This window comes from Nelusetta ayraudi, unplaced genomic scaffold, assembly GCF_046127955.1.
Source record: "Nelusetta ayraudi isolate G7.1 ecotype Tasmania unplaced genomic scaffold, CSIRO-AGI_Nayr_v1 ptg000181l, whole genome shotgun sequence".
NCBI lineage: Eukaryota > Metazoa > Chordata > Actinopteri > Tetraodontiformes > Monacanthidae > Nelusetta > Nelusetta ayraudi.
Genome location: NW_027466230.1, coordinates 49,052 through 118,972, shown reverse-complemented (window position 1 = coordinate 118,972; position 69,921 = coordinate 49,052). Strand labels below are relative to the sequence as shown.

Below are 69,921 nucleotides of genomic sequence, written 5' to 3'. Positions count from 1 at the left end.
AGACCCCAGGTGGTGCCTGTCCTGTCTGTCTGTCTCTCCTACCAGCCAATGCTCCGGTGCCTTCTAACACTGACAAGTATTGTCCTAATCCAGAGCTTTCACTCTACAACAGGGACTGCATAGGGGATTTTCGCTGTGAATAGGGTTCGAGGTCACCGTTGTCGTCGCCGCGCCGTTTAGCAGTTAATCTGGACGAGTGGCCATTGGGAAGCCCCTTAAGCACTAATGTAAGGATCTCTTACCGCGTGTTTGGTCCTGGCATCAGGGGCAGTGCAGTTGTGCATGACTTACCGCTAGCCACACACCCGCAGTTCTCTAGCGCGACTGGGAAGGGATATAATGGCACCTAGATTCTTTTGTAACCACCCCCATTCCCTGCGTGGCGTGCTTTAATGGGCATCCCGCTCAAGGAGTGAGGGGCCTCGTGTGACAGAGCCTCATTAATGTACATGTCGTCATCCTCACAGCATACATTGCAGTTCAAAGCTATAATGTTGTTCTCAGCTGCAGATGAAGCATTCAGAAAACCAATAAATGTACTTCTTCTAGAGCACAAAGTGAGCTCTTCTAACAGTGTGGGCATATTTTAGTTTGTATACATAGTGTATTGGAACCTTTTTCTAGAGTGGATTTCCTTTATTTGCATGCTCAATTTGATTGTATGCATAAATATTTTAGACAAGCCGAAAGTTAAATTTCAATTTGAATTTGGATCAAGACTTGTACATTGTTTGATATGTTTCTTTTTTTTGTAATGGATTTTTTAATTCATGAAGCATTTTTGTACATTGTATGAATATAAAAAACTGCAAATATTTGACATATAGAGTAAATACTAGAAGCGCATGCATATGCATATATTCTTCACAGTATATATGTGTAAATGTACACATATATTTTGTATTTGCATTTGCTGGCATACAGATATATGTCTTAAGCACATATATACATGCAATATATATGTATATTCATGTCTGCTGGCATGCTTTTGGTCATGTTTATCTTTCATGATCTTGTATGTTCATTTTTTTTTTTATTTCTCTTTCCTCAGAAAGAAAAGCTCATTTTTTTGCTACCCTTTTTTTGGCTGGCAGCATTGAGCACTTATTAAGAAGAACTACAGTTGAAGTTGTTCCTGTTATCCATTGTGTGAAATAATAAATGACTTTATTGACAGAACATGGTGGCACATCCTTTTTTTTTTATTTTATTAAATGCCTCTGGTTTAAGAATTTATTCATACATTTTCACATGCTCAGAAAGGGCTGGAGGATTGTTTTATGAGAAGAACCACTTGAGACTGAGAGAAGGTGCGTGCATGCAGACGTCAGATGTTCTTCCCACTGAATGAGTTCATACTGCACCACACTGTGTTTCCTGGTGGTAGTTAAAACACAGGAAATCCTCTCATCAGATTATTCCACAGTCTTACTCAGGCACACACACACACACACACACACACACACACACACACACACACCTCTGCACTCTTACTCGTGCACTTGCTCATTAGCCAAGCCTCCATCTCTAAACCCTGCCTGCACTGGCCCATCAGTGTCTGTCCTAGGTGGGCTGGGCTGCATGCTGCTCTGCTATTGGATGAAGCCGAGTGGGAAGTACCCCTGCCATTGGCTGCTGCCAACTAGTAAAATTCTTCTGTTACCATGGTTGCAGGGTGAGCTGCCCAAAAGTGTCTCAGTGTATCTAGTGGCGCTGATGGAACTGTTGGCATCGCTGGCGTTATGCTGAAGGAAAAAAAAAAAAAATAAATCCTCCCCTCCTCTCTGATGGAAGTCAGCGCTGCAGTGAGGCTGCACCCAAATCACTCTCCGCTGATGCCTGTAAATGAGCCCACATGGCCCCACTCTACCTCCAGCACCAGAGAGTGGATGAGATAGACGACCGGGGCTGTGATCACGATGAAACAGCACAGCAAAGCACATCCTGCATGATGGATGCACTGATGAGCCAGAGCTACATCAGGAGGAAGCAGGATCATCAATCTGCCGCGCAACGTGTGGCTGCTCTCGCCAGGTTCAGCGTTACATGTTAGCTGCCGCCGAGACGGTGTTGATTTTTCACGCCGGGCTGCAGAGATGAAGATTGAACGGAAACATAAGCGACATCGTTGCGATTGACGTGGCACCGTGGTGGACAATGGAATGAGTGTTCCTATAGACTGTGACCAGGAAGCATATTGTGCAAAAATGAACTTTATCAACATTTTCCAACACAAATACGTCACTGGCAAGTTTTATACCTCAAAGACAGCCACTTCATCCTCATCTTGATTTGTCCCCTTCTACCCACGCACACACAAACAAACACACACACACACACTACAGGTACAACACAGCAGTTGTAATATTTGTTAGTACTATTGGGGAAAGGTGCAAACAAAGGGCTAAACAGCCTGCTTTAGAGGAGTGTGATAATGTCAGGTGTGCCGAGCAAAATAATCCAATTTCACTTAATTGGTCTAAAAAAAATACTATCATTCCACTGTGTTGAATGTAAGTCTCTTTTCCTCCCTCAATTCCTCCCAGAATATCAGCTTTGTGTGCATCTTAACAGGCCCAGGTTTCACACTGAGTGAGTACAAATACATTAAGAGACTATATTGTCAATATTAGGCTAAAAAGTCTTGTTTTATATGTTGGTGGTATGCCATTGGATTTTATCGATGTAAAAAATGTGCCGTGCCTCAAAAAAGGTTGAAAAACACTGCTTTAGAGTCAAGTTGCGTTACTTCCAGGGCTAACGAGTCAGTGTTCTGTACCATCAGCACACAGAGGCATATGTCAGCACAGCTGCGAAGGTCTGAGTGCATACCACAGTTATGACACGCTATCCCAAATTACAGCCTGTAATGAAGCTGAGGTGGCGGAGGAGGTCTGAACCACTTTGTTTGTGTGGGAGAGCAGTGTGTCTTACAATTGAAGTGAGTGGCAGGGTCTTCCCCGCAAGTGCTGGAACGTTGGATTGAGAACTGATGGGAGCTGAGAGCGTGTGCACGTCCGTGAAGGGTAGACTTGGGAATCATTCTTCTGGGTTGCGTTCTGAGGAAAACTTCAAAGGCTTTTGATGCGCGAAAGTTTTGTCTGACTTACCCGGTGTCATTCTTGTGCTGTTCATTTGTTTCCAAGAAGATTAAGGTGAACCCGCTTTGTCAAACAGCTCATGACGAGATCCAACAAGTGGGCAATGGTCAGGCACAGCCACTCCAACACAATCCCACAAAAGCCCAGTGATGGGCCGACTGCATTTCTAACACTGTTGCCAGCTGCGAGTGTGAGCTTCCTTTAGTGGGAGAGGTTTTTGGAGTGGCTTTGAAGTGCACCGCAGATGAAGTGGGCGAGCCTTTTGTGATTATAGCCTAATTGTTGAATTCTTCATCTCTAAATCTTCCCACTCCAACCAACCTGCATAAATCAGCATTTTGCCAAACGCGTCCTACTAGCACATTGTGGAAGATAAAGAGAGAAGTTTGTGGAGGGAGGCGGGGGAAGTCAGAGCCTTCTTTGCTGTTGGTCTTCTCATTTCAAAAGCTTTCCGTGAGCTAAATTATCGGCATTGTTTGTGTTGATGTTGGCAATTCATTCCCATTTCCATGAGAGCAAAGTGAAGCATGAAAAATTATCCCAAAGGAAGTTCACCGTAGCCGCAGATTACTTGCTAGTTCGAATGGAAATGCATTGCCTAATTTGTTTTGATCTGTTATTCCTCTTGGTATATGGAATAACAGATGCTTAGTTGCTTAGTTTTCTTTCTACTACAGGAATCTTCTTCCTGTTTTTATGTCAAATGATTTTATTTTATGCAACTTTGAACTTGTGAACTTGCTTCCTGTCTTGCATGCCAACAATTATTCATTTTAACCTATGCTGGTTAAGTAAAGGTTGAATAGAAAACCAACACTTTTTGCCATTGCTAAGTTAAAAACAAAAACAAAAAGAGAGAGCAATATACTCATTGTGCAATCACTTGTATCACTTTTGTTTTTAAATATATATATATAGCCGTATCACTTTTATTCGCCGTGGCTAGTCATTATACTTCAAGTCAGGATGAACAGGCCGCTGCCAGTGAATTTCTTTCTGAGACGCGTCCAAAGCCACGCAGACCATCAGTGCCAGGCAGAGAGAGAGCCACACGTTTGCGGCAGACAGCAGCTCTGCCGCCGGAGCCAACTAAACCAGGAAGTCTGCCATGCTAGCAAGAATCCCTTCAATTTATCTCTGTTGGTGTTTTCAGAGGATACCTACTGCTCGTGTTTATGAAGATGGATAGAGGAGGCGACACATGAACGCGCCTCCTCTCTCCCGCCTCACTCTTCATCTACCCGCAAAGCCACGGCAGCGATGGGATGCACCACCTGGTGGCGAGATTTATCACTGCAGTGCCAAACAGCTTGGCCCTATCCAAACGGCAGAAAGAGAGAGGGGGCAGAGAGAGAGAGGGAGAGAGAGAGAGAGAGGGGCAGAGAGAGAGAGAGCGAGAGAGAGTGCAAGCAAAAGCAGCAAAAACGTCAGAAGCCAGAATGTGCATTCCTCTTCTTCATACTCCAAAGGTCAGACAGCCATGGAATTGTAAAAATTCAAACCTGTGGCCGTTGAAATAAATCAGGAGTTCCTTAAAAAAACAACCCCCCCCCCCGAAATAACTTGTCTGGTCTGTTGACATGTAAATATTAATTCTACCTGCAGACAGTTACCACGTGTGTGTGTGTGTGTGTGTGTGTGTGTGTGTGTGTGTGTGTGTGTGTGTAAGAGAGCTACAACTTAAAAAAGAAAAAAAAAGAAAAAAAGGTGGTGGCAGTGGTGTGTGTGGTGGGTTGTGTGTGTGTGTGTGTGTGTGGGGGGGGCAGCGGGGAATAAAGAAGACAGCAGAGATATGACAGACCGTGTTACGCATGGAGCCAACCGCTGTTGCCACGGTGACAGTGTGACTCATGGCTGGTTGATTTGGATTTCGAGCGGTGCCCTGCTTTGCGTATGAGCGCGTGATTCACTGTTTATGTCCGCGAGCATGTGCAAAAATGCGGCGGCCTGCAGTGTATGACTGAATGCATGTGCACATGTGAACACCTTGTACCTGACGGCTGGTGGGAGGGCAAAATGAGAATATATTTTAGTTGTTAGGTTGCATATACTGTATATGTATATATATATATATATATATATAGGTTTCATATGTATATATATTTATATATACATATGAAACCTATATATATATATATATATATATATATATATATATATACGTATGTAACCTAACAACTAAAAGGGGATTTCCTCTGCGCAGAAGTCAAGAGTAATTGTCCACCTCTCATGTCTGCTTGGTCACAGTTCGAGTCTTTGTTCACCAGGGCTCTGCCGCCGTCTTATTAATGATGCCAACTTAGGTAATGCGCCTTTTTGATGAGAATAGGCCTCTTAATCTCTCTATTCAGGCTCCAATCCTACTCTCTCTCTCTCACACACTCACACACACACACACGCACGCACGCACGAACGCACATACACACGCACACGCACACACACACACACCTCCCCCTCAATCCTCTTAATAAGCTGTCTCTCTGTCTCCTGTAATTTGGCAGACAAGTCTATTATATGATACAGTCATATTTTATTAATGGACCCCCATCGCGAACACACACACCCCTCAGTGGATGAGATTATGTGACGCGCGGGGAACATGCCTCTGTGTTAAGAATGATTTTCAACCCCATCGGATGCCTTTTTCTTTTTCTTTTTTTTCTTCTTCATCTGCACCGTTTGTCTGCCGTGCTGTGCTGTTCGCTCGGGGCCCTGGAAGGCAGAACTGCAGGCGTCTCTGCCCAAGTTGCCCGCAGCTCCTTGCGCACTTCGCTACGCCTCCGTCAGCTCGCCTGTGGCACGGTACCGAGCGGCTCTCCAAAGGCCTCCAAACAGCAACATGAAAAGGCTACGTTCAATTATTGGGTTAAACGTTTTGTGGAAATATTGTGTCTCACTCTTTGTCTCTTTTCTCTGCCTCTCTCCCACTCCCCCCCCCCCCCCCCCCCCTTCCCCAGTGTTGCATCTAATTCATCCCATATGTTTTTCGGCACTGTCAGGCATGTGGCGAAGTACACTTCTCCAACGGCTCATTTGCCCAAATACCATTGCTTCATTGTCTTGTTTTTGCGGACACGAGAGAAGAAAGATGTGTTTACTTTTTCTTTTTAGTTGGTTTTAATCTGTTTATATTAGTACTGATTATTTTTTTTGAGTTTATTTGCATCACTGGCATCCCTGTGAGACTTTGCTAAAGTCCTTGGTGCCTTAGTCCACTTTTTTCTTTTTACTTTTTTTTCTTCTTTGCCTTTCTTCCTCCCTCCCTTCCTTTCTCTTTTATCACCAGACATTAAAACAGCAATGTAGATTTTTTTTCAACACCAGATATCCGAGATGTGCAAACAGACACAACAAGCCAGCTCCCTGCTGGCTCCCTGGCTCCCTCCCTCTACTGAGCAGAAGACAATGTAACAGGACCATAAACGTTTCATAACAATGTGAAATAAAAAAAAAAAGTGAGTAAATGATAGTGTCCCTCTTTGGTGCAGATTAAAATGTAGGCCACCATTTTAGCCGACTGTGTCACCATTGTTTATTGACAGTGTCGGCAGGGTGAGGATTCATTGGTCCTGAAGGGAGGGAGAGGACGGGGGTAAACTAACATGAATGCATGGGCAGCCCATCCAGTAAACAAGACGCTGGAGAACAATACACAGAATTGTAACATCGCTTTTTACTCTCCATGTCAATGTCCCACTACTTCTGTGCACAGCTGAGTGGAGTTAGCTTTTCGCCTGCCCGACCCCCCTCCCGAGGTTTGATTATGCTGACATTAACTTATAGTGTAACACACGAATATGAATTTGCACTAACTTCCAGTCACTGACAGGTTGGTTTAACACAGGTTACTGTCTAACTTCCTCATATAAATCTGGACATATAACATGTTTATTGCTTCTTTCTTGTGTTTGAACAGTAGCACATTTAGAGTATGACTTCCTGATACCAACTTCCCAGAAATTGTGGTGAAACCTCCCCACACTAAGCTGTCCATAAGTAAAATATATGAAAAGCAATAAAACGAAATATCTCCACTTTATTTACTTATCGTGTGGTTAGCCGTCAGTCAGACAGGCTTCATCCGCTCTCCAGGGATTTGTTCTGTTTAATTGTGTGACATTGACATATGGGTCCATACTTCTGGCAGACATCTATTCATACAGCACTTCAGCAACTCAACGCTATTGACATAACTGGTTTGAGGAGGATGAATGTCATGTCAATGCACGCATGTCATATTCATAATATAAGAGATAAGATGCACAGGATGTTACGAATTCTCGTCTTATCTTATTAATGCTCAAAAATTGCAACGTCTGTGCTCTTTTCCTGTCTCAATACATAAATACAGGGTAATTACAATGGCACTATACAGTAACAGCATGGAGCCTGGTGCATTAAGCAATTTCCACCGTTGTCCCTTGCAAAGCCAAGACCCAGTAAGAATTTTATATGTAAATATTCATCTGATGAAAATACAGGAACTGTTAAATCACCCCATAAGGACTCTTGCACGTTGCGGAATGCATAAAGATGTTGTATAGCTCCTTTAAACACTATCCAACTACCCCAGGACATGGTGAACACTGGAAGAAGAAGGAAAACAATAACACAGGGGAGGAAAGATCAGAGGACACAGCAACAGCTGAACATTAATGCGTGTAATGTAATTACAGCAAATCTCAGCGCGCCTAAACATATGTTTGCTCGTGTACGCGCCCGTGGGTGCTCACGTGTGCCCGTGATGAAGATGAGCGGAGCTTTGAGCTGTCAGCCGCACTTGAGGCTTTGACACGGTGTGACAGTCAAGAGCAACGCGGCGAGAGCAGACGACTGATGAGACTCGACAGACTGAAACGGAGCGACTGCTCATTAGAGGCATTTTGACAGTGGCTGGTTACGCGTCTCAGACGGTCATTTGATGAAAACACCTGTGCAGGTAGCTCTGCCGCCTCAATGGAGGCAGTGTGGGACAGAATTATTTTATTTTTTGTTCTTGGTAAAAGCAATATGGTTATGCTCACGGTTGTGGTTTAGAACATGCATGTTGGTTACTCATTAGTACATCACATCTTTACAATTTCACAATCTGCTTGTTCAAAGAAGCAGAGCTTACTCCATCCAACCCCTCCTCCTTTTCACAGCAGTCACTAATACATTTGTTGACGTCCTGTCTTTAAATTGTACTGCTGACCAATCATAGAATAGAAATACTAAAGTATGCTACTATGGAGTTGATAGGGTGTTCGTAGCTGTTTCATAGGTTAAGGTCTTTGCTCAAGTATATATAAAGCGTGTAACATTCACATATAAAGAGAAAATATGAGGAGTCAGACAAACAAAGGACATTTACAAATAGATAAATAGTAAATACCTATACTTAATATATTACATACATAATAACATATGTATGAATACACAATGAGATAAATATGTAGTACCATGATGCCATAAGTAGTGAAAGGCTTCAAGATGTCATCAGACCCTGTGCTTCAGTATTGTTCCTCCTTTGTAGACACTGTAAGCTCGTAGTATCTCTGAAACTGACTCATTCTAGTTCATTCTTTGAGGTCTTAGCTCAAGCTATTCCATATTTTAGTTCCACATGTACGCAGGTTAGCTTTTTTTTTTTTTTTTCGCAGTACAGTTAGTAAATAAAGTGCACTTTTGTAGTAATTTCCCCATGTCTCCACACAACAACTATGATATGGTGGCACCAGAGAACAGTAGAGAATCTGGAGAGATTTTTGGTCCAGACAATATTTTGCTTCATTAATTATTGACGTGTTTCTTGACACTTTTTAAACATATGAATATTTAAAAGCCGCGAGACTGAAATCAGCAACTGAATCAAGCAAGAGGATGTAAAATTAAACATAGATTTTCAGGGTTTTCGCTCCTGTGGAAGTGGGTCACATTGTTTTTGCACATCCAGAGGTATGAAATGCTTGAGGGGAGCCGCTGTGAGAGAACAGTAGGTACAGCCTGACCTCTGCTGCGCCTCTGTGTGGAACCGTTGTCGTGTTTTTCTCCTTTCTCTTCTTTTCTGTTTTAGTTCTAGCCCTCCAAGGCACATTACATAACTCCACTATTATTATTCCATCCCCCTACCTCTCTGTGTCTGGCAGACGGGGAAGAAGGAGAAACACAGATCCAAACAAGGCAACGACGGCGACTCGCTCGCCTCTTGTGCCGCAGCCCGTCTACCCTGTTTTTACCCCCTGTCGCACCTTCAGCCCCCCATTTCTGCGCCATCGCAACGTGTTTTTGCCTCTGCATGCAGAGCGATGTGGCGCGCTGGCTTTCCATTAGTTCATCCCCCCCCCCCCCCCGCTACTCGTGTGCGCAGTGTGAGCGTGCGTGCGCGCGGGCGCGTGCGAGCGAGACTGCGTCTCAGAACAGTATTATTGTAAACATATCATTTGATGGGGAGAGTGGTTCAGGTTGTTGGCCGGCTGCCCTGCTTTCATTTGGAACAGAACTGCCAACATCTGGACTGTGTCAAGACTCGCTGGCAGGGTGTGTGTGTGTGTGTGTGTGTGTGTGTGTCTTGAGGTCCCTGCCTTGGCCCCAGAGCTGTTAGCCATTGGATGAGGAACAGATTTGCTCAGATTAATCAAAGCCGAAGCATTAATAAAAAGAAGCCCAATTCCTCCACGTCTCCAGTCCGGCGTTTCAAACCCCGGGGCCGTGCGGGAGCAGCCGTGCATCCTCCGGGGGAAGGGATGCCCATCAGTCAAAGAGCTCCCAACCAACTCGGTCACGTGAATAGAAAAGTCAAACGCCTCAAAGTCGGAAACCGTCGTGCTCATTTATTCATTAGGTCTTGCTTTTTTTTAACAGCACGCCGCATTAAATAATGGACCGAATGGGAAAAGCAAACCGGAATCGGGGATCAAAAACCAATTCAACAGAGACGCATAAAATCTGTGCGTCTCACATGGTGAAAATTGCACGGCGAAACCGCCCTACAATCTCTTTAAACATGTGGGGCCGGGATGTGCATGCGGTGGAGGAGACGGATGCCGGACGTCCAAACGCTTTCAGACGCGTTAGGGAGCTGAGTGCGACCACAGCCCAGGAGAAAGAACAGAACCCACCTCGTGAAATTCATGTAAACTGACGGCAGATGTACATGAATTATAGCTGCGTGCACGCGGCGGCGAGCGGCGGCGGCGGCGATGGGAATGCCGGAGGAGAGACACGGATCAAAGTCGGCGTGTGTTCGCTTGTTGTGAAGCACCGTCGGAAAAAGAAATGAGTCAAGCCACGAGAAGACGCTGCGTAATAATGAGTTGTAGAATGAAAGCCCCTCTCCGCTTTCAAATCCCCCATTATGCCTCGCGCAGGGGTTCGGATTTAGCAGATTCAAAAACAAATCGTGCAAAGCAAAGGGGAGTCTCTTTTATTGAAACTCTGGCAAAAAAAAACAATTAAAGTCACACACATGCAGGCGTCATTGATGCGTTTTTTCAAATGTCTTTTTCAAATCACTTTACACTTGCGTTTTTCTTCTCCTTCCACAGCGTAAATGCAGACACCACTCTGAGCTGACCTGCCAGAAGAGCAAATAATCTTTCACTTGAGACTGTCACCCTGGGCCGGGCCGGGCCGGGCCGGGCCGGGATGGGCTGTTGGCTCTGGCACGGCTCTGGCTCTGGCCTCACCGGACTGAAAGATATTTGGGTGTAGTCAGGGCATTAGGTTTACTGCTGAGCTCTGAGTGGAACTGGGGCCCGAGACATATTTGGGTTGGCTGGCTGAGGGATGAGGGCTTGTTTGCCTACCGGGGCTGAGGAATCTGCAGGGGGCCTGCCTAATCTGCTGCACCATCCGACAGCTTAATTAGTGTTTCACCAGCTCCACTCGCACAAGTCCCCACTCCCCATCTCCGAGCACGCACGCACACACACACACACACGCGCGCGTGTGCACGTGCACACACGAGGCCTGGTTTGTTAGCCTAATAAAGAGCCATTAGAAGGTTAAATGCGGGCCTCATTAAAGATTAGTCATTTGCTAGCATGTATAATAAGACTCTCTCGTGTGATTCGGATAGCTGCTCATGTTGCCGCCGACAAAAAGTGACGACCGCAGTCAACTGGTGCGACGTTAATGTGCCGTGCCTCGGCCTGGGATTTGGCCCGTCCTCCTGCTGAGGGCATAAACACGACAAGAAAGGAACACAATTTCTTCCAGTTTGGAAATTGGGGAGGGGGTAGGAGAGCATGGGAAGGCAGGGGACGGGAGGGGGGGGCTTAAATGTCATTACACGAGGGTGTCTTTATGTTGTGGCTGGGCCGTACGGCCTGTAAATTGGTTGAGATGATTTTGAGGAGCGGTGATCCAGGGGGGCTTAAAGAGGAAGAGCCTTGAGAAGGATAAGCCGTGTGAAGAAGGGGGGGGGTTCTAGATTAGCCGCAATGGATTTGGACGCGCTCGCGGAAGCTTGGACTAAAGACTGTATTCAAATGTCAAAGATAATAATTTCACTTCTCCCCTTTACGAAGATCCAGTTTCTAATGCCTCGACCATCTGCCGGGGAGCCGAGCAGCGGTTGTCCAACGGCGCAGGCGAGAGAGGGAAAGAGGGAAAATTTGGCATGCCGGGAAGGTGCGTTTACTTGCTCTTTCCAACCCTCATTAAGCTCTATCTGATCCAAACAGGGTTCTTGTCTTTACTCGGGCTCTAATAACAATAATCTTCTGGTCACGGCCACATAAAAAACAGATGAGCATGAGCCATGAGGGAAAAATCAGTTTTCAGAGAGGAATTAAAATATAGGAGCTGCCAATGTTTTGACTTGGTGGATAGAGCCTCCAGGCAACTCGTTTTGGAGTGAGCGAGAGCAAGAGGCTACGAGAATGTCAAACAGCAGACGGTTTTAGCGACTCGAGCCGCGGATTAGCCGTCTGAGGGGCTGTTTCGGCGGTTGTATTATTACTGAGCAGGCAGCGATTAACCTGAGGTGTAAAACAAAGTGCTGGCCGCATGTCAATTAGAGAGATTCCCCTCAGAGATAGACGTCCGAGTTGAAAGGAGCCGCCCGGCTGGCCCGCTCAATCGCTTCCTCTTTCTGTCCTGATTAATATTTGAAGCGAGCTCAGCCACATCACAGGGAAGGAAATCATACTTTATGACTTCTGCTTTTGCATGTTTGCCGGGTTACTGAGGTCATGCGAAGTAACATCTGCAACACTGAGTTGGCACATTCTGAAAGCTGAAAAGCGCCCGACTGGGATCCTCTGAAGGCGTTCCAGACGGTCCCGGCTGATTGGCTCCTGACACGAGAATGACTCACTTCCATCTTCTGTAATTTGGCTCGCCGACATTAATTAGTTGAAGTCTTTTTCTCAGCTCGCATGTGTGGGTGTGCGCGCGAGGGTTATTATTATTTTTTTTTCCCCCTCTTCCTCGAAATTTATACAAATTCTCGACATTCTGATGCCTTATCATAACTCATTCTAATTACATGTTTGCTGACACTGTTTGTAAATTGTAAAGTTGAACACGGGCGTTAATCTGCCACTCTCTCTGCTACACGGGCCGGATGTGTCCCCGAGCTATATATCACGTTCCACAATATAATGTTTATGATGGCTTCGGCGAGGGCTGCGTGCGTGCACGTGTGCGCGTGCGGAGAAAAAAACAGAGCTATTTGTTTTGAGTGACGCTCTGTCACTTCCCTCGCAGGGAAACTTGCTAATTTACAGCCTCTCGAGCAGATGCCAAACATTTGCACACGCACACGCACACAAGCATACATCATCGCCAAGCCCCTTCTCATCCACCCATATGCGCTTAAATGAGCTGTCACTAAATCTTTGTCAACGCGACTCCAACAGAGTTTCAACTTCACTCTCCATCAAGGAACATTTAGCCTGACGAGCTTAAAGTTGTTTACCTGACGCGTTGCTCTGTTGTTTCATTAGACCGACATCCTGCCGTCAAAGTGGAAACGATGTGGTGTAGAGGGACGTGCAGGAAAGGTGGTAAATACTTTGTAACATGGTAAAAGACTGCGGCTACAGTTTTCATTTTCACGACAACTGCTCTGATAAAAGATTTTCGTGTCGATTGTTTTCACGCAGTATTTTTGTCCATTCAGACTGGAGGACAATGGTGGCCAGTCGTACCATTATTATCATAAGGAAACCCAGGTAGTGTGTTTGACAGTGTGTGACAGCGTGGACCCTAATTTTGCATTTTGCAGCTTGGAGGACATCCAAGTCAAATGCGAATGTCTTTTCTGCCTCTGAAGAAGCTGCAGGTGACAGTTGGAACATGTGGGGTATTGTTAAAAATAAATAAATAAATAAATAATCGACATATGGACAGGGAGAAGTTAGCTAATCAGTGTATTACACAGCTTTCACACAGTGCTGGTAAACGGATCAGCCACTCTGGATCAGGAACCCCGGGTTGTCCAGGTTTCTTGGCTCTTCCGACCTGACCATCAGAATTAAGGGGGCATTTCCGGTGAGGCAGAAGGTCAGGAACTTGGAAAATTAGAATTTACAGAGGGAGGCGCCATCACTCAAGTTGCAGAGTGAAAACACCGACAGTTCCTCTTCATTTTTCTTAAAAAAAAAAAAAAATCTTGCTAATGCACAAATGAATGTACAATTGTCCAAAATATTAACGACTGACATTGTGAGGATTGCAGTGTTGAAAGTGCCAGAGCATTAGTTCATCCACCACACGGATTTTTCACCTCACGCAAGCTTGTCGCAGTTACTAAAATATGTTTTCAGAGTCGACCGTGGTCTTAGATTTATGGTGCAGCGCTGACTAAATAGGAGCGCGTGCGTCCAGTGTGTGTGTGTGTACATGCGGGTGTGCGTGTGTGTGTGTTATGAAGAGTTGGGGCTGGCTGAGCGCCATGCAGCTGGAAGCTATCATAGAACCAATTACGTTCTGTCTTTTGCTCTCCTTCGCTCTCTCCCTCTTTCTTGCCTTCTGTCTCTCTGTCATTCTCTTCATCTCCCTCCGCTCTCCGCTCCCATTTTCTCTGTCTGATTTTAATTATGCAGAGTCTGCCTCTTTGTTTAGCCCCAGTCTTTTGCGACACAGTTTGCCCCTCGGGCTTGTCCCCGCTCTCATCTGCCCTTGCATCAAATGATATGAGTCACTGTTACCTAACGGGCTTTCTTTCCGCCAGCCTCTTCACCCTTCACGTCAATAGGGACTGAGCCCCAGTGATGAGACCAGTTCTGCAGCAGAGCAGGTCTGTTGCAGGGTGAAAGACCCAACTGGAAAATTGTATTTTTTGTTTTTTCCTGTTCCTGTTTTTTCTTGTACTTAGGTAACTTTGAACCTCAATTTGACAACCCTGAACATGCTACAAAACTCAAACCAATTTTTAACACATTTAATCAGATCTGCTCAATAGTGCCCCTAGAAACACTAAAATATCACCTTGGCAGCAACTAGGGAGGTCGTAGAGACACGGGGCAAAAACCCACGTGTTTGTCTCTTTTTCTTTTCTTTTTTTTTTTTTGGGGTTACTTTGTTGTCCCAGAAAAATCACCCACTCTTTCACATGTTAAACAATAACAGAACATTAATTTCATAGATTTTCGAGCTTTGAAGTATTTTCGTTTTTTTGGTCCTCGGAAAAAAAAACCCCCACTGTACTATAGTATGCCTATTTTTTCAATTTTGCATTCTGCTGCTCCATATCATCTTCAACCATTTTGATACATTTTGGGCAGTTTAAAGTATTTCTTTTTTTTGTTGTATGTAGGTAATTTTTTTTTTTTTTAATTTTCAGACATTTAGAGATTTTGCATTGTACCTTGGCGATGACGGGAGCAGCATCGACAGCACAGCAGGCATTGGAATGGTCGGCAGGCCACACCAGGCTCAGTCCCTTAAACGCTGCTTGCGGCTTTATTTATTTTTTTGGTTTGTTTTATTCACTCATAATTTGACTCCAGGCAGTTCTGCACTGCATTGGACTTTTTTCATTTAAAATGCCAAAACGGCCGTCATTGAGCGCATGGTGTCTGTTCAGCTTGGCATGCAGGCAAATTAGCATTAACGCGCTTAAACAGCAACTCATGTTGAGGATGAAGGGCAGCAGGAGTGTATTACAAATCACCCCCTGAATGAATGTGTCACCAGAAATAATGAGGGGGAGAGAGTCAGTGAAGGATGGAGGAAGTTGGAGAGTTAACAGTGTAAACAAATGAAGAGTGTAATGAGGATAAAGCACCGCAGTGAACAAGTGAGCCTTTGTCTTCAAGCATACCTGCGCTCTCACGTCTCCCTCAGTGCTACTCTCACAACAGGCACGCTCACACTCACGCGCGCGCCTACACACGCACGCACACGCGCGCGCGCGCACACACACACACACACGCGCGCGCACACACTTACTTGGCTGCATTTGGTGTTTGGGTTTCTTTGAAGTGCAGTTTATTAAATGTTAGAAGGGAAAAAGAATTCAGCTCTGAAATGAAAACGGCTGACTTTTTGAAAGACACAGCCAAAAAAGTTTTGTTTTTCAATATTTTATGCTTTTACACAAACTAAAAAAATAAATAATGACTACTATTTTTTCCTCTTTTTTGGAGCATACTAACGTTGTTATTGTCCTTAACATGCTTACAATACAAATGCTTGATTGCTCGCTGATATATATTGTATTTCCTACAGTCACTTCACCTGCACTCAGGGCCATGGAGGGGACTGGAGCCCTTGCAAGCTGTCGTCGGGTGAAGGCAGGCTTACACCCTGGACAGGTCGTCAGTTCATCGCAGCGGCACAATAAAAGACAAACAACCATTCACACTCACACATCTACAGCCAATTCCATTTCACCTCATGTTTTTGGACTGTGGGATGAAGATGGGGCCCTTGAAGAGAATCCACACAGACACAGTGAAAACATGCAAACTCCCCACAGAAAGGCCCCTCCAGGCCCTGGGAATCAAACCCACAACCTCCTTGCTGCAAGGCGACAAACAGTGGAATGTTTACCAGCAGCTTAATTAAGGAAAGAAAGTTGAATTTGTTCTAATAATTTTTTGTTCTTGATTTAAGTCAAGTTGAATTAATTGTTTCAGCTCTCGCTGAATCACATAAATACGTATCGCCAATAATAGGCCCTCATCACACCAGCATATCCTTTGTACCACAAAAGGAAAATGAAAGCTGTCACACAACAACGGCTGACCTGAACCAGTGTGGTCGACCTGATCATGCAATAAAGTGTGATTTCATGCGGGCATGAGGTTTTGTCCACAGCAGGTTCACTTTGTCTGAATCGATGTTTGAAGTGCATCCACTTAAACGTATCAGAAGCACAAAGTCTTCCACTGACTAAGCGGTTTGAAATAGATAAATACGGGGATGGCATTGATGCATCCCATCATGGTTTGATATACAGATTGGTGAGCATTTTGAAAGAAAAGCTTTGTTGTCATTGCCTATTAACTTCAGCTGCTGCTAGACTGAAGGTCATATTTCCATTTGAAAGCCATATGTGAAAGCAGCCGGTTCTTGAACGGCGGTAATGGACAACATTTATCGCAACGTAGCATGCGATAAAGCACGTTCACGTTCAGCTCTCATCCGTTGCCATAATGGCAAGTAAGCTACGGTTTGCATTCACTGGGGGACGTGCTGAGTGTCAAATGGACGATGGTTAATTGAAGCAGTACTTGCCTTGTTCTGACAGGATATTCTCCCACTATGTACAGATTTGCATTGTCTGGTTATGCCTCGTTGAGGCAAATTTTATTTCAGTTTCGGCGCTTCTGCTGACATCAGTTGACGAAAGCGTGTGATTCCGTGGACGTGAAGTTAGAGCCCTCACATCTGTCGGCGGGTGTTTGGTAGAGTTGCGGAAGCGCGTCGAGGAAGTGATCACGATCCGTGTGTTGTTTTGAGGAGTATGTGGCGCAATTGCGATGTAACGTTGTGTGAAGATGTTTGCCGTTCCTTCTACAACTTTTGCAGGGAAGGATTCAGGTTTTACGACGGGCACTAATCAAATTTTAGTTGGAACTTCTTGTTCTCGTCTCGTTTCTGTGCACGTTGGACAATTGCAAGCTGCTCGCTTGGCTCTCTGCAGCTGGAGTGCAGAAAACAATTTAAGACAGCCTGCCAGTGCTTTATGGGGATGCTGATAAAAAAAAAACAACAACAGAAACTAGGGGCGCAGGCTGTTGTACGGATGCGGATGTAACTGAAATGTGATTGACTAAGAGAAAGCAGCTGTTTAGCTTGAGGTTACTGTGTGAGCCAGTGTGTGTGTGTATCCGTTAGTGATAAAATGTGTGTATCTTCACGTTAAAGTTAGTGCCAGACATTATGCACCTTAATTTGCGGTGTTGTGCATCCCAAAATAGAAACGGACTGAAGGTAAAACCTTACATAAAATAACTGGAGTATCATTAGAAATATCAGTGCAGCAGTACGATGACCAAGTGGTAATACATAAGTGATGAAGTGCAATTACTCTGGGAATAACTAGGTAATTGATTGGTAATGGGTGCATCTGGGTGATAGCTGCCGTTTATTCAAGAGAGCAGTAATTAGTGAAAGTGTACTGCGAGGGGCTGGTTTAAAAGATGGAACAGTAGTGCAGAACTTTGGTAACAAAATGCTAAATCTAATAAAAATGTTTATGATTTCACAGTGTTAACGGCTCTCATCGTTACACTTTCATAAATTGGATCAACCTTGTTAACAACTGGGTAATTACTGTAGAAAAAACTTGAACTTTCCATTTTCTTTGAAGATAATAGTCTCCAAATACTGTGCTTTGTACAAGTCTGGCACTTGAAATACCCTCTTGTTGTTCCTGCCAGGCAAACACACACACACAAAAAAAAAACAAGCCAAATGCAAAGCCACCTATTTTTTTTTATTATTCATTTTAATGCAGTTATCCAGAGGGTGCAGAGTTAATGTCAGGCCCCTGATGGGGGTTTACAAAAAAAATTACAATTGCAAAAGTCAACATCAAAACACTTCTATTTACTGTAATTTAACCGTAAAATGAAATGAAAAACAGAACCCACTGCAAGATAATTGCATCACGGCCACAGAGAAGCTCCATCATCTCGAAAACAAACAGCGATGGGATTCCTTTTGCGGTTCTCCTCGTACCACCTACTCCTGCTAGTGTAGGTGGTGTGAGGAAGCAGGAGAGTTGCTACAATGTAAACTGTGAACTGTCAGACGAGGCTCACTGCCATGCTTCCTGCTGTGCGCTGGGTGTTCCACTGCACAGGCCAGCTTTTACTGCAGAAGCACGACCGACGGACCCAGAACCTCCAACGCCTGCTGCGGATGCCCGTCAAAGTATCTCATGGTCCTTGTTTTTTTTTGGATCCTCACAGACTTTCCGTATTGTCCACGCTGACTCACTTCAGCCCCGCTCCCGCTCTTCATTAGCGCAACAGGCCGTGTTATCCGCACGGTACATTTGAGAGACACAGCGAGCTCCATCCAGCCACTTAACGTCCCACTGAGAAAGGTGGTGAACCTCACCGTTCTCTGGAAGTAATAACTGCGGTGGTGAGACCCGGCCGCACCTCTTCCTGACCTGTGGAGTGGGTGGAGATGCAGCTGTTGGCAAAGCCGTCGCTACTTGGACCGGCGCGATACTCTTAATTCCTGTTTTATTACAGACGAGTGTGTGCAGAGGGAGAACTTTTGCAACCTCAGATGGGAAACCCGCTGATCGTCTGACATACATATATACTATCAAACCATATTTCCAAAAGGTGGCGCAACTGCTTTGATTGCTCAGCGCATAGATGCTTAGATTCTGTTGACATCTTCCCCGCGGAGAGATTAAAGCCCCCCCTTCGGGGAGTTGCAGAACAAAATGTTTGCAGAGTATTTTCCCATGATGGGGAAATTACAGACAAAAAGAAATTTGCCATAATGAGCCCTCGGCATTGACTGAAAGGCTATGACTCAGTACTCCTGGTGCAATGCGATACAAATGGTGGAACCGAAGAGAAATAAAGTGTGAGATTAAAAAAAAAAAGTGCTAGGCTGTGAAGTTGAGTGACCATCTGACAAAAGCTTTTTGTACGATTTCCTCATTTTCGCTCAAATGCGGATGAGTTTAATGCTCTGGTTTGAAAGCAGACCCAACTCCCCTCAAATGTTTTGGTAAGAAACCTCACTGGCTGATTCCTTTACCCAGCAATAGTTGGATGAGGTAAAAGGTTTGCTCAGTTTCAGTTGTGACCACATAAAGCTGTGGCTCATATGCCTTCTGAGACATAATATCTATATCACTAACGCTTGTGGAAACAGCTCCGGGCCGACAACAGCATCATTCCCACAGAAGCAACTTTGTTCGCCTTTTTATTGGCCTCGGTGTCAGGGAAAATTAACCCTCGAGCCTGACCGTGGAATCAGACTTTGACTGGCAGGCGGTTATGGGCATTGAGTTGGAGAAGTCCTCCACAATGTTTATGTAACATGAAGGCGACAAACAGCAGAGAAAACAAATCAGACTGCCATTTAAAAAAAATATCTCACTGAGCTGAAAGAGGCTGTTGATTGTGAAAATGGTCCAAATAGCACACACTCACTCACACACAGACACACACACACACACACACACACACACACACACACACACAAGCACACACACACACACACACATGCACTGGCGCGGATGTGGCCGGGCGTCGAGCCAGATGCAGATGCTCCAGGAGAAGGAAACTCGCATTCTTGTGACGGGGAGTCATCAAGTATCAGGTTCCACAGACTCTGGCAAAAGCTAGAGAGCCTCCTAACAACCTATTGCGCACATGCACACAAACACACAAAAACAGACACAAGGGTGCACACACACACACACACACACACACACACACACACACACACATGCATGCACACAACCTTAAAAAAAACAGCGAGCGTGAGGCCGAGTTGGCGGCATGAAAACACTGGAAGCAAGTCTTCTCTAATTGTGTTAGTCTGTTTCTGTCTGTTAATGCAAGTGGACAACGGTGGAGGCGTCTGTCTGCATGCAAACATGTTGCAATCAGTTTTTGAAGAGCACAAGCGAGACATTCTCAGTTTGGAGGGATGGGAGATGTGTACAGTGTGAGCGGGCTGTTCATGTCGTTCAGGTCAAACGATCATGCAGAAGTGAGGCGTCACAGATTGGGGTGCAGTTCCAAAAAGAATCCTGTAGATGTCGCTGTAGATCTGCTTTTCTGAGGACTCCTCAATGATGGGAGTGCTCATGTTACCGCTGTTACTTCTGTCGAGATGTACACCGATCCGTGAACTACGCAAAAGCTCAGTACATATATATATATATATATATATATATATATATATATATATATATATATATGTGTGTGTGTGTGTGTATATGTGTTGTATATAAATGTATTCAGTGGAGCAGCCTAACCTGATATCGTTTCATCAATCATCTCCACAGACCTCATGACCCCTCTGCTTTCAGTCTCCTGCTGCTCTGTTTTGAGCTGCCTGCCTTCTTGTTATGTTTGAGCCGAGGCCAAAAACAAGGTGGCTGCATGATTTAGCACAACTTTAGTTCAAATCAGAGATGGGATGTAACAAAGTATACTTCATAGCAGTAAATAATTACATTTTTGAGGTCGCTGTACCTTACTAGAGTATTTCTTTGTCCGCTTTGCGGTCACTGTTCAGTGTTTTCAGAGAAAAATTGAAATATAGAAAATAACAGGGGGCGACACGGTGGCGCAGTGGTTAGCGCCGCCGCCTCACAGCAAGAAGGTCGTGGGATCGATTCCGGGCCTGGGACCTTTCTGTGTGGAGTTTGCATGTTCTCCCTGTGTCTGCGTGGGTTCCCTCCGGGTTCTCCGGCTTCCTCCCACAGTCCAAGAACATGCATGTGAGGTCAATTGAACACTCTAAATTGTCCATAGGTGTGCATGTGAGTGTGAATGGTTGATTGTCTCTATGTGGCCCTGCGATGAACTGGCGACTCTTCCAGGGTATCACCCTGCCTTCGCCCTAAGACAGCTGGGAGAGGCTCCAGCAGACCCCTGTGACCCTGAGCTCGGGAAGAAGTGGGAATGATAAATGAATGAATGAATGAAAATAACATTGGCTATTGTTATTGAATGGAAAAACATCTAAAAACAGCTCACTGGTCATAATCATTACTGATTACAATTTGGTTGTGCTGCAGTTGAAAAAGAAAAAAAATTATCTTAAAAATTACGCAGATGCTCATCAAGACCTCTGACCTCTGGTCACTTCATTCTACAATTCTTTCATTTTTGAAAAATTATCAACGAATGTATCCTATTTTTCCTAAATGTAAAAAAAAACATGTTTACTTTTTACCTAAGTACATTTCAGAACCTGTACTTTCTTACTTTTACGCGAGTAAATGAGTCAAATCCGTACTTTTACTTTTACCACCTCCGCTTAAAATGGAGCAAACAAAACGGTTCACCGACAGAGGTGTGTGTGTCGTAAAATGTTCGTCCTGCATGCTAAGAAGAGTAACACTGTGACATAATCATCCCACCTGGCAGCATTTATGGACTGGACACAAACTCTGCCATCAGATTTATAAAGTGGCACAGATATTAAAGTTAAGGAGACATGAGGACTTGTTGACTGTCGTGTGGAATTTGGTTTGCGCACTGCAATTAACATGATCGACACGCTCTACATCAGCATCCACGTAGGACTTGCAAGTGTGTGTGTGTGTGTGTGTGTGTGTGTGTGTGTGTGTGTGGTGGCGGGTGGAGGTGCAATAGGGCAGAGATTAAAATTAGCACCAAACAGAAGGAGTTGATTATTCCCCACTGAGCTGCGTTAATATACGTCAACAGAGTAGATTTTGCAGTAAATACACGGTGGACCACATTCTTCCTGATTTGCACGCAGATTTGGTTCACAGACGAGTGGTTTGACGTTTCTAGTGCTGCACCACCGCGACATAAACGCCAGATTGCACGATGGCAATCTTTGTTAAACATGCATCACTTTCACACTGCGCATGTTTATGTAACAAATTCTTTCACTATTACACAACTTCAGGGTGATATTGATCAAGGAAATGGAAAAAAAAGCAAAACAAAACATAACAACTGGCCCTCCCCCCTCATCTTTCAGATAGTGTTTATTTTGCTGCGTTGCATAATAGAAAGTCCTCAGTTACCACCCATTAGAAGGAAGCATTTAATTATTTTTGGCTTTCGCAGAGAAACAATAGTTCATTCACGCTTTGTTAATCTACTTAAACTTGAAAGAAGGCTAAGCCAAAAAAAATAAATAAATAAATAAAAATCCTGTCTCTCACGTGTCAGGCTTTTTTTTTTTTTTTTTTTTTTTTTAGATTATTTCTTCAGCATTTTATATATATGAGTTGAATCGAAACAATTTCGCTTTCCCTAAGAAAGAGAACTATTAAACTCTACAGAAGCAGCCACGGCATGAAATCAGAGAAAACCTCTTAAAGAAAAATGCAATCTGTCAGGACACAAACGCCAGACTGGTCATTCCACTTTGACAATTCCAGAATAATTGTTGAAAATCTTCTGCTCCCCTCCCTGCTTCAGCGATGACTAGATGTCGGCAAGGTAATCTACGCTGCTCATCAGCCAAAACTATAATGTTACTTAATGACTAAATAGACACTGAGTGGGAAAAAAAAACAAAAAACAAAAAACTCCACCTTACGTACTGGTCCATCTTCTGTGCGTGCGCATTCCTGAGTATTCCTTCTTTATACTCATAAATAAGTAGGAAATATTTCTATTGCATTATCATTTTGAGACATTAATGATATTTTTGCACTTTTAATTTCAGACTTTCTACTTTCACTTAAATAGCTGCAGAATTCTGTTACATGTTCAAGAGCAAATCAGTTGAACATTTGAAATCCAGTGCAGTTTATTATCACTTCCTCCTCCTCCTTCTTCTTCTTCTTCTTCTTCTTCTTCTTCTTCTTCTTCTTCTTCTTCTTCTTCTTCTTCTTCTTTGTGTTCCTCTCCTTTGGCCTGTTCCCCTTGTGGAGCTTCCAAAGTCATTCATCATCAGCTCGTCTCCTACACCGGCTAACTTCATGACCTCCATCCAGACCTCCTGCATGCCAGTTCCAAACTCAGCATCTTTCTACTCACTGTCCCTCCTTTCTAGATTGCAAACCATCTCAGTCTGGCCTCTCTGGCAACAGCTCCAAAACATCTAGCATGCTCTGTCCATCTGAACTGCTCATTCTTCATGCTATCCGTCCAGGACACTTCCAAAGAGAAGCATACATACAATTCTTCATAATCGCCACTTCATCCACGGTAACAGGAACTCTGTCTACACAGGCTTCACCTTAAACGGTTTATTGTATTGTCCTCGACTTCATTTGACTTGAGATGATTGCACATCCTTCACAGTTGAACATGCGTGAAGTTCAGGTGATATTCTTGAGATGGGACAGACTTTCTGATGCTCTTTGCATGTACCAATAAGTTTGACCGACAGGAAATGTCCTGTCACAGTGGCCCACATATTACATAATACATTCCAAAAAGATTTTCATCCGTTGGCGGAATGGCAAACAAAAAAAAAAAAAAACAAAAAAAAAAAAAAATCTGGCTTGTCACATGGTGGCCCCACATGTAGCCCTCGGTTTGATTAAATCTGCCCATCTGTGAACCAAGATGATTTTCTGGTTTTCACTTAAAGTCTTTTATTGCCATTTCTGTTCTATGAATGTTTTTTTTTTTTTAAATGGATAAAAGCCCGTGTGGTGGAAACACATGAAGCCAACGTGACTATCTTTGCCAAATGCGTTGCACTCATGTAAGTGCACCATAAGATAAATGCCATCCAGTTGTATAAGCCTATACAAGTACAGAAGACCCTTAATATTTAACACACTCAAATACTGTAAAATATTTGCAGAAGGTGAAGGTTGGAATGCCACAATGGCCCAGTGAAGTGGCTGCACTGCCTCAGTTGCCTCCTCAAGCTACCTAAACTACCTCCCATCACTCAAGACACTTCACCCTGACACTTGAATCGTGAACCTCTGCAGCGCACTAGCACTAGATGTGATAGATGATGTAATCCGCAGTTTTATGTTATTGTGTTGAAGATGTTGCATGTCCCCTCATGCTGTGGCTGTAGCATTGACTGTGGTTAAACAAACAAACACACACACACACACACACACACACACACACACACACACACACACACACACACACACACACACAAAAAAAATCTATACCTGCTGCATTCTTGAACTTTTGCCATTCTTCAATGATTTCACAACGCAGCCTCATGTTGACCTGTTGCTCCAAGTCTTCAGGTGGTTGCATCTTTGGAATTCATCATCGGCTCTCTCTCGCTGCTCACTGACTCAACGCACCTTCACGTCACGTCCACGCTCTTCGCGGTGCGTGGAGGGAGGGGTTGGGGGAGGTGGTGTCACATTCATCCAATGCAACTGGGCCGCAGCGATGATTATCAGCGGCGCAGCGGTTTGCTGTCAAGATGAAGTTCCGCCGCGGAGATGAAACGGAGGGGTGGGGTTTTCTCCGCGGTTCATAAATAGCCCCGGGACGGACGGACTCGGTGTGCGACGTCGAGCTCAGGAGAAGCCTGCAACTTGGGAATATCTGTGAACATATGCCTGGACCACACGGTGCAAAGGTAAGGAGCGGCGAAACGGCATTTGAACGGTTGCCCGACAGAGAGTAACGGTTGGAGCAACAACAACAAAGCAAAATGTGTGGAAGATGACAGAGTAGAGAGAAGTGTGTGTATGTTTGTATGTATTTGTATCTATACAGGTGCGATTGTGATTCGACACGCGAGCCTTGATATTATTATTATTATTATTATTATTATTATTATTATTATTAATAATAATAATAATAATAATAATAATAATAATAATAATAATAATGATAATAATAATAATAATAATAATAATAACCTGTATATTCCTCCTATTGTTTGGTAGATGCCTTAATGCAAATAAGTGCATATTTTTTAATTAAAACGATGAAGCTTAAACATAGCTGGCGAAAAGTGTTCCCCTTCTGGCTCAGTAAAAGTACGGAAACTTGAGTAAAATAATACTCTGGTAAAAGTAAAAGTACTGATTCAACTGCTTCACTCAAGTAGAAGAACTTGCAGGTTCTGAAATATATTTCCGTAAAATGCAAGAAGAAAAATTCTGCAATTAATGAAACAATGCATTCGTTGTACCATGAGGTACACTATTATGATAAAAAAAGAAAGTCTGCTTAAGTACAGTAACAAAGTAGTGACCTTGTGACCTTGTTACTTCCCACCTCTGAACTTGAATACAAATTTATGATGAAAATCTTATTACAGTAAGACAACAAGTTATATTTTCAGAAAAGTTAAGAAATTCACAAAAAAAACTTTTCTCTTTTTTTAGTCTTCCATCAATTAGTCAAGTTAAATATTTCAAACCCTCATGAAGTCAGTCAGTCCTTGTGACAAGCAAATCCTTCTCTTCCCTTCCTCTAGGATATTCACAAGAATATCAACAGTTCCACTTGTGCATTATCAGCCTGTTCTGCCAGCACCTCAACGGTGAGAGAGCTGTTATTATTATTATTATTATTATTGTTGTTTTATCAGTCTAATCAAATTCTCTGCTCTTTGCCAGTGCACTTTCTTTTTAAGAGCTTTTCTTTGGCCGCAGGAGCTCCAGCCCCTGATGGCTCCAATATCATCCACACATGATAAAACGGCAGAGAATGGAAAGGAGGAGAACCCCGAGAAGCCAAGAAGCAGAATGCAGAGGAGCAGGTCCTGCCTCCTGAAAGCCATTTCCTACTTCGCTGGAGACATGCAGCCCTTTGCCAAATGGATGCAAAGTATAGCAGCACCTTACTGTACATAATGTTGTGTTTTAGATTACTGTCTTTGTCACACACACACACACACACACACACACACACACACACACACACACACACACACACACACACACACACACACACAAAGCAAAAGCAAAGGGAGTTTAGAGCAGGTTTTCTAGAACTCTATACAGAACTCCCTGATCCGTGGTATGCACGGTTGCTCAGGTTTATCACATTCGCCATCAGCATCAACTGTTTACGTTTTTGAAGACGTCGGAAGAACCCAACCTGAGGGGGGAATTTTACTGTTTGATCGCGCTCGCACCTTTTGAAAAACTCGCAAAGAAAAAAAACCCCAACAAGTCAAGGTCACTTGTGTCACCTCAGAAGAGAGTAACATTTTCACCGTGACGAAACATACTCAGCCTGGCATCGTGCGGGATTTTTGAATTGTATTTTGCACAAGGCCACACCTGCAATACATCTGCACAATGTCTGATTTTTTTCTGTGTCTTCTACAATGTCTTTGTGTTTGTGCGTTTGCGTGTTCGCTCACTCTCTCTTCCAGAACAGTTCTTCCTTCTTCAGCTGCTGGACTGGGTCCTGCGTGGAGCCGCTCAGGTGATGTTCGTCAACAACCCCCTGAGCGGTCTGATCATTTTTGGAGGCCTGATCCTCCAGAACTACTGGTGGGCCCTCAACGGCTTCGTGGGCACACTCTTTGCCACTATTTCTGCCCTAATAATGCAGCAAAACAGGTTTGGACGCTCACTAACACTTGTCAGACTTCAAATGACATATGGATCTAAACTTTTGCCATTCAAATGAGGGTGTAAATATTTTTTATTTTCAGCCAGAGGCAATAATTCCTCTGTTATGCTTTTGTTCCAGGGGTGCGATAGCCGCAGGGCTGTATGGTTACAACGGCATCCTGGTGGGACTCTTGATGGCTGTGTTCTCTAACGCCGGGGATTGGTACTGGTGGCTACTGTTGCCCAACATTTTCATGTCCATGATATGGTAAGAGATGACTCATGAATTAAGCGATGGCCTCACAAGTCAAACCCGACCTCTCGTCATTCACTTTTGTCGTTATATATTTTTTTTGTCTCTCAGCCCGATTCTGTCGAGCGCTCTGGCTTCCATCAACAGCCGCTGGGATCTGCCAGTGTTCACTCTGCCCTTCAACATCCTGGTGTGTCTCCACATGGTCGCCACTGGCCACTACAATCATTACTTTCCACAGGTCCTCATCCAGCCCCGCTCGCAGCTGCCCAACCTCACCTGGTCTGAAATTGACGTAGCCAAGGTCAGTAAAGTCTCTTGTACTTTTGTCTTTTAAAGATACAAATGATGTATCTTTAAAAGACAAAAGTAATAACAAGCGTGTTTTTCCAACGTAAGAGTAAGTAGAAAGTACAGATATTTGTGTACAAATATAGGGAGTAATATTAAAAAGTATTCAGAAAAAGAAATACTCAAGCAAAGTAGATGTAGACCTGAAAAACCAAGTACAGTAACAAAGTATTTGTACTTTATTAATTCCCACCTCTGCAAATGATGGATTACAATCTTGAAAGACTTGAATCCAGCATCACTGAAAGGTTCGGTCGGCAGCAGCCGTGTCAACTAAATGCATGTCTTGACTTCCTAGCTATTTAGGTCAGTGCCTGTGGGGATCGGTCAAGTGTACGGCTGTGACAACCCCTGGACAGGAGGCATGTTCATCATTTCCCTCCTCATCTCCTCACCCATCACCTGTGCTCACGCAGTGCTGGGCTCGGCCATTGGCATGGTCTCAGGTGAGAGGACTCAACTGCAAAGACACGTGGAGTGAATTCATAACTCACTGAGACAAAGCCACCAGTCTTAATGACTGTCTGCTAGAATATCTTTCAATTCTGTTTGTTTCTTTGAATGCTTCTCAGGCTTGGCTCTGGCTGCTCCCTTTGAAGACATTTACTTTGGTCTGTGGGGATACAACTGTGTGTTAGCCTGCATTGCCATTGGAGGAATGTTTTACGCGCTAACCTGGCAGGTGCATCTGCTTGCAATTGTGTGTGGTGAGTAGACACCATGATGATAAATGTGACATCATCATAAGGAGATACTTTGTCTTGATGAGAATCTGGATAATTTTGAACAGCTTTGCTACTCTCAGTACTTTAGCATTTTTTTTTTTCAAAAGCAGCACACCCAAATTGTAATCAGTAACAGTTATGACCAATGATCCATAACGTAAAAGGTTGTCAGAATAAGAAATACTCATATGAAGTACAAGATACCTGAAAAATCAATATAAGTACAGTAACAAAGTATTTGTACTTCCTTACTTCTCACCCCTGGTATTAAGTCGCAGGAACGATGTCTCACAGAGTCTCTTTTTTTTTTCAGGTTTTTTCTGTGCGTACCTCGGCTCAGCCATCGCCAACATCATGTCGACGGTAAGCGTGCAGTTCCGTCACATGAACCCATTAGCTCCCGCTAGCTAACCACGAGTGACTAATCGCAGCTTTTATTACCTTCAGTTCGGCCTGCCTGCCTGCACCTGGCCGTTCTGTCTGTCCGCCCTCACCTTCCTTCACTTGACCACGGAAACCAAAAAGATTTTCAAGCTGCCACTGGCCAAGGTCACGTACCCGGAGAAGAACCTGGGCTTCTTTTGGAACATGAAGAAAGAGGAGAAGAAAGAGAGAGCTGAGCAAGAGAAAGAAGAGAAGGAGAGGCAGCAGAGAGCCACGGAGCAGGAAATGGTGCTGAGTGAGAAGGAGCAACTGAGAATTCATCTGGAAAAAATGGAGGAAGGAAATGTAGATTGTTCGGTGTCAGAAAGTGACAGTGAACGGTCACTTGACTCCGTAGTGGAAGACACAGGAAGTAAAGAAGAGGTAAAGGAGCTGAGTGACCTGGATCAGGTCATCTATGCTGATTGTGCTTAGCGTGCATGCAGAGGTAAAGGAAACACTGCGCAGGAAGCATTGACAACATTGGTGTCTATTTTGTGTGCTTCTGTTTGTAATATAAGTCCTTGTTTTTCAAAAAAGCAAATATTGTACCACAATCCTTATGTTGAGTTTGATGAATGTCATTGTTATTGGATGATGAATTGTGTTCTAGCATCTGTCATGTCAGCACTATATTTTTTTATATTGCGAAGAGTGAATGTTGGAAGATTTAAGGATATCCGAGACACGAAAGCGCATCTTTAAATATTTTGTAGGCTCCTTTAACTCCAAAGTTTAATGATTGTCCCTCAACTCGATGTAACAGCCACACTTCAAGGGTGTCTGGTGCCTGAGAACGTTTTGTCACTACAGTACAGAGTTCTTAAAAAAAAATGCCAAAGTCATATTTTAACCTGAAATAAGTTGACAATAAATATATATTTTTGAAAGATCTTGTGGTGTCCTAAGTTTCATAGATGGAAATTACAAGGTATTGATTCAACCACTTCTGCCAGGGTGGTCAAGGTTTCACTTTTGACCAAATGTATTTTAACATTAATAAATCTTAAGGTTTCCACTTTACCTTAGAACCACATATTTACCCTATGGGTTTAACTCTTTTCTTTTTTAAATTAAACAATGAAGCAGAAAAGTCAAATTCGTACAATTGTGTAATGCTTAAACAAGTCTCAACAAATGTAGAAGTTAACAAATATTTCTCAAAGTTAACAAAAAATATTTCATATGAAGGAAAGGTCGATAAGCTAAGATAAATAGCAGCCAACAATTTCATTAGAGCAAAATGCTTGCTTAAAATGTAAATACATTTGAAATGAAAAGTCCTATTACTCTCCCTGAACAGTAGATATCTGTTTGATATCTTACAAAGATGATGAATATGGAGGCTTTGAGGTGACACTGATATGAGAAAAAAAGTAAGTCATGGGAACAAGAAAATTATTTGTGGGCACAAGATAATTAGAATAAAGTAAACATCAGAAATAACACACAGATGAGGCCTATGCGTCAAACATAGCCAGCCTTATATAAAACATACCGTATAGAAATTCGAAGCACAAGCTCATCAGTGTGCATGTTAGCCAAAGCTTAAAAGTGAATTGATTTCGAACTATGAAGGGGAAAGGAGGGAACATGTATGGCCAAGCATGAGGACCAGTAGAAGTCCTTCTTGATAGCTCTGGATTTATTCCAGATAGCCAGCAACTCAGACAGGAAGCAGGCAAGTAATAAAGAGGAAGGTGTAACCTGCCAACAAGTTGGCAATCAGGGACAATTTAGAGTTCTAAATTTGCCTCACATGAATGTTTTTGGACTGGTGATGATGATGATGATGATGATGATGATGATGATGATGATTACATCATGATATCTTACTTAATTTTCCTGTTGTCAGAACAAGCATTTCTTTCAGCAGGATTCCACTTTTCATTTTTTACCCACATACCAGCTTGAGAAAACCACAGGTGTTCTCAGGTCCGAATTCTTAAGGTTGCAACGCTTGACTTGATCACAGAGATGTTGGCCAGTGACATAATGACCGAAACCACAGGTGTTCTCAGGTCCGAATTCTTAAGGCTGCGACGCTTGACTTGATCACAGAGATGTTAGCCAATTACATAATGACCTACATACCAACGTTCAAAATTAGATTTCGCCACATGACCTAAAGTGACCTATTGGCTCGTCCAATGGGCAGTATTTGGAGATGTGCCCTCCTGCATTGCCACACAGTGAACAAACTTTGCTCCCGTTATGCTGCTGCTTTACATTCAGGTACGATGCAAAGTTGTTGACCTCTCCACAATTGAGAAATGTTTACGCTTCTGTCATAGTTCTTGTTAAAGATAGACATTTATTGTGTGTTCAGTGAAATTAAGAAAACCCTCAAATTCATAATTGTGATTTTAGAGTGAAGCCCGAGTTTTTGTGGAAATCCTTGTGTGAAATCCTCCGTACTATCCAAGTATCTGTGTCTTGACTTCAGGAAACTTTAACCTAGTCAGGCAGTCACACCACTCACATTTCCGTATTCTGTCCTTCTTTTCAGTTCTTTGCTCGTCAGTCACCCCCCCCCCCCCCCCCAACCCCTGCCGACGCCTGATAATGACCCAGTGCCTGTGTTGTTTGTTGTTTTTTTGTTTTTTTTATGTTTTGGGTTTGTTTCACGTAGGTGTTTGAATGACGTCTGTACCACTTTTATAAAGGAAACGGCAGCTATTTATGTATGTGTTGACAAAGAGGGAGAAGAGGTCTAATCATCATATGCCTGTGTATGCAAATGCTGCATATTTTTTACCTGCATTTTTTTTTTTGAAGTGGCTGTCAAATGTAAAATATAGGCCTTGATGAGACAAACACGTGGACGTTTGAATGACGTCTGTGTTATGATATGTGTATTTCCACTTCCTACCACAGGGTGTCAGTAAGGCACGTTATGGATGAATGGGGTACATTGGGCAAATATATAGGAGAGTTAGACGAGACCGGGGGCACATGTAAAGGAGCTAATGCTCGACGTTCAATAAAGGTTCTCCATGATGAACAACGTTCTTTGATTCCATTAAGAAGAACAAAACAGTCTGTAGCACTTTTCTGAAGGAATCTGCAGCCATTTAAAGTACAGTGTGTGTGTGTGTTGAAACAGAGGGAGAGAAACACAGGCGTTAGGGCTCCCAACCTGCAGCAGCAGAGTTAGCGCCTCTAGCCCCGCTTTTTCCGCTTTTACAACCTTGGACACCTAAGCTTAGAACTCAGCCATTTCGGCGTCTACACGAAAGATATTGGTATCATCTTTTAGCTAAGGGCTTCAGCAATCTAACTATATATAGTTATCCGGGGTGTGAATAACGGTGTAGGCGTGGTCAGTGAAAAAACTGACTTTTTTTTTTCGTTGGGGCGATCTCAAAGAATTTCAAATATCTCACTTCCTGTGTTGAACGATGCGTCTTGCGGTGGATATTTAAAAGAACTCTCGGAGAACATAAATCTGATCTTTAGCTTTCTCCAGGCATATTTATTTATCAAGCGGGAAAAAGTGCGATCGTACTGGCGCTCTGCTTTTCTTCACAACAACAAAAACCGGAACCGGAACATGGTAGATAAGTAGGACAGGTAACATTACGTTCAGGATAACACTGCCCTCTGCAGGACACAATTAGTAAGGGCGCACATAACGTTATGACGTTCAACATCCTGTTTGTCGGATTTTAAAAATTAGAGTGTATGCGACGTAGAGCTTGATGAGACGAACGCGTGGGTTTTTGTTGTATGAATTTTCGATGTTCCTAGAGGGCGCTAGGTGCATTTTTCGTTTTCTGGTGTTTTTTTGGATTTTGGTCAGTCTTGACATCCATCAACTTTAAAGGGCTCTAAAATGAAAACGGTGCAACGCATCCGGACCATTCTTTTTACGTTGACCTTGTGAGAGTCCACGTTTGAACGTTGCAGCATTCACGGTTGTTGAGTTCTGTCACTCTGGATGATTTCAAACAAGTAAAAATAGCTAACTTCCGGTTTGTCAGGGGTCAAAGGTCAGAGTGTCAGAATGTAGGTCCGTATCCAAAGAACGCGTGTGAGGGCGCTAGAGAAGTTTAACTTTTTGCGACGGGATTTTTGGTCAATTTTCAATGTGCGTCGACTTTGGAGGGCCGTTGCACAAAAACGGTTTGAAAATTTCACATTTTTTTTGATGATTCTTTGGATTGAACGTCCAGTCTATGTCATACTGGTCTGGATTAGCAAATAGGTCTGGATTGACCGCACGCGTGGGTGTTGGCCCCATGTCTCTATGACCTTCCCAGAAGGAAATTTTTTTTCACGAGGAGCAAGAAATTTGGTCAAAATTGGTAAAAAAGTGGAAATAACTCACTTCCTGTTTGTCGGGCGACAGGAAGGAACACGTGGAATTTTTCACCGTGAGTTTTGGAGCATGTTCAGGGGGTCAAATTGGGGCGGGAAATCTTTGAACGCCTCTAGGGGGCGCTAGAGAGTGGAATTTTGCCTTTTTCTCTTCATTTTATCAAACCTTTCGCCAGTTTCTACCTATGTGGCAGATTTAATTCACCGATTTTGTATGGTAAGGGAGTCAAAATGGGGTTCAAAGACGCGAGGAATGTGTAAATAATAAGAATAAACATAGCAAAAATACAATCGAGACTTCGCTGAGGCTCAGCCCCGAATAATAATAACTTGGTAACTCAGGACACTGAGAGGGAATTTGAAACTTCAACTTTATTTGGCCACAGCTTTTTGAGCGACAGTTTTCAGTCTGTGACTGACCCCTGCATCCAATCTGTAGCTTCAATATGCACATTAGCCCTTAAAACACAGACATTCATAAGCCAACGACCTCCTTGGGGTCACCAAAAACAATTTGACCAAACATCTTGGTCAGTCATATGTATGCATACATTACCTCTTTACACTCTATATACAGAACACAAAGCAAACTCGTGGTGGGTAAAACAGTAACTGACTTTGAGAAACAGTGAATGATTGAGCTTATATACATTACAGTGAGAGGTTCATATGCAAGTAGAGTTTGGAGTCTTCAAATGAAGGGGGGGGGGGGGTGAATAGCAACATTTGGCTCTAGTGCACTGACTGCTCTCACCTAAGACACATTGGCTGTTGATTTTAATGTGCAGGACACCCTTCTCTGTACACAGTGGCAAGGTTCTGTTTTTTCTTTTTCTTTTTTTCTTTTTAAATACATTCAATTTATGGCAAAAATAAAATTTGGTATTCCAGGCGTAAAGCTGATGATCTTCTAGTTGAGCTAGATTAACGGACTAAAAGCCTTAGATGTCATGAGTGAGTTTAAAATGCAGTATTACTTCAGCTTAACTCCAGAGACAAGTCAATACCTCAAGTACCAGTAAATACAAGTTCCCATCTCCTGGAGAACCCCTGACAGCTCAGTCTACGTGTAGCTTGTCCCATTGCAAAAGTCCAGGCTGACCGAAAAGAAGAAGTAAAGAGACATAAATGCCGACGTTCTGGACACCCTGCACTTTTAAAATGGCTGTAACAGAGCAGGCTGAGCAGGGAGGAGTGCGTGTCAGGCATGATTGTCTTCACTGGAGACTGGTGGAGATGTGGGAGCTTCAGAGGAGCAGTTTGGTCAACAGTGTGCGGAGTGTGATTTTTTTTTAATCTCCCGTGTCGGAGACACAAATCAGAGCCACCCTGAGCTAATAAATACAACTTGCAGGACCAATGTCAGACCATCCGACACCTCGTCCAGCAAGGTAGAGCACAGCCTTCAAGCCTGGGATGTGTGCTCTGCCCTGCAAGAAGGGAGACACAGTCCTAGAATAGTGCAAACACCTGTGAATGGAGCGGAGGCCGGGTGGTGTTAGAGCCAATTCTGTAGAGAGACCAGGTTCTTGTCCAACCAGCGCTGGTTCAGCCGGATGGTTTCCAAAGCTTCCTGCACGCTCCTCATCTGGGAGCCGCGCTCCTTCAGCCTGGAGAAGAAACCCTGCACCTGGAAGACCAAAAAATAAAAAGTTACTGGACATGCATTGGATATGCATTTGTATTAGAGCAGTAAGAATCACTCTTTCATTGCCAAGCAACAATGTACAAATACCTTGTTACTGTACTAAAGTACATATTTCCGGTATCTGTGCTTGAGTACTTCTTTTTCTGGCAACTTTTTACTTTTACTGCCTATATTTGGATACAAATGTGTACTTTCTACTCCTGCTTCTACTTGGAAAAAGCGCCTGCTACTTTTGTGTTTAAATGATCCAAATTCTGCATCAAGTAATTCACTTATTGTTTATTGCTTGAAGAGGAGCAATTTGAAGTATGCCGTGGTGTAGTTAAGTATAAAAGTGGATCGTATTTTAGAGGGAGATTACTTTAGAGTACCTTGACTTTGGGGCCCACTGTTCAGTACATTTTAAGAACAGTAAAACATAAAAATCTAGAAAATAACATTAGTTGTCATTAAGCCCGGTTGGTTCTCTCTGATTGTATAAAGCGCTTTGAGACGCCTTTGGTTGTGATTTAGCGCTGTACAAATAAAAGTTTATTATTATTATTATTATTAAAAGTTATTAAACACCCAATAATGGCTCACTGGTCAGAACTATTACTGATTATAGTTTAGTTGTGCTTGAAAAAGAGAAATACACTATATTGAAAGTAGCAAAGCTGTTAAAAATAATCCAGATGCTCAACAAGACCTCTGGTCAGCATCATTTCAGATTTTATACAGAATATAATAAAATTAAATGAATTAATAGTTAATGAGCTATTGAATCCAATCCAGTTGGGATCAGTCAACGTTTGGTAGATTTACATTTCTTGAAAAAAAGAAAGAAATAATAGCACGAGCTGCAACATATGGGGCTGCCACACATACTTGTTCCAGGTGCGACTGAGTGGAGAACTGTGAGGTAACAGAGTTGATGATGGTCTGGATGGCAAAGGAGCCGACCGGGAACCTGTGGCCATAAACACACACAGTGTTTCAGCTTCTCATCAAAATGTGCTACTGGTGCAAAGTGGGACGAAGCTGAGAGAGAAACCGCCTACTTTTCAATGAGCCTGTCCCAGTTGTCTTGGATGAAGTCCCAGGCAAACAAGTAGCCGGCGAAGCCTTGACACACAGTGTGGATGACCAGGGGCAACTCCTGAGTGCGGATGATGTCGCCCTTCAACCCTGTCTGAAGAATCCTGCACGAGGTGTCAAACAGTGTTAGGTCAATAAGGTGTCACCCATGAGCAGACATCTCCATATATCTCCATCTTTTTTATTTCTGAGAGGGCAGTGAACTCCTCCTCTCCTCCTCTACAAGTTAAGCATCATTATTAGAATTCTGCAATATGTGTATATACATATATGAGGATTTTATCGACAAGGGAGCATTACGTGCTATGTTGAGAAATGCTGCATTCGTGTGAGCATCCTCTACTTAGCATCATTTTAAATAAGCTACAGTTTGGTGCACAGTGGTTTCAATGAATCTGGTTTCAATCGTCAATGACTCCGCTGAGTTCCTAAAGGCAATGAAGCTTCAAAGTGACCGAAAAAGCAAAACTCAAACACCTACATGACGATATTCCGCACGTTCTGGGTTGATGCCAGGCCTCGAATAATTTTCCGCTTCTCTGCGTCACTGTCAACATGCTGATACAAGCCGAGTAAAACCGCCCAGTCGTCATCCGACTGGGCAGCAACGTTGAACACAACCTGCTGCAGATCGCCTGGAATCCTACAGAAACACAGAAAGAAGTACTTGTACTTTACAGGCCCAAGTACACTCTAATCAAACTGCACTTAACACTTTGACACTTATGCTTCAATTGTAAGCTTCTGTCTGAAATACTAAATACATAAAAATCAGCTCAAAAATGAAATATTCATGATGTGCTGTTCGTACCGGAAGGTCCCATTGGATTCGGTGTACTGTTTGAAAAGAGCTTTTGCCTGCTGGGTGCACTTTGGTTCATTTAGTGCACAGGCTGCCTGCAACAGGGCTGAGCGCAGCTCCTGTTTTGACACCCGCTCCTCTTCCTCTTCTTTCCAAGTTTGATCATCCATCAAAGAACCAAAACGCTTCAGAATAAAATTCTGTTGTGAAATTTAAGAAAAAAGAAAAAGAAAATAAAGGACATGTTAATGCGCAGACAAGTCATTGGCGAATGCAAAAGCAAAATCTGATTAATTTGTTTTTCCATACTAATTTTCTTGTTATTCCAATTTAAAAAACAAAAAACAAATACTGAATTGATCCTGAAAACCTTGGAAGGAATTGAGCAGAAAGTATGTTGGCTAAACAGCACCACCGCAAGCCACATTTGTAGAAGAGTGATTAATAGAAAAACTGACTTTTAAAATTATGTATCAGGCCTACATATTTATACTATTAATTAATATACAATGCATAGAAAACCATTTTTTTTTTCGAGTTAAATTGTAGTTGGAAGGTCCCAAAATATTCAGGTTGTGTTTTTAAAAGATTAAGGTTAAACTGGGAGATTTGTTTCGCTTTGATTGAGAGCCCTCTAGTGGATGAAATTATTCACTCACTTCCCAACTTCAATTCAGTGTCTCATTCATCACCATGAATCAGAAAACCCTAACATATATCATGTTATTAAGACTAGACATGAACAGCCTGAGGAGCCCAACTACGCGTGTTCCTTTGTGTTCAGGCTGCACCTTCATGCGAGACACAAGCCTGTTTTCCTGTCTTTTCTCAAGCAGCCGATAGAGCTTTCTGAGCTGCAGCAAGGCCTCGGTCACGGGAGACGTCTCCGTTTCGTTGGTCAGGTAGTCCAAAGTCTTGAGCACGTGCTTGAAGGACACGCGTCCCAGTCTGAGAGACAAGAGAGGACGAGAGCCGCTTAAGCACTTTGACTCGAGGTCCGTGGATCCAACTGACGGATAAACTCTTAAAAATGTGTACCTGGAAAGCGCAAAGCTGTTGTGTATGAGTGAGGCGCGGTCCTCGGGTGTCAGAACGCTGATGTTGCTGGACAACGCGTCTCGAAGAGCCGCCCAGCCGTCATCTCCATAGTCCACCACGTAGAAGCCTGTGTTTCTGTAGTTCAACTTCAGCCACTTCACACTTTCTGCCACTTTAAATGTCCCTGGAAACACACACACACACACACACACACACACACACACACACACACACACACACACACACACACACACACACACACACACAATGTATAACAATATGACACACTGCCAGGACTCTGAGCCTAGGGTTGGAGTCAAGACCGCACCAACCGAGACCAAGGCATTATCAAGACTAGAGAGTATCGAGATTGAGACAAGACCAAGACATCTGGAGTTTGCCAACTTTTTTTTTAACCATTTTCAAAAAAACAACTTTGTGTCATAAAATCAGCAGCTGGATTCTTTTCCGTTGTTATCTGTCATTGTAGTGTTGGCTGAGTCTCCATTTGGTCTTGATCAAAAACCCCAAGACCATGAGCAATCTCGAGCACTACAACACTATCTCAGACTGACTGAGTGGGTCTTACCTGACTTGGTCTTTAAGGTGAACATCTGTCTGCACTCGGGCGCCACGCTACAGCTGTCGTTCACGTACGTCACTGGAATCGTCCACAAGCTGAAACACATTGAGAGTTCCAGTGTAGGTACAAAATCTGTCCAGGCTAAGAGATCTGTCCAGGATCTTACGGCATCTCTATTAGGACAAACTACATTGCAGTTGAACAGATAGATAGTTCTAGCTATTCGTTCGTTCGTTTGTTCGTGATGTAGTTTGTCCTAATAGAATTGCCGTATGCGACATCTTCGGCAGTCGCCAGACCCCCGATCAGATCTCGTAGCCTTACAGACACCACTTAGCCAGTGACAGTTTGCCACGTCATTGAAATCACCGGAAACCGCGGACCCAGCCCGGACAGATCTGGTAGGCCGGACAGAATTTGTACCCACAACGGCCCGCCGCACGTCTCAAAAAACACACCTCTGCCTGGACGCGCTCACCCACCTGGAACTCCGCGTGACATTGTCAGTGGTCAGTCGGAAGTGCTCCTGCGTGAGCGTCACCTCATCCCGCTTGCGGCTGACGGTGACCAACGGGAAGCCCTTCTGCGACGTCCACGAGCTCATCATCTTGGAGACGTTCTGGTAGTGCGTCGACAGCTCCACCTAGCGACCAGCGAGATTGTTGTTGTTGTTGTTGTTGTTGTTGTTGTTGTTGTGAGAAAAGGTGAGGAACCCGGTCAGGCTTGCAGGGAGAGAGAGGTGGGGAGATGAAACGCGCACCTGTGTGAGGCTGTTCCAGAGGTCGTCGGTGTTGGTGTTTGATCCGCTGAACTGTTTCAGGTACTGAATGAGACCCTTCCTGAACTGCTGCTCACTTGCCATCGAGGCGTTCAGCATGAGCAGGACGGACGCACCCTGTAAGGCGCAGAAAAACAAAACAATTCTTTGGATTAGAACAAAAGCAGATTCTGCTGCACATTTCTGGTATTTCTTAATCCAGTGCCAGTGTCCATCAATATTCAGTCCTTTTACCAGTTTTCATTGTTCCACCTGCCTTTGTATTTATGTGTTTTTAGACTGTATGTTGTCAGTGAGGCAGGATCCAGATTATGCACAGGTAGTATCTCAATAATAACGGTCCACATTGCCTGGTTCGCATATGTATCTTTCACTATAGCTGTAGCTCTATGGACCTTAAGAACACTTTAAAGTTGAACTTTAAAGTAAAAAATGTACCTTTTCATAGGAGACGGAGTCAAACATCTCCTGAACCTGTTCTGGTGCATCAACCTCAGTTGACACAGCATGGGAAGAGTTCAATGCGTCGCTGTCCATGGCTCTGAACCTCACTGACAGGAATAGATTATCCTGCAAACCAAGACATGAAGTGCCATGAAGTTCAACTCTATTAAAGATAAACTGCACACGTGTGTAGGGAGGAGTGGCGAACGTCAAACTTACAATGTCCAGCTTGGGATACACTGCCTGCAGCGACGTGTACTGCATGTAAGTGGCAAAGCCTTCGTTGAGCCACAGGTCGTTCCACCAGCTCATGGTTACCAGGTTTCCAAACCACTGGGAGCCAGAAGAAAGAGCAAGAAGCATGTTGGACTGGGCTTCAAATAGCTTTGGCTGCACTGGGCGCTGCTTCGTTCTTCACCCTGCAACTCACTCTGGCTACTTCTATTTCTCTCTCTCTACATTTTTTGTATTTCCTTCTCACCCCAACCAGTCATAGGCAGATGACGGCCATCGGGATGTGATTTAGTGCTGTACAAATAAAAGTTGATTGATTGACTGGGTGCTGATTTAGGTCACGGTTCAGTGTTGCAACCAATGGTAACAGCACAGTTAACAATGCTGCATAATTCCCACCTTGTCTACAGGTGACAACTTAAGTCAGGAAAAGCTCCTTACTCTGCTCTTTCATATCATTTGCGGCTCCTATGCCTAACTAGGAAGCTGTCTGTTTAAGAGAGAGATTTTTAGCATCAACACAGTTGCGCTTCATGAGGAATGAGTTGAACAATGAAAACCCTTCTTTGTCAAGAAAAATCATGAACGCACCTGGTGGGCGAGCTCATGCGCTACGACGGAGGAAACCACTTGCTTCTCCAGAAGGGACGAGTTCTTCCCCACCAGCAGGCTGGTCTCTCTGAAGGTGATGAGACCCCAGTTCTCCATCGCTCCCGCCAGGAAGTCTGGGATGGCCACCAAATCTGACAAAGGCCAGGGTGAGACAAGGCAAGTTAGCTGGAAGAAAATATCCCAGATGGGGATTCGGAAACTCCTGCCTGTGTGTGTTGTGTGTGTGTGTGCGCGCACGCTCACCTAATTTCTTAAGTGGGTAAGTAATTTCAAAAAAGTTGTTGTAGTACTGGAGCAGCTGGGAAGCGGCCTCCAGAGCAAACTCAGTGTGCTCCTTCTTCTCCTTCACGGAGTACACAGACACCTAAAACATAAAGACACAGATATATTACTTAGCAGGGACACACGGTGCAACTTCATCAGTCAAAAGTCCACTTTTTGGTAGGAATTAGTAGTTTGGATTGTCAGTGCGCACATGCAGCAAAGGAAACGACTATATGAGACTCACCAGAGTTTCTGAGACATTCCTGCTGACGGGGCTGAAGTCGGCAACGATGAAGGCCACCAGGTACGTGCTCATGTTGACGGTTGTCTTTTCAAACTCATCTTGCAGGAGGCCGTCGGAGAGTTCAATGGTTTTGGCCTGGAACAAAACAGCATAAATCCAAGTGAAATAACAAGGAATTATTTTTTTTACCTTTTGTAATCTAAAAATGAACCCGTCATCTTCCACTGTGTTTATATGAGTGGTAGGAGTCCTATTTTACTGTATATATTATGTTATACACAGTAACTAAACATAATTCTCACCAATAAATAGCATCAAATTACAACGGTAGCCAAACATTTTTAAAATCAATAATTTCAAGAGTGGAAAAATTGTTGAACAAAGCATCACACACTTTCCATTTCACCAGCACGTGGTGGGTTTTTGCATTGGCTGTAATGAACTAAAACACATGGAGTGACAGTGTATTCCGTGTTCCGTGCTACCTTTGGCATGTTGGAGAGAGTCATGTAATTTGGTTTTCTGCTGATTCTAATGAGGAAGGTGGCCTTGAAACCCGGTTCATCAAAGCAAGGGAAGGCCTTCCGGGCTGACAGCGGCTCAAACTGGGTTGCTGCAAGAGCCCTGTGCAAATATACAAGCATTACATGTGCAAATATCACTCTCAAGGAAAATATGACCACATTCATTCATTGCATCAACGATCATTAGCTGTGAAGGCGATCCAAGATGGTGCTGCGAGTGTACCTCTTGCTTCCGTTTTTGTCAGTGTATGAGCTGTAGTAGAAACCATCGTAGGTACTTGAGAGGTTGGCTCGGTAATCAAGTGTCAGAAGACAGCGCTGGCCTACTTGGAGGTCACTGGAGAACTTAATGGCTATCTGCTGTTGCGGTTTGTACTCCAGTACGGTCACATCCTTGGCCTCTCCATCACCCAGCTAGGAGAGAGGAAGCCATCAATCAATCAATCAATCAATCAATCTTTTGACCAAGTAAAAGTAAATACTGACTGACATCTTGGAATAAAAAAAATCCCAGTCTTCCATGAGACTCTTTGTAATCCTACCTTGAACGTAGCTTTGGAAATATTCATATCGGCGCTGTGAAGCACAATCCGGTTGGTATTGTGTCGCACGAACATGCTGATAACAACGCGGCCAGTGAAGGTCATTTTGCTAATGTCAGGGTTGAGGGTGAGGTCGTAGCTGAGAGGCCGTACGCTCTGAGGCAGGCGGAACTGCGCCCATGGAAAAAGTTCTCCATTCGAAGCCACGGGGTAGACGGGATCCAGGGGCGTGGTGGTGTTCTCCTTACGGCAGCCAGTCTGCAGAAAGCAGGAGAACTGGGTAAACGACAGAGAAAAATAACTAGCGTAATAAACTATTGTGAAATAGAAATACGATGCGTTTCATGGTACTCATGATGTGTTATTGTGTAATGACGCAACACATTAAATTATTGATTTACAAATAAATGTAAATGTAAATGATTCTGAGGAAAGCAAAATGAGCTTGGACAACTGGTGATAAATGAAAACCAACAACACGAATACTTGTAGGGGTCATTTCCTTTGGTAAACAACTTATAGAAACAGAAATGTCCTAACTTTTAGCTGTGTGCATTTTTAATTATATCAAGTTTAACGTTGTAAAAGAAGTACATTTTGACAGCAGTTGTGTTTGTCTTTCTGGCAAATTAAATTATTATTTTTTTTGCTTTGTATTAAAATGAGAAATTCTGCAAAATAACTGATTGAAAATTGCAACACAGCCGAACGAAATTGTATAATCATATTAATCTAGATAAATTATGATTACACAAATGTATGCAGCATTAAAATACTATTTAGTTATCATTACATATGCATGCTACCTGACCTCTCTGTTAGTGATTATACTTCTTACCTTGGTAAAGAAGCACCCAGGCAAGAAGTACAGCACCATGGTCATGGATATAACAATCCCCCAGAACAGCGCACACACAACCATGGTGCGGGTGGACGGTCGGGAACATGAACTGAAACCCAAAAGCAACAGACATTACAGATGCACGAATGCAGAACAGAGCACTCGCTGCTATTTTTGAACAAGACAGAAGTTGGAAATGTTGAGAGACACTTACTTTTTTGGAACGCGCCCTTTTCCACAGGCCTTTAGTTTGTTATGTTTTATCCACTATGTTTTTTCAAGTGTGTTATGTGTCGTAGTGATTAGCTGTGGGCGTGTGTGTCAGGAGTGTTAGTGATATTTCATATGTGTCAGGTGTTACAGGTGTTCCTGGATGATGGCACACAAACAGCTGGAGCCAATCTACAATTGGGCAAGATGGACCAAGACATAGAGAAAGAGAGAGCTGGGTGCAGAGAGAGAGTGTGTGTAGAGATTTGTGTTATTTTAGCCTACCACCTTACCGTAGCGATTTGTGTTATTTTAGCCTACCTTACCGTAGCGATTTGTGTTATTTTTTTAGCCTACCCTACCGTAGCGGTTTGTGTTATTTTAGCCTACCTTACCGTAGCGATTTGTGTTATTTTTTTAGCCTACCCTACCGTAGCGATTTGTGTTATTTTAGCCTACCTTATCATAGCGATTTGTATAATTTTTTAGCCTACCTTACTGTAGAGATCTGTGTTATTTTAGCCTACCTTACCATAGCGATTTGTGTTATTTTAGCCTACCTTACCGTAGCGATTTGTGTTATTTTTTTAGCCTACCCTACCGTAGCGATTTGTGTTATTTTAACCTACCTTACCGTAGAGATTTGTGTTATCTTGCCTGTCAGATTGTTCAGTTTTGTCCCTCCTTCTGAGTGGATCGTTTTGAGTCCAAGGGTTCAACCCTTAGCTATTGGTTTTCTGTTGTTAAGAAAATCCTCGATTTACGTTTACCTTACTGGTGTTTTATTTCTTGAATTATGTTAGCCCTCTGGGCGCAACAAAGTAGTATCTGTAGTACCTGAGTTTATTGGCTGAATAAAGCTCAGCATAAAAATGTGTTATTTTCCTCAAAAGAATAAACACTGTTTTGAATAGATAATATAAATAAGTACGTTCTGTATAAAAAGTTTGTGGAGACTCATTCTTCACTCTTGGTATTTGCAGCCAGTGCGTTACCTGGTGGCAGTCTGTCTGGTGTACGGTGAGGGCCTGGATCTGTGTGAGGAGCTCCTGTTCATGAAGGACATGCCGAGAAGTCGGGCCGAAGACTCGCAGTCCTCCTCGTCTTCATCCATGTCGTTCTCGCCAAGGCCGCGTACGAGCAGCCGCGAACTGCGAGGCTCGTACACGACCTCATCTGGGTCAAGAGCGGGGAACGACTAGAGAGACCATGGAAACCACACAGTTACGCTTTAGTTCCATGTCACTGCCTCCTTTGATCTACAGTTAATTAGACATCAAGAGCTTAAATTCATAAGACAATCCCGTGGAAAGAATTTTTTTGTATCTAAACACCATATGAAAACCTATTGTGAGCTGCCTCTTAGAGAGAAAACGGCACAATGAAGAGTAAGTGTTGAGAAACGGGAATTATCTTAATGTTAAACGACAAAGTAAAAAGAATTTGACAAAAACGCTAAGGAAGATGTTAGATATTTCAATAGATACAATATTTAACGCAATTTCTGTCATATTTACTCAAAGCATTTCTCATAATGTACTAAATGCACATCCGATGGACACATTACTATGCAGACTTGTGAGAGATGTTTCAGCTGGAAGCTCACAAAGGCTCCCTGTTTCTACTTACAAGCATCATCTAGCCAGAGATCAACCGCTTCTTCTGTATACTGCTCTGACGTGCTCAAAGTTAACCCTTTGAGATTATGGAGATCATGGTATTTTCAAGAAGTTCTGCAGAGCCATGCAGGTGTGCATTTAGATTTATATTCCAAATGCCTTTGTTCCTTCAGATAAAAGAACTCAGACATGTATTATGGTAAATCATTGCAAGAACGTACTGGAAAAGAGCTGCTGGAGTCCTTGGCCAAATCCACCACATCTGGCTCTTCTTCAAACATGCTGTTCTCAATCATGTTCCTCGGCAGGTTGGCGCGCTCTAACACAGGGAGCAGAGAGAGATCAGGCATATTATATTCAGTGTGGGAAAGATAACAGACAAGAATCTGAATGATTTTACATAAATCACAAACAAACAGATGAATCATTTATGCGATGTGTCTTTGGAGGTCCTGAGTTCAGCGCATAAGAGTTGAGTTCTAAAGCTTGAACCCATTTTCAGTGTCACTAAGCAGGCAGTTTTCCCACTTCCCTCTCGATAAATCTTGAGCAACATTTTTCTGATGTCAAACTATTGACAAGACTCAACGTTACGTAATGACAGCTATGTGAAGGTACTGGTTTTATAGAATATTGTCAATAGTACACTTATCAGGACTCACGAAAATACAAGCAGAGGACGAAAGAGTAACAAACCTACTGCAGTTTCAAAATGACCGAACTTCCACAAACCAACAAATGAAGTCAGCAAAACGAAGACGAACGCCAAGACTCACGCTAAGTGCATGTGACTTCTCTCTCAGCAGTTTGAGACAATCCCACGCATGTGCAACTTCCTAATTTGATAATAAGAGTTGCATTTTACAAGTGCATCCACATTCTCATTTTGCCTCACGTTCTCTTCATACTCCTGTTTTAGTCTGAAACAATGCACAATCAGTCAGAGTTGAGGTGAGCAAAAAGACACCGTCACCACATTCCCTTTTAATAGTGTTTATGCAGAAACAATGACACAAAGGACAAATGAGCGAGTGGGTCCAAAAATCTAGTGACAGAAACTGAACACACACTGTGGTAAAAGTAGCTGTAAACAGATATTAACAAAAAGAAAGAAAAAAAGAGCCTTAAATCCTCATCATTTAAAACACAAATCAGGCATCAGTTTTTTTTTACTTTTTTGTTGTTTTTAAAACTTGGTCTTATATAAAACTGGGTTAATAAATTGTTTTTAATGACATTAAACTGGACAAAACAATATTTTCACTTTGACTTCTGGTACTAATATAAAGTTTTTTTGCAAATGCATTTATGTGTTTTCATTGCAATATAAGGTCCTAAAATAGAGATAAAAGAAATCCAAAAACTGGCTGAATATAGTTTTTCCCCTTGCATAGTCAAGTTTATAAAAGTGTTGTGTGAACCCTCGTCAAACATCAATATGTCCTCATTAAATTTTTACACGGGCAAGACAAATGATAAGAGGAATTGCCAGATGAAAGCACGGACTACGCGAGAACAGCAAAAAGAAAGCACAAAGCAGCGCAGAGAGAGAGATGGATAAATGATGTGCTATTCCAAGGCCGCTTTGCACCAGTCAGGGCAGTGCTCTTCCTGCTTATCAGTAATAAATGCTGATCCATTTTGAGGTGTGTGGTTTTGACGTTCATTTATCCTGCATGGGAACAGGCTCAACCTGTACGAAAAATAAAGCACTGCGTCGCCTCCAGCTCTAGTCGAACCGTTCACACACACACACACACACACACACACACACACACACACACACACACACACACACACACACACTATGTATCTATGGGCTTCAACAGGAAGCTGTTTCATTCTCAAGACCCCTGGGATCCCAGCAGGTGTTATGAGACAGCTGTCTGCGGTTTGCCCAAAGCCCGGTGACAAAACATGGCTTTTACCAAGACAAACTACCCCCCCGGAAATCAATTTCAGTTTTCACATGATGTTGTTGTTGTTGTTGTTGTTGTTGTTGTTGTTGTTGTTTTTTCTCCAAAGACTCGGGGCAAGTGTGCCTCTGTTGCCGGAACACTGCTGAATGACTACACTTTGCAAATGGATGTAGAACAACACTGCGCCATTCAGTTTGCTCCATTCCCCCTGAGTAGGGCAGCAGTGTGAACTGAAAACGTTATCGTGCCATCGCAGGCACGCGCACCGAGGCTAAGACTAAAGTTAGCTTCGGAAAAACACTCGGGCGTTAGTCAGGAGGGAGAAAAGCCGCCCCAATAACAACAAAGTCATCATTTCTTTCGGGGGCTCGAACTCACACCGACCCCACTATTCGACGTGTGCCCTCGGGTGAATGTCACCACTTCCAGTGCGCTGGCCGCTAATGCCCCGTAAGTTATTAGCTGGCCTGCTGCTGCTAGCTCCCGACTGTAAACGATGACCCTCTTGGTTCCTTACCTGCTGAGCTGTTGCTGTCAAAGGGGTCCATGCTGCGGCGTCTCAAGTGGGTGCTCGGTCCCAAACCGCAAGCTTGAATTCACGGCAGTTTGCCAACCGCGTTTCTGTGTGTTCCCGGGGACACGACCCACTGCAGAATAGACGCTCACAATAAACAGCAGTCAGCCTATCCTGTCCCCACGGCACCGACGTTAACGTCACTCTGTCCACCACCGGACACTTTTTTTTTTTTTTTTTTTTTTTGTTCAATGCAAACGTGATCGCCAGATAAAAAGGCGTTAGGTTCGCCGGTGTCAGTGTTTCATTGCTGACCGGGAATATATTAAGTGAGAATATATGGTGACTGTCAAAATAAAAGAGACATTGTCAGGCTCACATGTAAACAAAATCACTCCCAGCCGACCAGTCGTTGGCAACTTCCTGTCAAATTAGAATAGTGGAATCCTATTGGATAATACAACCACAGGGGCGGGAATAAAGGACACAGTAGGATGAGCTTTTTTGCACGTTCGCGGACACGCCGTTGACGAGACGTCTAACTCTTCTGATATTGTTTAATGAATAAAACGTGTTTGTTGAATGAAGTTTGACCATATTCGTTGTAAACGCGCTGATGAACAATTAATGTAACCAGGGACCATTTGACATTGTTTTATTATGCATCAGAGAATGTCCATGAATTCTATTCGCTGAATACGCGTATCCTGTTACTGTATTTACCTGACTGAAAGTGATAGAATGAAAGAATTGCTCATTTAAAACAGTATGTCTCTGTTTCAGAAGTTACAAACACATCTTTAATTATCTTTATCAGAATCAATTTGAAAAATATCTAGGAGGCTGGCTTTGGAATGAATTTCCCAGAATGTCTTTCTCTCTCTCTCCCTCTCTCTCTCTCTCTCTCACACACACACACACACACACACACACACACACACACACACACACACACACACACACACACACACACACATTGCTCTGCCTATTACAGTCCATTCCCGTTTTCCTCTCTTCCCACCCATCATCCCCCAAACAGGAGATGCACATTAATACATAAATCATCTGCAAAACAGTGCAAACTCAAGTCTAAACAAGTAGAGAATTAAATTATTATTTCACTCCCACCTTTTGCAGCAACAATCAAAAATCAGATCAGATATTGTTCACTTAATTTTCTTGTCCAACCAGTTTCTCAGAGTCTCTTCGTTTCTTTTAAACCAGCGAACATTTTTCTGCACGAGGTCCAGGGCGAGCTGTGTAGCTCTCAGCTGAAGCGCTTGTTCTTTGATGGACTCAAAGAATGACTGCACCTAGTGTCCAAACACACATAAAGTAGATTAGATATACATTTTATAAAAGATATATAAACTATAAATCATAATGCAAAAGGACCGTTACATTGGCGAGTTCATCTTCAGTTGAAAACAGTCCTGAGGTACCGACGAGAATGTTTCTGATACAAGATGAGCCCAACTGGAATCTATGTGGAGGACATAAAAGAGAAGACAGTCACATCCTCTTCCTGATAAACACAATGTGGTGGTTTTGACCTTCAGAGCAGCAGAATAAGAAACTCAAAGAACAACTTGTTCTCTTGTTGCTTTGGAATGAAAACCTGTTCTGCCTGTACCGAAGGGCTCAGGAGACACGGAAAAGACAAGCCGCCTTCGTTCTCTACGAAGTCACTGCATTAAGATTATGAATTCTATGCATGGTGTCATATTTTTTTGTCACGTTTTTGTTGGGGAATTTGGGAAATTTGCATATTCACAGCGTCACAGGGTTTGACATCTACCATCAGCGTAAATCATTTACAAAAGCCCTTTTATATTATACTGACTTCTGAACCAGGGTGTCCCAGTTCTTTTTCACAAAATTCCATGCAAGGTAATGTCCCTGAGGGTTCCTGGCCACCATCATGATTACATGCGACAGATCTTGGGATCGAATAACCTTCCCTTCCAGACCCAACTCCAGCAGCCTGTGGTAGAAACACAGAATAGACAATGCTAGCATACCTGCAGAGAAGTCTCAAATAAATAAATGAATAAATACTGTGCAGAAATCCAGAGATACTGCAGTACAATAACCTGTTTGCCACTTGGTGGCAGCACTAGCCCAGAGTTACCTGTTCAGTTTGTTCGTGTCACCGGTGCGTGTTAAGGCAAACAGAATTCTTGATTTGCTGTCTTCAGAGAGAGACGTTTTGTAAATCTGCAAGAGTGAAGTCCAGCCGAGGTCATCCTTTGCTCCAACTGAATATATTGTCGATGCCACGTCTGTGGGTAAGCTGGGTAAACACAAGAAAAGACAAGCACATGGGGGATTTAAAATTATTCGTTAGATGTTTAAGGACAGCATCATACGAAAATAATAGGTTACCTACACCGCAACAGTATTGCAGTATATCAACAGCAACCTGCAGTTAGTTCATAAAATACACAAATGTGTTTAGCGCAATTTGGACGTGCATACTTAAGTGTTCCGTTGGACCAAAGCCAGTCTTTAAAACGCTGCTGTGCCTGGTCCACGCACTGGGGGTCATGAAGGCGGCAAGCCAGTGACAGGATCGCTGACCTGAGCCGTCGCTCTGACACCGAGCCGTCGTCGGTCCACGTCTGCTGGTCAATCACAGCGCGGAAGAAGCGCAGGATGTACATCTGCAGGACAGCCCAACAAAAACGTCACCTGCATTTCACATCAACGCCGGCATAGAAAACCATCGTGCAATTGTTTTCGTCTCTCCTTACAGCCAGATTTTTCACAAGCTCGACCTCATTCCTTTTTTCCACCATCTGGTAGAAGGTCTCCAGATAGCCCAGTCCCTGCAGCAGAGGGACAATGTGTGTCTCCAGTGGCAGGTAACCAATCAGGTCCAGAGCTGTGTCGAGTTGTAGATAGCCCGCTCTTTTGAAACATACAAGGAAACACATTTGGTTAGGTGCATGTATTAGGTCACGCTGTTAAACGTATACGTTAATGTGTCTCAAGCAGACGGAGAACGAGAAACAAAACTTCAGAGCTTACGAGACCAAATGAAAGACGTTGTGTATCAAGTGAGTCCTGTCTTTGTAACTGAGAGCAGTGTGGTTTTCCATCAGCAGTTTGGTGATTTCATCCCAGCCATCATCCTCATAATGGACCAGATAGTATCCTGTCATGTCACTGTTTACTTTCACCCAGCTGACTTCTTCACCCACATAGATGCTGTCTAAAAGAGACGGGGAACAAAATCAAGGGTAAAAACAATGATGCAGCAAAGCACAAACACGTGCTTTAAACGTCATTGCTGATACCTGTGCGTGTTGTCATTAGGTGTCTGTGGACAGTGTTGGAGGCATCGGTTTTGTAGGTTAGAGGGATGTGCCACAGGAAACTATGCAAGAGAAGAAATGTTTAGGGGTGAAAATAAATAAAGAATCATGACCAAAAAAAAACGCAAAAAAACGTTTGAAGCAAAATAGTTAGTAGCAACAGTTGCATGCAAGTGTATGCTTACCCCTCTTGAAATGAGGACCAGAGCGGATCTGAAGGCATTACTGTCCTCAAGAACCTGTCCTGTCTGAGCAGCAAATGAGGCCCCTTCCTGGTCACAGTGACAAGAGGAATACCTTTCTGCAGAGTCCAGGTGTTCATCATGGCCGTGAGATCCAGGTGTTCTCCTGCAAACAAATACTACAGACAAGCAAATACTAATACATGCAAATATCTCACAGGGCTGGGTGTATTTTTTTTTTTTTAATGGAAAAACTCCATGAGGGAAGAGAGATGGATACTCACTGCATTCTTGGAAGCCTGGCTCTTGCTATAACAGTGTTTTCCAGAGATGAAATCCTCCTCCGAACATGTCTAGAAACATCAAAAATATAATGTTAAGTTGTAATGAATTCCACTCAATCTTTTTCCCCATTCATCATAGCTGAACACTAAAAACGTCAGCTCTAAGCATGCTCATTCTTATATAGTGGTATTTTAAAAAATGCAAATAAATAATAAAAATTGTCATATGCAGAAAGAAAACACTGGAACTAGCTTGAACGATATAAGATTTAAATAGACATTTATAACTAAAACAGTGGGCCAAACAGGAAACATTGAAATGTATACAAATAAAATTGTGTAATTACATTTGATAGTGCGTCCCAAAGGTCTTGGTTTTCTGCATTTTGGTAACTATGTTTACGAAGGTAGCGGACTATTCCACTCTGGAACACATCTTCTGTCAGAAAGTGTCGTAGCATGTGCAGGACACATGCTCCCTAATGAGAGAGAGAAGAACAGTTTCTAGAATTAATAGATCATATTAAGTCATGCTGTGGAATACTTTCAACCCACTTTGAACGTGAGTGGTCGCAGAAGGCAAAAGAACAGATCTAACCAATGACAGGAGTTGTGACTGATGCTGATAAGTGACACTTTCAGAAATCTTACAACATGGAGATGCAATTTTGCTTTGCTTATTCAACAACAAAGTTCAAAGTGTTTACTTGTCCTCAAGGATCCCTATCAGACAAGAAGCTGTGACAAGTGCTTTAACACAGTCTAATTAAAAGACCTCTGAAGGGAGGAAGAAGTCTGGCTGTGTCTTGAGGGATCCCGATGAACCGGCAAGTGGCCCCATGTCTCTTTGTGACATCACATCCTGAACATTACTTTTCAAACAAGAATACTTCTTTCACTTTTCTGCTGTGCAAATCACTTTTTTTGGCAAAGCACTTTTGTAACATCCACCATCCTGGCTTCCCTGTGAAACAACACAGCTTTATGTTGTGCTCCCATCTCCTCACAAAGTGCAGAGAATAGCCGCGCTTCCAGGGGTCTTGTTTTGATGAAACTGACCAACATCAGTCACGCGACAACATCGCATTTTCTACCTGCCACACGGGATGACGTTGATGTGGCGTGCGCTAAGTCATAATGTCGCGCCAGACGCGGCGTAGATCACGTACTGATGCAAAGGTGTTTGATTACGTTCTATCAGCGCTCGAAAACTCTTCATTGTCCTCTGGCTCGCGGCTCGCGCAATAGAAATAAAATAGACTAGACACTGAAATGCTCGCTGCGCGGCGCGAGCCGGCCGCGGAGGTGCACCCCGCTTCAAGTCTGGCGTGAACGACACCATCGTTCCACAGCTACTCGTGGAACGATTCTACAGCCAAAAGTCCCTGTCAAATATTTGTCCATCCTGTGTACCTGAGCTTTGAGAAACACTGCCTTGGTTGTTGATACCCACTGAACTGCCAAGACGATGCCAAAGTGGGTGAGAAGTGTTATGATAGGAAAAAGACAGACACTAAGCAAAGGACTGTTTACATGTAACTTATGAAAGTACTAGTTTTAAACTACCTTCATTTTGACCCTGGTATTACAGGAATATGTACAACAGCAAAATACCTATAAGAAACTTAAACGTACTTTGTCATAGGAGACGGCGTCAAACATCTGTTCAATCTGCGTGGGGTTCTCTGCCGGGCTGGATATTGGCCGAGAGGAGTTCAGCGAATCATAACTGACTGCCACAAAGTAGATATCCAGCAGATACTCTTCCTGTGGGAGTGTGCACACAGGCTTAGTATGAATTTAGTTACCCACTTAAGTTCATTCTAAGATTCAGCAAAGTACATACCACTCTGAGTTCGGGGTACGTGGCCTCCACTGAAATAAACTCCATGTATTTGGCAAATCCTTCATTCAGCCAAAGATCATTCCACCACTTCATGGTCACCAAGTTGCCGAACCACTGCAGGCAAACCACATCAAGACTCTAAGCACTATGATTACTTCCTGCATATATGATTTTGGAGTGCATACGCAGCATCACAGTCTTACTTGATGGGCAATTTCGTGTCCAATCACCATTGTCACCCAAAGTTTATTAGATATGCTCGATGTCGGGGGGTCCACTAGGAGGCTGGTCTCCCTGTAGGTGGTCAGACCCCAGTTCTCCATCGCACCAACCTGGAAATCAGGGATGGCGATTAGATCTGTGGGAGAGAACCAACAAGTTAAAAACAAAAAGTATCTAAAAAAAAAAAAAAAAAGGTTTTAAAGGCTGATTAACCTTGACCTTGTTTGGGCAGAGGATAACGAATGTTGAAATACTCCTCATAGAAATCTAACATTTTGACTGCAACTTCCAGTGCATAGTGGGACTGCAGCCACTTCTCAGGAGCAGCGTAGACGGACACCTACAGAGCAACAACTGTGAGTTAGACAGCAATGGTACGGGAAAAGAATACATTGTGCAATTGAATTCCATCAGTGAGACCTGCACTCCAGATGAGGTCCTGGCAGTAACGGATTTGAAGTCACAGATGACAAAGGCTACGAGGTACGTGCTCATGGTCACAGTTTTGGCAAACCGGTCTTCGAGGAGGCCATCATCCACCTCCACAGTTTTTACCTGAAATTCACACCCACCAACACGCACAAACATCAATGCAACGTGTCGCGCACAAAAACAAACTGAGTGAGCATGAACGCTAGGACCCAAAACGTACAATTGGCATGTTGGACAGAGAAATGAACTCTGGACTCCTCCGAATCCGTACGGAGAAATTAGCTTTGAAGCTTGGTTCGTCAAAACATGGGAACGCCATCCGAGCACTTGTGGGCTCGAAGTGGGTTGAGGCCAAGGTTCTGTACGAAAAAACAAAACATATCAGTCAACGGAGCACGTTTTGGAAAATGTAAACTTCCTGTGCGACAGGAATTTCAGAGCATCGGTGACATTTCAGGTCTGACCTCGTCTCTCCTGTGCTGGTTCTGTATGTGCTCTTATAAAAGCCATAAAGGCCTTCTGCAAGTTCTGCCCCAAACTCAATGTAGAGAAAGTACTTTTGGCTGCTGTTAAGCACCCTGGGAGAGAAGATGCCAATCTGCTCATGGGAAGGGTTGTGAAGAACTGGAAGAACCTGTAAAAGGAAAGGGCAGAAATATAATTTTGGCCAGCAACTAGGGATGCAAATTATCGATTAATAGAAAATGTGTAAGTAACACATTATTTAACCCTTCAACAATGTTGAGGGTCCAATGTGACCAATTTTTACATTTGAGAACAGTAAAATACCTTAAACATTCATCCTGACTTTAAGTTGACTTCTAATGGGTCACATTTCAACTTTAAAAAAAAAAGTTGTTCTAGGTATACAGATATACACCACACCATTTAACAAAAAAGCGCTGTGTAAAAAAATGTTCAATTAATTGTAAATAATTTAATTAATCGATTAAATTCTTAATCGACAATCAATCGATTAATTGTTAATATCCCAACCAGCAACTAATAAAAAAAAAACTGCTCCTCTTCTATATTTCCAATTACCTTGTCAGATAAATGTGCAAAGTCCTGATCCAGTATGGTGGCCTTGACAATTTCCAATCCCTTGCTGTGCAATACAACCCAGTTTGTGTTGTTTAGCACGTCAATCTGAATCTGCACAGAGCCCTTGAAACTGAGCGTTGTGAGATTGGGATGCAGCAAGAGCTGGTAGTGAAGGGGAACAATGTACCTGGAGATAGGCAAGTGTGACCTTATTATTAACTTGGATAACAAAGACAGAAGATAATAGAAGAGAAAGCTTCCCTTTTAACGCTGTTCAGTTTTTATAGACGCACCTAGGGAGTCGAAGACGGCTCCAAGGGAAAGACAGATGATCTATATCCGAGGTCGCTTTCACTCCAGGCGGCTGAGTGTGTTGACAACTACCCAGAGACACAATGCACAGGAGCAGCACCAACATCTTCACCAACATCCTTGCTTGAAAAGTGTTCTATGTTGCTAATGTAAAAAAAAAGGAAGTGCTCAATGAGACAGTTACAGCTACTGCAGGACTGAGCCTTGTCACATCCCAAAGACGAGGATCAGTGAAGAACCTGGTTCGGAAGACACATCCAAGTCAAATACAGCAAAATAAAGCAATGGCTCAGGACCTTAATTTCCTCACACCTGCATGGAAGTAGAGAAAAACAGAGAAGTAGAGAGACAAAAAAAATTGTTGATTCCACATTTAATCCATTGTTTTTTGTGATCTTATGAAATTTCTTCTGATATTTTATAGCATCATGAATATGTTGTACATTTGTTCATTTTTGTCATGGCATACTTCCACTTAAAAATGCACATTCATAGGAGGCAATGCCCGACCTAACAGCTCAGATGAACTGTTATATTAGCTTTTGACTCTCTTGAGCTGCTGCGTTTAGCTCCAGTCTGTCAGTCACGGCGTTAGCATTTCAACGCAACCTATCCCAAATCAAAACAACACGTCGGGGCAGGCAGACCTCCGCGATTTTCCATGCAGACGAAACGACATGAGGACACAGCTAAAACTGTAAGGTGACAACAGCTGCAGGAGGCAACAACTGGAGTTGAATCCAGGTCACCGACGGAATACAGGGCAGCGCTGATAGAGTAAACACAAAGTCGTATCAGTGGTGGCGGCGACACAAAACAGCGCTACTTATTCTTAATAGGGTCGGATGTTATAAATTCAAGTCAAAGATTACTATGATGCATGTATTAGAATTAAAGTGTCAGGAACTTTACCTCCGTGACCATTTTGAATGCAGTCTCCTTCCTGCATGTGCCCACTATTAGGTTTCACTTTCCGTTTGAACCTCCTTCGCGCCGCTTGTGCGTGCGTGCGCGCGCGTGTGTTCACGTGACCCATGGAGGCGGGCCATACTGTATTTGGCCATTTGTTGCCTTTAGATTGCTTGCCGTCCTCATTAAAATGGTAACTCTGTGACCTTTAACTTAATAAACAGGAGTCATAACCACAAGTTCCTCTTTGTTTGTTAGCTTGAGCTCTTACAACGGATACACGCCTCAAGGACAACGCACATGTTTTCATATGACACTTCAGTAGTTGGCCCTGTTCTCCTCTAGAGTAACAGGGCAATGAGACCCAGATGCGTCGAGTCCAACCTCAGTACGGGGCAGTCTCAGCCCAAAAAGATAACTGTGAATTACACAAGAACGTCAGGGCTCACTTTGGTGGAGATCCTGCGTGAGCTCCGTCACTGAGCGGTTCTTACTTTACCTGTGACCAAAAAACAAATACTACATCTGCAAACTGAATATGTCTCTGGTTTGTGCCGAGGCTTCCAGCTAAAGAACCAGGCCTAAGACCACTAGGCCACTAGACTAGACCACACACAACAGTGTCAGTGTTTTGTTTTGTTCCTGCTCTAGACGAGTACATTGGTCCATCAAGTGTTCCCACTTTAAATGTGAAGACACAGGAATGTGCGCGCAAGAGAAAGAGAGGAAAGGTGAAGGGAGAGAGGCCGTGTGCAAGCGCCTGCAGGTGGACCCATAAAGCTCAGGGCTGTGCTGAGTGTGTTGATAGGATCAGCTCCTTACCTCAAATGCAACAGCCAGAGGCAGGTGTGTCCCTACTTCCTGGAATGACTCCAAACTGACTTTATTCGGTCCACAATGGCGTCTTGTCCTCAGTAGTGTCCCCCTTCATAGATGCAGTCTGGACAGTCCGGAGGCTTCACTTGTGCATGAGTTCACTTATGTCTGTCTCATGGTCTTGGTTTGCACATGTGTGGGGTTTGGGTGGCAGGTGCAAGGGGGGAACCATTGTCTGTATAAAGGTCACAACAATGAGATATGCCAGTCCCCCATAATGCAATGCTCCTCCTGGCAAAGCCAAATGGCATGTCCCCATTACGCACACTAACAAGGTGCTCTCTCACACTCACACTAGCACACACACACAGACAGCAGGTGAAAGTATTCCAACTGCAGCACACATGGCTGAGCCATCCAGAGGTCTGTTTTACCTTCCTATCATCTATTTATGGACTGGTAAGAGCATTTCATCTCTAACACATAGTTAAGTACAACCTTAATTTAGAATTGAATAAGAAAAAGGAAACAAGAAATGCATTATTACTTTCTACTCAATGCCTGGATGGTGTAGAGGTTGTCCTCAGTGGAAGATTCATTCAGCACAGCACCGTCCTCTCTCTGTTTTTAGTTTAAAAAAGATAACTTATGATACTTAGCAAATACATGCATCAAAATTGTAATGTCTAATTACTGAGGTGCCTCTAATATCAATAACAAGCTATAAGTATAGTTTGCCTGTGTCCTGTGTTTTTAAATACTCTTATTATAAATGAAAATATGTGTAATTTAAATGAAAGCATCCATTTCAAAGTCACTGACTTCGATTCTGTGTTCACAGGCAAAGATGAAAAGAAAAAGAATTTACATTCAAATGTCATACAGAATGTTTTTTTTTTTTATGTTCCCCTTCATTGTGTTTCAGGAGGGGTAGAGTGTGACATGCTGGCAGCTCTGGCCCCTCCAGTCCACCTGTCAGGTGAAAGGCTGGGTTGGACCATGCTGATCTGTATGGTGAGCGACTTCAGGCGAGGGCGCCTGGAAGTCAGCTGGAAGTCAGCGTTACAAGGCCACGGTCCAAGCTTTCCAACCAGCCTCGCTTTAAACAGCAAACATAGAGGAGCCGTGGCAATCATCACAGTGGCAACAGGCGACTGGCCGTCGTACAGTTGCTCTGTGCATCACAGACGACACCAAAAGCACCGGAGGAAATGGCACACCGGACCGTCCGGTAGGTCGGCAGCTGATCATAATGGACAGTAATCCTCATTTTGTGTTAAATGTATTCCTGATTAAAATAAACATGCTGCTAACTCCGTATACATATTGTTTAGATCATCTGGACCAGGCCTGCCCTGAATATAAGGACACAGTAAAACAGGGTATATTTATTGTTTGCGCAGAATCAAATACAACTTTGACTTATGTTGATCTTTCAATTCATCTGTGTGCTTTTTCTTCAGATGTTGACTTGTGGACGTGCACAGTGGTTGTCACTGTTTTGAGAGTGATTCTTGTGAAGACTGTCATCTTTAACACTTTGATGACCATTTACATCATTACTAGGTGGTAAGTCAGATCTGAGTTTGTTTTCCATCACTCGACCAATCACTAGCCTTTTCTTTCTTGTGTTCTCTGTGAATGTCTTTTGTCTAAGATAAAATGCAGCTGTTTAAAAGGTCTTACTGTTCTTTTAACAGATCTGGTGCAGAATGTGATTTTGAGAAGCAAGCAACCAGCAACCAGAAAGCCTAATCTTTCTTTTCTTGATGTCTGCTCACTGAAGTGAATATGCTACCTGCATATCTGCAGTGACTGCCGCTGAACACAATCACCTCTTGTGATTGACTGTATGGTGGTGATGGAGCACTTACATTTTAATGCATTAAAAATGCGTAATAATCCAATTACCATCTAGATCCCTTTTGCGCGCCTCTTTAAGGTCTCTCCGAATGACTTCCAGGTGCTGCTAACTTTGTCAGTTGAAAACCGATTGTGTTAGTGAGAAGACGCTTGGTATCTGATCGAAACCTAACCACAGCACAGATGGGTTGAAGCATGTGGGCCTCCTTCTGTTTGTGTATATGTGTCCGTATGGATCTTGGCATTGTGATGCGTATATTTTCAGATGGTTTCAATATTCTGTAAATATGAAATTAAAAACAGAACGTGAGCTTTTACCATTTTCAATTTATTGTTTTTTTTTTAATAAAACACTTGCACACAGTTTTTTTTTCCAACTTTTTTTTTTTTTTTAGCGCCTGGAGTAACACAGACATAGCAACATAGCACCACTAGGTGGTAGTACAATCACATCTGACATATTTAAAATTGTCCAACAGCAAGAATATGGAGCTTAACTTCCTCTACAGGACACTACGTTTCATAAATAAGTTAAATATGTCAAAAAATGACCAGTCACTCTTCACCAAACTGACACTCACACATGATAGAAGAGATAACAATGCCAGAAACTGACATTAACCAAATGCAGAATGTTACATGTCCAAAAAAGGTTCATATTCTTAGGGGTTGGCTTTCTGACCAAATGGTACTCATTTACCTCAACACAACCAGAATGTCCAAGCAGACCATGTGGAAATGCTTTTTTCAGTGATTTGCGGTGTGTTATCCACACTCCAGTATCTAACTCATGTCTCAGTAGGGAGCAGCTCAGAAATTCTACCAGTAAAAAAAAAACAACAACAAACAAACAAAAAACATTCAACAGTAGCAAATTTTGGGGAGAGTGAGGAAGAAAAGGATGCTGGTTTGGTGTTTACATGATTTTCTTGGTACACAAAAACCTTATATCTCTTTGGCTCAAAAAACACAGCAAAGAACAGCCACGTGAGCCGGTAAATGTCACAGCCAAAAAGGTAAGAATGTCTCTGACGCTTATTCAGAATGTCAAACAAAACAAACCACGCACACCCACATTCGAGAATTAAATTTAAAAAAAAAATACTGACACAATCATACAGACATTCTCCCACACATTCACACGCACTGTTGAAATTGTGAATGAGGAAAAACAACAGATTTCTACACAACAAAGTATCATTGATGGCATTTGCTGTGAGAATTTTCATAAAACATTCAAGAGAACGACTCACATTGACTTAAAACAACACAATGGTTTACATTAGGAACTGTTAAAAAAGATGCATTAGGACAAATGGCAGTTTCTTGTTTTCACCAGAGAGTTATGTCTTTTTTGTTGTTTTAAGAGCATCAAAAACGCAACAACAGATGAACTCCAACACATGAGTAACTGGAGATTTTGGTGGATGCCGGTGAGTTGGAGGAAGAAACACTGATGTGGATTTGTTATAAACAAAATAATCTAAAATAAAGTGCTTTTGTTAAAACAAACATCCTCTGTCTGAGGTAAGAAAAGAAAATCACATCAAATGGCACAAACCCCCCCCCCAAAAACAAAACTACACCACTTACACTGTGCACTGAACACAAGCTATTTACAGTTTGGAGTATACGCCACTGGATTCTTCACCAAGAAAAAAAAGAAAAAAAAGAGTCTGTTTGTGTCATTGTCGCGTGTCCTCCCAAAAAAGATGATCCCCTGAAAGTGCCCTTCCCCCCAAAAAAAGAAGGACCAACTCTGTCGAGAAGGATGCATTCAGTGTTGCCAGCGTCTCCTGGGCCTTCTGGGAGCTCTGCCACTTCTTTGACAAAAAACACCACCACTTTCCAGAGACTATCCAGCCCCTCCTTCTGCATGGGAGAGGCATCAGTATGCTCAGTATCAGTGCTCAACCAAAGAAAGAAAAAAAAAAAACCTCCTTGTAGTGCACACAGAGACGCGAAGCTCCCAGGCCGCCTGCTCACACCCACAGCCGCGCCACCAGCAGCAGCAGAGCGAGCTGCTTGAAAAGGAGCGCAGGGCAGAGTGAGGCGCAGGGGGCCGAGCCACGCGGGTAGATCCTCCACTTGTCTCTGTGCGGATGCAGGCTCTCCATGTCCTTCAAGGCGCTGTAGGCGGCCGACGTGAAGTTAGCGTCCCCGGTGGTCAAGAGGTCGAAGACGCAGGAGTGGAAGTAGATGTCCTGCACCTCCAGCTGCTCCCTGCAGTGCTCCCTGGCACCCTCCAAGCCGAATACCTGAGCGCGGGGGGACGCCTGCGTCTGCATCAAGGACGAGTGGCGGGGCCGGTGCAGCTGCTGAAGCTGCAGGCCGAGCGCAGGAGGCAAGAGGGGCAGCGGCAGGTGGCCCGCCTGGTCGATGCGCTCTCCGCTGGGGCAGCCGTTGAGGCAGAGCTGCAGGTCCTGGGTGGCGTCGTAGGCCTGGGCCAGCTCCTCTGGGATGCGCACGGCCAGCGTCAGGTAGCGGCCCAGCTGCCGAACGATCACCCTCACGCCGATGTATCCGGCGTGGAGCTCCACGTGGTGGCCCGGGCTGCGCTCAGAGATCCACAGAGCCCGCACCTTCCCCGACGGGCCGTCTGGCCCCGTGGAGACGTGTATTGGGTCGCCGCTGCTCACCGTCCCGTCGTCGAAGGCCGCGGGGAGGTTGTCTGTGACCGCCTGGTAGACCCTCTGGTCCGTACAGCCCTCGTAGGGCTTGAAGATGATGGTGACCTGTGGACGCCGAGTAAGACGATGTCAGGGAGTGTTGGAGTTAATTTTCATACAACAAAATATCCTTTACCGTGAAAATTTCAGATATAAAATTTCACGAGAATAGACCATGACTTGGCCGATAGTCTTTTTTATTTCTATATTTCTGTAGATGAAACCAAAACTGCAGCACAGGACTTCTTTTTAAATCACAACTTAAATCATCAAATTTGATGGCATTAAATACAAAGAATGGTTGCACATACATACCTACATAGACAATAAAAATATTGTAACTCAGTTATTACATTACCAAATTGCGAAATGAACCGATGACTTTTTAACAAGTTGTAATCTGACACAGCTAAGCAAACACATGCATACACACACACACATACACAGAGGGGTTGAGTGGCAAGTGAAGGCGGTGTTGTACACAGGGCGTGTTGTGAGCATTACGGTTAGCGCTGGCATCATAGTTCCGGTGAATGGCTGCTTTGTTCACATGACAGCCGTGAAGAATGAGGCCTGGCAGCCCATTAAGCCTAGAGGCTGTGTGTGTGTGTGCATGTGCGCGAGTGTGTGTGTGTGCGTGTGCACGTGCATCCCTCATAATCATGACTAATAACTTGCCCCACCTCTGACACAAGGTCAAACCTTCCGCTCCATAGTGTAGCAGTCCCTACTATTTGCCTAATGTGTGTGTGTTTCTACCATTGTGTGCATGGCTAAGTGTGTGCCTCGGTGTGTGTGTGTGTGTGTGTGCGCGCGTCTGCGTTTTTAATAATTAAAGCTATCGACTGAGCGAGAGAGGGCACACCACCGGGGAAACATCATGGACATGGCTTCTTTAACACCACAAAGATCACCTTATCGTGCGGCTCGCTGTCCATTTGCGTGTGTGAATTTGGGTGCACGTCTCTCTTTTTTTTTTTTGAAGGATAAAGACCTTTAACACACATAGTGCTTCCGGCAAATGCATAGAGGACGACTTAAGAGACGCGTTCATAAATGCCTGCGTGCACACACACACACACACACACACACACACACACACTCAAGAGCAAACAGTGGCTCCTTTCACATGTCTCACTCCATATTATTAGAGGTCAAGCCAGTTGGGTATCTCACACTGCTCGGTCACAAGAGAAAAGTCACAACAACGGCCTGTTTGCCAAGCACTTGTGACTCAAATAGAGGAAACAGAGAGTGTTTCCTAGAAGAAGAAAAAACCTCAAACACAGATCAGTGGAGTGAACAGACAGTCGCCCTATTGAGAAAACTGAACTGGAATTTAAAAAAAAAAGGGTGGGGGAAATTAAAAATTGATAATTTTTCATCATTTTCATGGTCTTCTTACCTTATTGGTTGCTGTGGCGCTGGACCCAGGCACCACAGGGACATTGGTGACCTGCACTGACAGATAGTCATTATCAATGAGAGGCCACGCCCCCTCCACCTTGCAAGTCTGGAAACTGTCCTTAAACGTCCGTAGGTGGGGGTCCCCGAACAGCCCGCAGAACAGGTAGCCCGGCCTGGGGTGGCCGTGGCCGTTGCCGTGGGAATGTGGATGTGCGTGTGCATGTGCATGCGCGTGGCCGTGGGCGTGCTGGGCGCGACTGTAGTAGTTGCAGGGCTCGTGCTGAACCTCCGGGTGCGTGGGGGAGGTGGGGCCGTCCCTGGAGCAGTTCCTCTGGCTCATGAGGTCAGAGATGCCCAGCACGGCCGAGTGGAAGACCAGGTTCCCCCGGCACGACTTGGCCGTCCGCTGGGTGCAGGCCGAGTAGGCGCGCAGGGCCTTGCAGAACTCGGTGTGGAAGCCATCCACGGCCGGCGTCAGGTGGGTGGTGAGGGAGACAAAGTCGCCCGTGCACTTCTGGATGCGACACTGCGGGGTGGCCACCTGACACTGACCTGGGGGGTGGGGGAGCGGCGCAGAAAGAAGAAAAGGCTGTTACAAAAGAGATGTTACAGCAGTTGGACTCCAGTCATAGTGATAGGTGACCTGATGGAAAGCCTGATTGCGCAGAGCGGGTGTGACCGCAGGAGGGAAGTCGGCCTTATTTGCTCAAAGGAGGTGACTGAGGTGTGCAGACGGCTTTGAAGTGAGACGCGCAGCGCTACCGCCTTGCTACAATTCCACCTCGTAAAATCTCAAAAGGACCCGGCCGCTGCTTGTACGTCTGGATCAATCCGCAGCGCCGCTGCTTGTGTCATAACTGGAGTGTAATAAACCAAAGAGCGGCCCGAGAGAAAAGATAAAGAGAGCTTTGCCACACCAAGTGCGATAACGCCTCTCGTAGACTCAGGGCGCACAGAAGAGTGAGACGATACAAGTGTGATAAACGTGATAAAAAAAGCTTTTTTTTTTCCCCCATCGCAGTTATTATTACGCCGCAAAGAGAAACCCGTCCAGACGGCGTGTCATTCTGTCCCCGCGCAACCTTTAAGAGACAAACATCAGAGTCCAAATTTGACCCTCATGTTTTATCTGTTGCAACATGTACCAAGGGTCAAACTGGCCTTTTATATCATAGCTCATCTGAGGGCGAGAGGGGGAGTAGGAGCTCGGAAGAGAGAGAAGGGGAGAGAGAGAGCGAGAGAGAGAGAGAGCGAGAGAGAGAGATTAGATTCCAGGCCCAACGCATCAGTCACAGCGCGCTGCTATTAGATTAGGCCGCAGAGAGGCTCTGCAGTGTATGGGCAGTTGCACACGTACACACACACACACACAAAGCACGCGCACACAAACAGTAATATAAGAAAGAATGCCGGCCTGTACGATTGGTAAACACGCAGCTCCTTAGGACGGCAGTGTGATCCGCTAATAGATAGGCAAATGACCGGATTCCCCTGAATGTCACACCGTCGCCATGGGCTGCCTCCAGGTCGACAACAAACCCTTTCAATGGATTTTTTCTCCCTATTTTTTGAAGGGGGAGGTGTTGTTGCTGGTGGTGGTGGTGGTGGTGTGGGGGGGGGGGGGGGGTGTTGAGGGTCAGGCACGACCATTTGGGGGCAGTAGCGCTCTGAGTTTTTGAAACAGGGGTGCAGGTACAAGAGCTCGCAAGAGGCATTGGAATCTCTCTTCTGCCCGTTACATACTGACACCGGCCCACAGGCGCGCGCGCATACACACACACACACACACACACACACACACACACACACACACACACACACACACACACACACACACACACACACACACACACACAGGCTGCTTTTCCACGCCAACCCTGGCTGAGCACTGAGGACACATTATGTCTTGACTGGATCACCAACAGCCTTTTTTCCTCTCTCTCTTTTTCCCCTCCTTTTTCTCTTCCCCTCATCTGCCCCGTGCCTAAAAACCGCCCATAATCTAATCAGTTTGAATGTATTCTCTTTCGAAGGGTATCGCCCTTAAAAAAAAACACCAAAAAAACCCCACAGCCACAATAGTGGCCATTCTCTGAAATGACCTCGAAAGAGGGGGTGTTTGACCCTGTAACTGAAGGACTGGGGGTTCAAACCACTGACACATATGGGTTACAGCCTCCCTGACAACAAGCATTCTGCTGAAGCCTGACACCGGCTCGGCTTGAGCACGCTTTTATAGCTGACGCGGCAAACTCTGAGCGCAGCAGGCACAAAAGGCTTTGCGCGATAACCGATATTACCCGGGAATCTTCGTCGTCTTAAAGCCTCTTTTTTTCTGCCGTCTGCCACAACCTCGCTCTGGTTGCAAACCCCCCCCCCCCTCTCCTTGCCCCCCCTGTGCGCGCACCCGCACTCTCAAAAGAGACTCAATTCTATGCATATAAATAAGCAATTTGCGCTAAGTCCTGTCGGGGTGTTAATGCTGAATTGACTTGAAAATACTATTAGGGGGAGAATACAGAAGTCCTAATATGAGGAGCTGATGCGTGAGGGCGTCTCAGCGCAGACCCCCAGGTGTGTGTGTCAAATATAGACACAATAAAGCGCCACTCCTTCCATGTCCTCGCACAATATTAACCCATTTTTTCCCCTTTTCTCTACATAGCCCCACCTCTCCACCTGCCTTTATTATCCACCCACAGGTCCCATTTGGACTCCCAGCTTTTCCCCTCCAAGGCTCAAACCATTTCCTCCTTCAGCTCTACGCCTCAGTTGGATCCCCCCCCCCCCCTCCCCCCCCCAACTGCTGCTCTCCCTCATCCATCCTCAGGCGCCCTCTTTTAATATCCAGCGCAGGTCAAGAGATCCACCGGCACCGAAACTCTCACGCTCGGTTTAGCCGTTCTTTTGTCTCCCGCCTCCTGCCGGCCCCCGCAGCTTCTCCCGGGACGAGGGGAAGGGATCTGCTGGGGATGGTCTCTCGGTCAGGGGAGCAGCAGCCTGTGAAGTGCTTTATCGATCACCTTGTTGTGCGCACTTTTCTTTGCACATTGAGCTCGGATCACGCAGACCCCCCCCCGGAGCTTAGAAATCCAACGTGGAGGAATCGCTCTAGTGTCTGACACACTGGAGTGTGAACAATAGTCGACAACTCCGGCAGGAATTCCTGCCTCTCTGTCCAAACAGGCGCACGGAGGCGACGGCAGGAGTGACAGTGACACACGTAGCAAATAAAAAGTCTTCCGTTTGGCCCGACCAGATGAATAATATGCATTCTTTCCAGGTGACGCACGCACGTGTAGCATGAAGGAGGGTCTTTGAATGCAACGGGTGTGTGTGTGTGTGTGTGTGTGTGTGTGTGTGTGTGTGTGTGTGTGTGTGTGTGTGTGTCTCTCATTCCCATCAGGCCGCGCGCAAGGGGCAGTTATGTCCCGCCGCCTGAGCCGTGTTAAACTAATTACTGGAGGTGTGACTGCCCGACACACACAGCTGCCACAACACTCGACCCCCTGCACACACACACACACACACACAAGCCAGTTTATGAAAAGAGGATTTTCATGCAGCTTTCGGCTCGGGATGATTTGCCGGGGCTGAAATTCATTCCAATACGAAACTTTAGCGGGAGGAATTTGGTAAAGCCAGAGAGACATGCGGTGAATAAGAAGCTGCTGGGGAGGTGGGGAGGGGGTCGACCCCAGTGGGTTGAAATAGAAATCACCTCATGCTTCTTCAGTCAGCGCACATGCATGTCTTTTGTTTGGCTATTTCTATTTATTTAGTTCCAATGAGAGTTGTTTTTTTTTGTTTTTTGTTTTTTTTTGCTTTTGTGTTTTTGTTTTGCTTTCAGGTGACTATTGTAAAGGGAGCAAAACACATCACAAGTGAATCTATCAGTTTTACAGTTCAAGTCGGTCCCCCTTGCTGAGGTTCAGCCACATTGATGCTACTTCTCAATGCAACGAACACGCAACATAACATCCACATCTTAAGACGAGATGACAAGAGAGCAGCGCGCTGATCCAAACTTCTTTTTAACCACAACACCACGCATTGCACGCTCTCCGGGAGACTGTAGTCAACCTACATCTCCCCTTCACTTCTCTTCCTCCTCCTCCTCCTCTTCCTCCTCCATGAGCCATTAAGGGGGCAGCCGGGAGAATGACGGCCCAGGAGAGAGGAGGAGAAACTCGATCCGGGCTCGGGCTGCTGCACCGCCGCTGGAGGGAGAGCCATTGTCAGGCAGCAGCAGCAGCAGCAGTGGGGCCCAAAGCACAAGGAACCGGCCGCACAAATATACACAACCTCAATGTGTACTAATAAACTGTCTGCGGTCCGCAACTTAGCGCGCGATAATTAAAAAAAAATAAATAATAATATTTTTTTTAAAAAAACGTGCGAAGTGACGGCGGCTGAAGTTTGGCGCCGCGAACGACGCGGACTTTGAGGCGAAAGCTGCGGTTCGCGTTGCGGTGGCGGGTGTCGGGCGGAGAGAGTGTGATGCGATTGTGTTGTGTTGCGATGTGCTGTGTTGTGTTACCTATGTTGGCGGCGCAGCACAGCGCGACGATGAGCAGAGGCAGTGGCCGGAAGCGGCGCGCCGCGAACGGGGAGGCGAGGCGCTCGGCCCCGCGGCGACAGCATCCGGCTCTCCCCATCCCCGTCCATGCAGGGCGAGGAGGGCTGGTGTCCAGGGCCTCCTCCTCCTCTTCCTCCTCCTCCTCCTCACTTCTCCTTCCTCCTCTTCCTCCGCCTCCTCGGCCTCGCTCTTCTCTCCGTGCGCTGCTCCTCGGGTGCGCAGGGGCATTAAAACACTGCTGCTGCTGCTGCTGCTGCTGCTGCTGCTGCTCGGCGGCGGAGAGTCATGGAGAGAAGAGGAACACAAAGTAGCGGCGAACAAGTCACTTTCACTTTTTTTTTTTTTTTTTTGCGTGCCCCGCTCCTTCTCCTCCCCCTTCCTCTCTCTATAGATCCGCGCCTCCTCCTCCTCTTCCTCTTCCACGTGATTTAAGCGGCGCTCGCACCACTCCTGCCTGCGATCGCTCGAGCTTCTCTCTCCCCTCTGCCGTCCCAAGCAGGCGCAATCACATCTCTCTCTCTCTCTCTCTCTCTCTCTCTCTCTCTCTTTCCCCCTTCCTTCCTTTCCGCCGCCAGGCCGGGGTTTCTCCTCCACTCCTCCCCCTTCACTTTCTCCCCTTCCTCCCCTTCCTCCTCCTCCTCCGCCCCCCTCAACAAATCAATAGAGAATCAACCAAACACTGCTGCTGACGGAAAACCCGCCCACCCCCTCCCTTACTACCCCCGCCCCTCCCCCTCTGCCTCCAACACACTCACACCAGAGGTGGGAAGTAACAAAAGTATAAATACTTTGTGACGTGAAAGTATATATATATATATATATATATATATATATATATATATATATATATATATATATATATATATATATATATATATATATATATATATTACTCCCTACATCTGTACACATAAATCTGTACTTTCTACTCCTCACGATGGAAAAACAAGCGAGGTACTTTTGTTGCTTAAAAGTGTTTAAAAGATATTAATATATATATATATATATATATATATATATTTTTTTTTTGTTAAAAGTATTTTTGTTGTTGCTTGAAGTGGAACTATGTACTTTATGTATGTTACTTTTTAGCATTTTTTTTTACACAAGTATCCATACTTTAACTTAAGTACAGACCTTTTGTACTTTTGTCACCTCTGAGTCCCTCTCTCTCTCTCTCTCTCACACACACACACACACACACACACACACACACACACACACACACACACACACACACACCCTTCTCTATCTCTCTGTCTGTCTGTCTGTCTCTCTGCGTGTGCGCCAGAAAGAGAGAGTGAGATCAGTCCACAAAAGTAATGGAGCGGTAGGAGATAAAAGTTGTAAAACTGTAAAAGATTTACTGGGAGGCCAGGGGGAAACAATGAGCTTCTCATGCAGGCCTGCCAAGTCTGGAGTTTATTGTATAGTTCAGTGCTGACGAGAGCTAAGAAATGGCAACACGACATAAAAACAAAAACCCTGAAATTAGCATCAAGAAGAACATGACTCAACATAGGGGAACAACGCAAATGTGTTCACTTCCAGCCGTCCCTGTTAAACACTTTAAATGCATGAACCAATCTTTATTAATCATGAGATAACCAAACAAAGGGATATTTAAGAGGCACCAGAATGTTAGGAGATTTGTTACGAGGAATTGGTTTGTTCTACTGAAAAATAAGACAACGGTTAATTCCTTAAGAGGTTTGTCTGAAAGCAGGGGGAACGTGGAGGCTAAAGGATAACTGTGGCGATATTGACTTTTGTAGGAGTGTTAATGATTTCTTTTTTAATGACAGACACAAAACAAAAACAGAGCACAGCATGAAGGCTACAGCTATAGGCATGAAGCACAAAAATTAACCTACCCGTCAGAACATTCCAATGACAGAAGGTGCACGGTGCGTGTGAACACCCTAAAGCCATGATGACATAAACAGAATGGAAATGTGCTGCACAAGCAAAAACAGCCTGTACCTTTCCTATCGCCATTGTTCTCTGCACCTTTATGGCCGTGACTCATAAACGAGGCACTGCAAGTTGGCGTCTACGGTCTATTTATTTGCATTTCATAGACGTTATGGCTGAGATGTTGAACCTGATGCAAAAGCCAACGTTATACAGCAGCGGTTGGACAGGTGTTGGCAAAGTGCAGAAACATCTGCATGTTTGGGTCGTTTTCATGCTTCCTCTTCCAGTCTTTTTTTTTTTTTTCCCCCTCTGGCTTTTTTTAATCTTCTGCTTCTTGTTGTGAGCATATGGTGAAAGTGTGTGTGTGTGTGTGTGTGTGTGTGTGTGTGTTGTGTGTGTGTGTGTGTGCAGGATTGTTCTCGCGAGTTGGGACACTGTGGCAGGTGCATCACTGACTAAACCTGTTTGCATGTGTATAAGCTGTGGCGGTATCTAATCCTGTGCATTTGTGTGAGTCTATGTGTGTGCAAAAATGCATCGACTGCAACTCAATCAGGATTGTTCCTATAGTGTGCAGCACACGTGAGGCCTCTCTGTGGCATTTGTATGTACTGTGTGTCACAGTATACGGTATCGTTTCACTCAAACAATGCCAACTGTCAGTCAAATAAATACATAGCCAGTCATTATAAAGCGTAATGGGGTTTGGACAGTACATGTGGCCAAGGAAGCTTATGTGAGATGTTGGAATTGGCTCTGATATTAGATCAGATTTGTTTCCTGTTTGTTCCAGGAGAGTCTGATCTCACCAGCGAGGAAGTCAATCGTCATCGTCCACAAGTCAGGCTCTTCTGTGAAATGTGTTAAGTGTATTCATGCGGTGCATGTTTATTGGACAGCACTGGGACATAAAAAAAAAAAATCCTCCACACATACGTGCGCTTGCATCCATATCAAAATATGAATAATTTATTGCGAAACAGAATGTGGCCACTCTACAATACACGGATCAAAACGCAATCCGTTTTGCTGAGTTGGACGCTACAAGAAGGTATTTCCTACAGCTGGAATTCAAGCTGTTCCGGGGCAAATTGGCATTTTTACATAACTTTACTTCATAAATAATAGCTGGACACATTCCAAGCAGATTCTTTGATGCGCTCCCTTGCCCCTTTGTTTCCTGCTCTGCATTCCTCCCTTTTCTCACAGTAAAATATAAGAGAATCTTGAAAATTAGAAAACGAAAAAAGGTAATACAAAGCTTGCTGCGAGGCGACACATATATATACATATATATATATATATATATATATGTATATATATATATATATATATATATATATATTTTTTTTTTAACTTGTTTTCATTTCTCTGCAGTATATGTTATGTCCTGACAAGAAAATATCTGTATTTGTTCAAGTATTTGTTCAATTAAATTCGCATCTGCACAAAAAGGCACGTGAGGTGAGCTA

General features: G+C 44.1%; 4 protein-coding genes and 1 long non-coding RNA gene across 9 annotated transcripts; 2 read left to right on the top strand and 3 right to left on the bottom strand.

The window, feature by feature from the left end:
• The first annotated feature begins 24,591 nt into the window (after positions 1 to 24,591).
• On the top strand, positions 24,592 to 29,330 carry slc14a2 (solute carrier family 14 member 2). 2 transcript variants are annotated; one of them, XM_076015127.1, is made up of 10 exons: positions 24,592 to 24,746; positions 25,596 to 25,661; positions 25,774 to 25,948; positions 26,502 to 26,691; positions 26,825 to 26,953; positions 27,050 to 27,242; positions 27,588 to 27,735; positions 27,862 to 27,996; positions 28,328 to 28,377; positions 28,462 to 29,330. In XM_076015127.1, exons 1-10 carry the CDS (start codon positions 24,723 to 24,725, stop codon positions 28,870 to 28,872), a joined length of 1,521 nt encoding a protein of 506 aa, XP_075871242.1. In that variant the 5' UTR covers positions 24,592 to 24,722; the 3' UTR covers positions 28,873 to 29,330. The 2 variants fall into 2 exon arrangements, with proteins under 2 accessions (XP_075871242.1, XP_075871241.1); XM_076015126.1 differs by having other exon boundaries at positions 25,738 to 25,948.
• Positions 29,331 to 33,110: 3,780 nt separating this feature from the next.
• On the bottom strand, positions 33,111 to 46,899 carry lnpep (leucyl/cystinyl aminopeptidase). Of its 2 annotated transcripts, XM_076015159.1 has the most exons (22): positions 46,654 to 46,899; positions 44,439 to 44,536; positions 43,594 to 43,796; positions 42,386 to 42,497; positions 41,548 to 41,805; positions 41,229 to 41,419; positions 40,967 to 41,105; positions 40,482 to 40,616; positions 40,217 to 40,337; positions 39,953 to 40,104; positions 39,347 to 39,460; positions 39,122 to 39,253; positions 38,666 to 38,800; positions 38,388 to 38,548; positions 37,912 to 38,000; positions 37,323 to 37,506; positions 37,076 to 37,232; positions 36,294 to 36,484; positions 35,964 to 36,125; positions 35,446 to 35,586; positions 35,273 to 35,354; positions 33,111 to 34,387 (listed from the first exon to the last, which is right to left on the bottom strand). In XM_076015159.1, exons 1-22 carry the CDS (start codon positions 46,682 to 46,684, stop codon positions 34,256 to 34,258), a joined length of 3,120 nt encoding a protein of 1,039 aa, XP_075871274.1. In that variant the 5' UTR covers positions 46,685 to 46,899; the 3' UTR covers positions 33,111 to 34,255. The 2 variants fall into 2 exon arrangements, with proteins under 2 accessions (XP_075871274.1, XP_075871275.1); XM_076015160.1 differs by lacking the exons at positions 44,439 to 44,536; positions 46,654 to 46,899 and adding an exon at positions 44,228 to 44,408.
• Positions 46,900 to 47,427: 528 nt separating this feature from the next.
• erap2 (endoplasmic reticulum aminopeptidase 2) lies at positions 47,428 to 56,731 on the bottom strand. Of its 3 annotated transcripts, none has more exons than XM_076015162.1 (22): positions 56,562 to 56,731; positions 56,021 to 56,249; positions 54,271 to 54,601; positions 53,978 to 54,164; positions 53,398 to 53,567; positions 53,154 to 53,292; positions 52,922 to 53,056; positions 52,721 to 52,841; positions 52,483 to 52,637; positions 52,280 to 52,393; positions 52,069 to 52,200; positions 50,781 to 50,912; positions 50,434 to 50,502; positions 50,153 to 50,328; positions 49,950 to 50,029; positions 49,681 to 49,864; positions 49,404 to 49,560; positions 49,129 to 49,313; positions 48,782 to 48,943; positions 48,494 to 48,634; positions 48,052 to 48,133; positions 47,428 to 47,963 (listed from the first exon to the last, which is right to left on the bottom strand). In XM_076015162.1, the coding sequence occupies exons 3-22, from the start codon at positions 54,405 to 54,407 to the stop codon at positions 47,817 to 47,819; spliced, it is 2,805 nt and encodes a 934-aa protein (XP_075871277.1). In that variant the 5' UTR covers positions 54,408 to 54,601; positions 56,021 to 56,249; positions 56,562 to 56,731; the 3' UTR covers positions 47,428 to 47,816. The 3 variants fall into 3 exon arrangements, with proteins under 3 accessions (XP_075871277.1, XP_075871278.1, XP_075871276.1); XM_076015163.1 differs by having other exon boundaries at positions 54,271 to 54,528; XM_076015161.1 differs by lacking the exons at positions 56,021 to 56,249; positions 56,562 to 56,731 and adding an exon at positions 55,202 to 55,342.
• Positions 56,266 to 58,242, top strand: LOC142881105 (uncharacterized). The gene is made up of 5 exons (XR_012925511.1): positions 56,266 to 56,473; positions 56,940 to 57,245; positions 57,349 to 57,396; positions 57,478 to 57,583; positions 57,715 to 58,242. It is a non-coding gene; the product is annotated as an uncharacterized LOC142881105 (long non-coding RNA).
• rgmb (repulsive guidance molecule BMP co-receptor b) lies at positions 58,187 to 67,056 on the bottom strand. Its single transcript, XM_076015164.1, has 3 exons — positions 66,494 to 67,056; positions 61,952 to 62,505; positions 58,187 to 60,612 (listed from the first exon to the last, which is right to left on the bottom strand). The coding sequence occupies exons 1-3, from the start codon at positions 66,609 to 66,611 to the stop codon at positions 59,860 to 59,862; spliced, it is 1,425 nt and encodes a 474-aa protein (XP_075871279.1). The 5' UTR covers positions 66,612 to 67,056; the 3' UTR covers positions 58,187 to 59,859.
• Positions 67,057 to 69,921: the final 2,865 nt, after the last annotated feature.

Coding starts and splice junctions, on each gene's coding strand:
- slc14a2 (XM_076015126.1), top strand. CDS start 24,723: ATGCCTGGACCACACGGTGCAAAG. Junction 27,243..27,587: donor CTGAAATTGACGTAGCCAAG/GTCAGTAAAGTC, acceptor TTGACTTCCTAG/CTATTTAGGTCAGTGCCTGT. Junction 28,378..28,461: donor TCGCCAACATCATGTCGACG/GTAAGCGTGCAG, acceptor TATTACCTTCAG/TTCGGCCTGCCTGCCTGCAC.
- lnpep (XM_076015159.1), bottom strand. CDS start 46,684: ATGGACCCCTTTGACAGCAACAGCTCAGCAG. Junction 41,806..42,385: donor CTGGGTGCTTCTTTACCAAG/GTAAGAAGTATA, acceptor TGCTTTCTGCAG/ACTGGCTGCCGTAAGGAGAA. Junction 41,106..41,228: donor GACAAAAACGGAAGCAAGAG/GTACACTCGCAG, acceptor ATATTTGCACAG/GGCTCTTGCAGCAACCCAGT.
- erap2 (XM_076015162.1), bottom strand. CDS start 54,407: ATGTTGGTGAAGATGTTGGTGCTGCTCCTGTGCATTGTGTCTCTGGGT. Junction 52,638..52,720: donor TTATCCTCTGCCCAAACAAG/GTCAAGGTTAAT, acceptor TCTCTCCCACAG/ATCTAATCGCCATCCCTGAT. Junction 48,635..48,781: donor GACACGAACAAACTGAACAG/GTAACTCTGGGC, acceptor TTTCTACCACAG/GCTGCTGGAGTTGGGTCTGG.
- rgmb (XM_076015164.1), bottom strand. CDS start 66,611: ATGGGGAGAGCCGGATGCTGTCGCCGCGGGGCCGAGCGCCTCGCCTCC. Junction 62,506..66,493: donor GTGCTGCGCCGCCAACATAG/GTAACACAACAC, acceptor CCCACCCCCCAG/GTCAGTGTCAGGTGGCCACC. Junction 60,613..61,951: donor GCGCCACAGCAACCAATAAG/GTAAGAAGACCA, acceptor CGGCGTCCACAG/GTCACCATCATCTTCAAGCC.